This window comes from Cicer arietinum, chromosome 5 (genome assembly GCF_000331145.2).
Source record: "Cicer arietinum cultivar CDC Frontier isolate Library 1 chromosome 5, Cicar.CDCFrontier_v2.0, whole genome shotgun sequence".
Taxonomy (NCBI): domain Eukaryota; kingdom Viridiplantae; phylum Streptophyta; class Magnoliopsida; order Fabales; family Fabaceae; genus Cicer; species Cicer arietinum.
The window spans coordinates 56631136-56703224 of record NC_021164.2 but is presented as its reverse complement, the minus strand read 5'-3'; the positions used below and the strand labels follow the sequence as shown (position 1 = coordinate 56703224).

Below are 72089 nucleotides of genomic sequence, written 5' to 3'. Positions count from 1 at the left end.
TTTTATTTTTTTTGTTTTTCTCTTTTAATTTATTTAGTTATTACTGAATTTTGTTTTTTGAAACATACAAATTTATACATTAACTATTTTAAATATTTTATTCATTATTAAAATATAAATTATTAATCACTTATTTAACAAATATTTTTATTAACCATTAAAATACAAATATTAATCACTTTTCTTAATATTTAAAGAATGAAATATTTAAAGTGGTTAATGACACAAATTTATAAATTATGTTAAAAAAAATTCAATTTTTTCTTAAAATATATGAATAGTACAACCGTATATATATAGTATTTATTTATATAAAAAATTGTGTTGAAATAACACAGCTCATTAAAAGTAGTGCAAACATTAACGGGTAGCATTGCAGCAGTTCAAGCAGAATATTAGTGAAACAAGCATTAACAGAAAGTGATAAAATTTGAATAACAAGCATAATTACAAGACGAATTAAGAGCAGTACAAAGCTTGCAATTAAAAGCAATGCAAAGCACAAACAATGTGATTGGCTAGCAATTAAAAACATGTAATCTTATAACAAGCATTAACAATATGATTGGCACCAAATAAAAGTAGTACAAGCATTACTAGAAGTGATAAAAGTAGAACATAACAAGCATAATTACAAGAAGAATTAAAAGCATTACAAGCATGTGATTAAGAGTTGTACAAGCGTTAATATGCAATTGAAAAAATATTGAAGGTTTTTCAAACATTTACAGATGTTAAACTAAGAAGCCAAACCCCAATTATAAAATCACAAATAAAAAACCTATAAAACCTTAGATAATAATTTTTCATAATAATATAAAACGAAAACCTTAATCATTAATCAAAAAATAATTTTTTACAATAATATAGAATTTAAAATTTAAAATTATGAAAGCTCAATTAAATAAATAAACTAACCTTTAATAATATCTTATTCTATTAAACTTAATCTCCAAAGTTCTGTTTGTCAAGTTTATAAGATATAAAAAATGAACAAGTTAGAAAAATAAGCAAGTCAGGTAATATCTTTCCACGTGGACTTGTCACTTCGGTTATTTTTAAGACAAATAAAAAATATTAAACATAAAAAAAGAATAAAAAAAGTACTAAGATATTATAAAAAAATAAAGGATCTTGAGATGGTTTTTGCGTTAATTAATTATACTAAGAAATTTCCAAATAATTTTTCAACTATAAATTAGAAAAGTAAGATATAGGTTAAATAGTTATGTTGAATAAAATATTTATGTCTGTTTCATTTTTAAATGTATTTTTTTCTTTGAATCTTAAGTCAATTATCTCAGTTTCATTGTTGTAAGAAAAATAAGATACAGATTGAAGACAAAGGATATGCCACCTCTAGTGTGTGGTTTATGTCCTCCTTTTTACGCTAATATTTCACCTATAAGTTTAATACATTACTTTTATTAGATACTAGTTTGTAACCCGTGCGTAAGCACGGAAACAACGATTTTAATAAATAAATGACTATATTATATATATATATATATATATATATATATATATATATATATCAAATTTCATAAATTTTATTGACATTAAAAAAAATAAATTGATTTAAAAAAAATAATTTATAATAAAAGAAATTAAAAAAAATCTAATTTTAACTTTACTTTAAAACTACTTTCTTAATTGAAAAAAAGTACGACTCTAACACTACTCTTTAATGTTACTCAAATGATGATGTCTTATTTTTGAATTCTACACATAATATTTTTTCTTTCCAAAAAACTTATTATAAAGCAATACTTTTAATTTTAAACAAATAAAAACAATAATTATTTAAAAAAATTAAATTAAATAATTAGATTACATATATAAAATAAGTAAATTAGTAAAGGTAAGGATGAGTAAGTAACTTAATAATGAATTTTTATTTTTATTATTCAACCTATGTTATTTATATGAAATACATGACATTTAAGAATTAATATAAATTTTGCTGTATCAAGTGGCAAAATATGCCAACACTATTTATTAGACAACGTAAAATCAAAATTATTAGCACGGGCATCAACTATTTGTGAGAGAATTTAAAATCAGAGTTATTAAGACAAATCTTGTATAAGAGAATAGAAATATAAATATACAAATGTACTGACTATTTATGAGTGAATTTAAAATCGGAATTATTAAGACAAATGTTATATAAGAGGATAGAAATATACATATACAAATTTACAATTTTTTGAGACAAAATTAAGAAACATAAACAATACAAAATATATATATACATAACAAAATAGTAATCTTTTTTTATAAATAAAATAAAATAAGATTGAAAAAAATTTACCATTTAAGTAATTCGTGTGAACATATACTCCAGAAAGTTTTTAGAAGCACGAACAAATATATAGTTTCATCAGCAATATTAATCTCAAATCGAGAAATAAAAGCTCGCGAATCTCAGTACTATTTCTATTGTATAAAAGTTTTGTTTGACATTGAGGAGATCAAGACAGAAACCACAGTAGCAAAACTCTAACAATCAAATTTCATGACTCATTTTTTGGAGAAATTGAAGCAACAAACTTTGATGAAGAAATTGAAGCAACTGATTTTATGATTTTTGTTTCAGACTGACATTGGATAAAGATGAATAACAAAGTTTTGGTAAAAAAAATTTAAAAAAGAAATTGTATATACCGAGATAATATGAATAATATTTATAATGGAGACACAAAAAATGAGAGAATTGAAAAGATACCGTTTACGGAGCACGGAAATTAAAAAAGAAAGTAGGAGGGAATTAAAAGAATTCATAAAATAAAATAAATTAATTTGAAGCGGTGGTTGTTAAAGTAGTGTTTAAAAACAATTTCAAAAAGTGTATCGTCGTGGTGGGTGTAATTGAACGTATTTTGCTGTTATTCTTTTTCTTTTATAACTGACCACTAAATTTTCAACGGTGAAACGTAAGTAGTGGTGTAGTGTATTTTATTTTTAATTCATTCTTTTATTTTTTTAATTGGCCACTAATTTTTCAACTGACATGTACAAAGTCGTGTAACATAAATTTAATTTTATTATAAAAAAAATATTATCATTTTGCTTTATTAAATTGTATAGATTTTTAATTTATTTTCTTATTTTTTAATTGGTCATTCATTTCTCATGTAATGGAAGTTTTATTTTTTTCTTAAAAAAATCTTTTATTTTTAACTTATTTTTCTTATTTTTTAATTGGTAATTAACTTCTCAACGGACGCATAGAAAAAACTGTCAAGTCGTGGTATATTGTATTTTATTTTTAATTTTTTAATTGACCATTAAATTCTCAACGGATGTATCGTGGACAAAGATCGTGATGTAACATAAGTTTTATGCTTTTCTTAAAAAAAAAAACTTTTTATTTTTAATTCATTCCTTTTATTTTTTAATTGGCCATTAACTTCTCAAGCATAAGCACATATTATTTCTATTAATAGAAACTTGATATTTTCTTAACACTCTAGTTTGTTGACACGTGTCAAACTTGTCAATTTATCATGTTTGCTTTATTATAATGTATAGATTGTTCACTTTTGGTTTTATATAAAAATTACAAATTATTTCAGTAAATTGAATATTTATAAACTATCTTTACATTTAACTTTTAAGCGATAATTTTTTTTTTGGTATAACAGAAAAATTTAAAATATAATTTTTTTTCCAAATAGAGAAATATCGAGAAAAAAATAATATCATGAACAATGGATGAATAAAGGGTGTCCCATCTTAATTGTTATCTATGTCCACCATAAGATACATGCTTTGAAACGTTGACACAAAAAATCACTCTAGTGTACATGTACATACATAACTCAATTCGTTGCACCAAGGTCTTAGATAAGTGGATAAACACGATTTATGAAGATATATGATATAAAGTCTTTTGGAACATATAACTATGAATTAGCAACACACCTACAACCAGCAATAGTACTCTTTATTGTTTGATTTGATAATGAAACATGTATTTCAGGGAAAGGGACATCAAGCCGAAGGAGTGGAGATTAATTGGATTAGAATCCAAAGTAGGACAACTAAAATCAATTCTAAGACTTTCGAATTTTAATTTTAGTTTTAATTTAAAATTAATTCTAAATAAAAATAATTGATTATGTTTGAGATCATTCAAACATCTTTAAATTAATTTTAGACTTTTAAATTAGTTTTTCATACTGCAAAAGTGTATATTTAGCTTTATTTTTGCATGAGTTAAAATTAATTGTCATTAAAATTGATTTTAATTTAAAATTATAGTTTATAATTTTTAACTTTAAATATAATTTTATCTTTAAACTTATTATTCATCTTATATTATGACAATATATCTAATCACAAATCATTTATTTAAAATTAATTTTGTTGAGAGTAAACTTATTAAAACAATCTTTGAAAGAAAAAAAAAAACAGTTCTTGGAATTTGGGTGGGTCCTACTCTACCCACTAAAAAGAGGAAGAGGAGAAAAGTGGGCCCTAACTATTACCTATGAGCAAATTGTAAATGAAAACACCAAAAGTATCCATTCAAAACTATGAAGAGGAGGACAACATAATGCATGCAAAGAAAGACACAAGATGACATTTGGTGCATTTGTTGTGGAGGATACAATCATGAGATAATGAGAGCAAGGGAACTTCCCACTACAAAAAAATTTCCATTCATAATTTTTCAGTGGTGGACCCAAGTTCAAGCCCATTTACGTACACGTGTGTACTTTTTCTTCATCGAACACATATTGGTGCCACGTGTAATTTCTTTTTTATAATTTGTAATGGAGGTTTTCTTATGATTTGTTTAGTAAACAAAAAAGGAAGGTAGTTGGGAAGGAACGATGAGGGTTAAAGTTAAGTGTGAAGGTTATAAAGCCAAAAAGGAAGAAAAGGACATCGGAAGGAGGGGACACAATAAATTATGAATATAAAGGTTTTGTGGATGAGCTATCATATGTGTAACACTAGTACTTTTTTTTATTTTTTTTTATTTTAAGAATTATTTATTATTTTCATCAATGATTAAGAAGTATATTTGTTTTTTTATATGTCCAAATTCAAATCATTTCATTAATATTAATACACTTGTTATAATTAATTCATAACTCAACTAATAAATATCGATGTTGTTAGATTAAATATTATGTTTTAGATTCAAACTCAAAACTTTGTAATTTTGTAAATTTTTAATGGTAATTATGGACACAAAAAATATTTCCATCGTCTCTAAATATAAGATTCTATAACAAATTTTGCTCTTATTAAAAAAAAAAATTGTAGTGTAGTTAATGTGTTCATTTTGTATAAAAATGGTTAAAACGTTCTTTGTGCATTGATGTATTCAATAATGACTTTTCATGATACAAGACGAATTAAGAGTATTAATTATGATTATGTTTAAAAATAATAATGAATGCATTTAGTAAATTAAAAATAAGGACAATTTTTTTTTTGTCATTTGATATTTATAATTAGAGATAGAGATAGTATATAAAATGATACCTCATTAATTGATAGACTGAGATATCATCTTAAGTTTTATATTAAATATAACTAATCCTTACAAAATCGACCTATAAGTTGAGAGATGTCAATCTTTTAACTTAATTCATGTGTATCTTTATGATTTTTGAATAATTTTTTGAAGTCATATTTATGACATTATCAATAATTTTTTTTAAAAAAAATTATATCTTTTTAACAAAGATAAACTAAATATGAATTTTTAAGCATCAATGCTAAAAAATGTATATTTTGTTTAAAAATTTCTAGTTTTTTTAGAGATTCTTATAATATTCTAAATATAACTGAAAAAAAGCATTCAAACATTAAAATGATACATATGAGTTGACTTAAATATAGAGATAAAAAATAAAAACGGGAAATTTTTAAGGATTAAAAAATTATCTTTTTTTATAGAACTAAAAAGAATATATTGAATTTTATAGAAATTAAAAACTTATTTAATCTTTAATTTAAATAATTTAGTTTATATACAATATCAATTTTTATTTTAAAAGTACATTATGTTATTAATATATTTAATTTTTTTTTCTTCTAATTATCTCTAAAAGTATACACTTGAATAATTATGATATAGGACATTGTAAAATAGAATTCACACTTAATCTAATCAAACTTTGAATTAAATATATAAATTTAATTTATTTGATTAATTTATATTTATATTTTAAGAGAGAGTATTTCATAATTAAAAAAACACATGCAAGAGCTATATCAATGATTGCAGATTTGTGCAGAACCGTATTTTTGTATATATTGGCATTATTTCTGTCTATCTAGTGTAGTGTGATTTTGATTGCTTTGTGAGCTTTCAACTTATAAGTGTTATCTAGTCTTTTGTTTTTTTGTGCAAAAAGGTATTGAAGCAAAAGTCGCCACTGCCAATACGGTGTTTGGTTCTGATTGATGTCCACATTCCTCAATTGAGAGTTTGTGCCATCATTATCATTCATATATTGGGTAATATTAAGTTAATTAAATCTTATAATCATCCCTTCCAAGATTTTGTAAGCTCGGTCCTCATGTTGTAATTGAAAGAACTGTTATTCGTACATGTTATTATTATATTGATTGCTTAGATAAATATGATTAGCTTTTGGGAAAACATATGATCATATTATAGATAAGTATCCACTAATGTCTGGCATTAACTATTGTAGAACTTGTTTGTCACATATCATAGTTCAAATCTCTTACCAATTACTTACTTATGATGTTAAAGTTTTTTCACAATGTTGAATTTGTCTCATTTGAAAATGGATGAATAGTTTGAGAAATATTTGTCTCTCTTAACACTAAAAAATAGTGAGTTAAATTTTATATTGGACTATTATACTATAGTAAAAATATTTACAGATAATCTAAATCTATATTAATCAAACTAAAATTGACTCAATCATTATCGCTTAATTCATTACTGTTAAATTCAAGATCAATTTATTGAGTTTTGTTAAGATTTGATTTTCACGGAAAATAAAAATGCGTTAATTTTCAATAGTGGAAAAGATGAAGCGAAAATATCATGAATAATTGTGTCGGTCAGAGAAACTGAACTATTATAAAAATGACGCTTAAGAATTAAGTCAACTGATCATTCATTTTTATTACCAATTGAACTAATAGACACGTAATTGAGGAGCAACAATTGAACACCATTCATAGATACAAAATCAACTTACGTAAACATGACTGCTAAGTCTGGGAAGACTTGGAGAGTTGGAGGTTGATGAGCTCATGTGAATATTGATAGATTTAGGAGACTATAATGTAGGCATTGTTTGAATCAACAGAAATTTGAAGGAAAGAAACATATGAGAGTGGAAAGCTTATTGGAAAATTGTGATTCTTCTGTTTGGTTCTCTTATGAACAGTGAAAAAAAGAAAAGTTTGTGTGGATCCCAAGTCGAAAAATGATTCTCTCAAATTTGGAGAGGAAGTGTTTTGGAAACATTCTGTTAAAACAAAATTCTTAAAAGTCATTTATTTTAAATCGTAATGATAATATAATAATGCTAATCATATCGTCTAACTAATAAATATCCTTTCATTTTCACTTCACTCAAACAACTAACGATTCATCTTATTTTCTATTCACTTTCCTCCCACTTTCTTTCTTTTAAGAATTTTTTCACTCACTTTCTTTTCTTTCACTTTATTTTGTCATCCAAACGTAGTAATAGTGTTCACCAACTTAAAATATCATATTACCTTTTTATCCTTGATTTTTAGGATGAAGTTAAAGAGGGTTTTGCAGAGTAATTAAAAATAAATATATGATCATGCTAACATGTGTCTTAAGAGTATATGTTAAAGATACTAAAAGTAAAATTCTTAATCAAAAAAACATAATGTCTAGATTTTTAAAAAGTCAAAAACACAAATTTAAAGTCAAAATTTATATATTTGAATCATTAACATGTGTTCTTAGGTATACGTTTGTTTCTTCTATAAATATATAAGTTGTGCAATTAAAATTAAAAGTTAGAAGAAATTCTTGTGTAATCACAAGATTTTGGTGATAAAATTTGGACACACTCACAAAAATAAAACACAAAATAGTAAAAAACAAAGAATTAAATAATAAATATTTTTCAAATAATTAAATGATATATATTTTTATGTATATATCTAAACTTTTGTGGTCAAAATGTTATGATCATGTAAGTATTAATAGACCAAGTAAAAACATGGATCTTGTCCAAAAAAATAAAAATAAAAACATGGATGAAAATTTAAGCCATTAAAATTGGGAAACAAAGAATAAAATTAGTTCAAATTAAGAGGAAGTGAGCCTAAATAGTGGACTTTTGAGTGTAAACTTCCTACAAAAACTTATGTAATTATCTATAAAATAGTGGACTTTTTGGACTCAAATATAAAACAAAGTCAACTAATTTATCTATATATTTAGATAATTGTACCATGCACTCCTCCACTTGTACCTCTCATCCCCTATCTCCCTGAAAAATACCATATTGCCCTTATAGTTATCTATAAAAACCCCTCAAAATTTCCCTTCCTTTTTTTTTCATCCATTTTCTTTGAAACTTTGATTTTGTCAGAATCACAAATTTGCAAACATTCAAACCTTTGAAACCATCAAAACTCAAAAGTAAGATAACCTTCAAAACTTTGAAATTTTCGAAACATTATTTTTCCAAATCTTCGAAAGTTTCCATGAACATGAAAGTTTATGGAAACTTTTGAAATTCATTTTTTCCCCAAAATTTTAAAACTTTCGAAAGTTTCCATGAACATGAAATTTTCGAAATGCAGAAACCTTCGATACTTTCTAACAATCTGAAAGTTTCGAATGTAAAGTTCAGAAAAATTAAGTATTCAGTTTCAAAACTTTGAAATTCATGGAAAGTTCTGAAATTGTTTCTGAAGTTTGGCCTTCAATGAAACTTATGAAACAAGATTCAAAAGTTTAGGAACAATACGAAAATTCTGATATGCATTTGTATTTTTTTTTTTTAGTTTTTTTCTTTCTATTTTTTTATTATTGATATATTGCAGTGCCTAGAATGAAATGTGTATTTGGCCAAATTATTCGCAACGAGATAAGTGATAGAGGTGATGGTACAAAGAGAATTCCACCAACGACATTAAACAGATGATAAAACAAAGCAAATTGTCCAATTAAATAGCGTCGTCGTAGATAGGATGTCCAGGATGATAACGCTGAGCTTACTGAGCCTGTACAGATTGAAGAAGATGTCCCTGAGCCTCCACGGATGGAGCAACATGAGGAGTAGTATGTTGCACATGCTGATGATGTTGATGATGATATTCATGATGCTGATGAGCAGGATCAGCAGCCCGGATTCCCCGGGGGACCGGTGGTGACACATGTGTTGACACAATATGAATACCACGTGGCTCGGAGGCTATGAAAATGAGAGATATATTTTAATTAATTTTTTATTTAAGTTTATTTAATTAATTTAATTAAGTTTATTTAATTAATTAATTGTTTTGTAATTACTAGCAGGATCGTGGGTCGTTAAAAGTTATTACTCATGGATTGAAGCTGAAGAAGTTTGTTGAAGTTCCTGTGCCAGATCTTGTACAACATTGGATTCGGGAATTTGGGCTGCTACATTTGTCTTCAGCTTACTTCACTATGACTAATGCTTGTCTGATATCTGCATTTGTTGAAAGGGGGCATAGGGAGACCAACTCATTTCATTTGTCGTTTGGAGAGATGATCATCACATTAGACGACGTCGCTACTCTCTTTCACATCTCACCCCGTGGTAAATTTTTTGATGCACCTGTGAATATGAACACTAATAATGCTGCAAGAGCTGAGATTAATTATAATAAATGTGCTCAATATAGATTACAATGGTTGCGTGATTTATATAGTCGTCTCATTCAAACTAACCAGTTTGATAAAATGTAAATGATAAAACGTAAATGATAAATGATAAAATGTTCAAACATATATTCTAATCTTTATGATTTGATAAATGACGGATCAATGTGTTCCAAATGCTTCATACGTCTTACATAAGATATTTCCCATGTCTTTGCACACTCACTACAAAAGTCTCTCCATTTTTGTGAGATAGGTGGCACAGGATAATCAGACTTCAATTTGATCTGAACAAGAAAATATTAAGCATTAATTTATTAAACAATACTAATCATAAATTTTCATTGTACCCAATGATTTTCATTGACGAATCCAATTGCTAGTAAAGAGATAAGAGAAGACTCTTTTAATGGTGTTTTGTTTAGCGGAAAGAATGTCATATTTAGATTACGAGACAACGATACCAGTATGATATTATATAATGTTGCTATCACGTAACCCAAGTCTGATATAGTCATCCACTTATCTTTTTCTTGAACATCCAATCCTGAAATTTTTAATGATTTTCGCACTAATTCAACATTGTCGTCAAAAACATTGGAATAAAGGTCTTGATGTAGATACATCTCTTTATCCAATTGTTTTCAAACTAAAGACCAAAATTCTCCAGTCCAACCTAACAAAGCTGCAATTGCGCGAAACCCACAATTTCAATCAGACATAACATCTATTATCTCCTAAATATACGAATGTATAAAAGTAGGAAAATGTATGTTATATGGTTGCCTTGTAGAATATTGTTCTGATTGATTTGCAGAACGTTGAGATGGTTGCCTTGCAGAATGTTGAGATGATTGCTTTGCAGATTCTTGAGAGCCATCAACATACTCCCAATATGAAGGATCATGAGGAGTATCAAATTCTTTTTTTCCTTTTACTAGCTCCCTTGGTTCTCACCTTATCAAGTGGTGCAAGTATTGATGTTGTATGTGGAAATACAAGTTCACACACCTTTACTCTGTATATCCTTTGACCAACAATATCTTATTTCTTCATGTACGCTTTCATTGCTTCCACTTCTTCCGAAAAGTTATAATTTGATAAAGATTCTTCATCCTTCAATTCATGTTAAATTTCTCCAACAAACATGAATGTTATCTAAAGGGATAACATTACTAGATATCTGCAACTTTGCCAACTCACAAGCACATGGTAATCCATGAGTTGTTATGATTGAGCAACCAAATTTTGTTTTATCAATACCTACAATCTTCACACTTTGTAACTGTTTGTCAATTTTTTTAAAACATTTCCTTGATACACAGTGATGTAGACTTTGAAAAAATTGTGAATTATACATGTGCTCAACATCCTTGATGGTTTTCTAAAAAGACGATTTAATGATACATACTTGGTTCTTCAACATCATATTAACAACATCCCAACTTTTACACAAATCACCAAAACTAGTTTGCAGCATGTTTTTCAATCTCCAATGAGCAGACTCAACTCTACAAATAAATTAAATAACACAAATGAAAACAAATCACATAAACTAGTAAATCATATTTTCTAAAACAAAACAAATCATAATTTAAAAATACCTGTTAGATGCTGTGTTCTCCAAATGCATCACTATATTGGTCCAAACCTTGACAATTCTTTCTTTGTAAGGTGTCAACCATGAATCTTTCACATAATCAACAAAATGAATAATATCGACGCACACTAGCTCAAAGTATTGGAAGTGATGATCATACTCCTCCACACTAGTCGAATATACAATTTTTTTTCCATAAATCCATTACTTCATCTTGTCTATCCTTTTTCACATATTATTTGCATCTTGTCCAAACATTTTTTTCAATATGAAAACGACATAGCAAATGTATTGAAGTAGGAAACACAACACTAGTAACATTCATCATAGCAAGATCTCTATCAGTCACAATAACTTTAGCAATTAAAGTATCAGAGACAAACAACTGTCATACCTTTTCAAATGTCCAGATGAAGTTATCTTGTCGCTCTTGTTCCAAGTAAGCAAACCCAAACAAAAATGTCAAACTAGTAGATGTGACATCGACAATTTCAAGTAATGGTAACCAATATCTATTTGTTTTGTATTGCTATTACATATCAAAACAAAATGAAATATGTTTAACAATTTTATACAATCAGGATGCGTCCAAAACTCAAAACATCTTAATTCTCCCGTCCTCTTGTCCAATGCACATAATTTTGTTGTTGTATTAACTTCAACATATGCTGCATTTATGTGTACGAACCTCTAACCGATGATCGATAAATACTCCTTACTTTATATTTTTTATTGGAAATTGTGAGATTAGCTTTATTTCTCTCTTTCAAAGAATTCAAAATGAATCTTGGTGCAACTTATACTTTGTCATGTCATTGACAAATTTCCTCTCTTCTTCTATTAAACGCCACAAATATGAATGACCGGTTACAGTATCAAGTAAATCATGATTGTGTGTTCCACAACAAACACTAATTTTCCATCCTTCACCGATATTTAATGGTATACATATGAGGATAAACGGACAATTTTCCCTGTGAGAACAAGTTACTGTTGATTTTGATTTATATATTCCATCTCTTTTGCATCCCAAAATTAATTTGTTTTTTCTTTCCCTCTTTCTGATCGCTTTATCTGATCGAATGATAACAATTAAAATTCCATTTTGCCTTTCAATGTTTTTTGCCCATTCAAATACAGCTTCTCGAGAGGGAAATAACTACAAAATATGTTTCAAACAAAACATCAAATATATATCTATAATTAAAAATCTGATCGGAACTGGTTATCAGTAATAATACTTGATCGATGGTGACTTTTTCCGTAGAATCTATAACCGTTCTTGAAGCATGGACCTCAACTCTACTCATACCTAATTTCAAAAATAGTAATAAATTTAATTAATAATAATATTATAAATCTATTTTTCAAAATGAATTACTTCGAAAATCTAAATGTTTCGAAAATTTGAAAGTTTCAAGCTTTACGTTAAGAAGGTTTCAAATTTGTCAAAACTTTCAAATTTTTTGATGATTTCTGAAAAAACACACTTCGAAACATTCAAATTTATCTAAAGTTTCGAAACATTCATAAAATTCTGGAAAATTGCATTTTGAAACTTTGACATTTATCAAAAGTTTCGAAATTGTTTAAAATTTCTGGAAATTTAAGTTTCGAAAGTTTCATATTTAACAAAACTTTCAAAAATGTCAACAAAACTCACTTTTTTATAATTCGAATGTTTGAAATTTTCGAATATTTAAGAATTCGTTCTCCCTAGGTTATTCTAGTTCATTTAGGGTTTTTAACCAATCTTGTGCATCCAATAAGTTCGTTAGTGTCATTGGATTATATGAAGTGGTAAATTTTTTTTGATGGTTTTATACATAATAAAAAATGACAATATGATATTTTCCATGGGGACGGGGGTGTGAGGTACAAGTGGGTGCACGGTACAAAACTCATATATTTAATGTTATTATTATAAAAATACAATTATTTCATCCATTAATAATTATTATAATTAAAGCTAAGTTAATAAATATATTTATTTGAAAATTCATAATAAATATAAAGGTGTTTATTTTATTTATATATGAAATGTCTTATGGTCATATATTATTAGTATAAGATGTTTTACACTATTAATACATTATATTTATTCACAAGTATAATTTTAAAAATAATCAAGATAAAAAAATAAAAAATTAAATATTTTTAATAATTATAATTGGCAATATAAAATATCTTCACGATAATTAGTTAAATCGATAAAGGAATATAAAAGGAGTGTATTGTTCTACACCGCTAGGATTAATGCATATAGTCCAAGGTGGCATACATATACTTTTGTAAACCACTGGAATTAATGCATTATGATTTCTAAACCTCATGGCTTTGACCCTTTAGACAAATTATGAAACTAATTTTCAATATTTTTCTATTCAGACTAATTTTCAATTTTAAACTTAGTCATATTTAAAGCTCTTAACCCCTCTCTAAAAGTGAGTAAAAAAAGACCCTTTCTAGAGTTCTGTATTTAGTGAGAATTGAACTTTTATCCTCACTCACAATTTCACAAAGTCAAATGTATTGTCAATTTGAGTCCTACCAAATGATGATTATAAATTTGTTGTGACTGGTGAGATAATAAATTCACATATCCCCATCCAAAATTATGGGCCCAGTGAACAGGTTGTAAGAGTTCAACAACAAGTATATAATGGTTCTTTAGTTTGGTACGTGCCCCTATTCTATGCTAATCCGACTTGATAATATAGGTTTGTTATCTATATCATTCATCACCTAATTATCTCAAAAAGAAGACTATAAATGATCATTGCTATTGGTAGTACAACAAATAGTGAAGTTGCATAAATTTCCAATTTTCCACCACCAAAACAATTCGATTGCCTGGAAATATAGTAGTAAAACTCATTCACCATCCATTTAGTTAAAAGTCATCTAATTAAGTCTATTAATAATTTTTATTGGATGAATATCTAATTCATCCATAAAAAATAAAAAAATTCGATCTTTTCAATGTTTTAAATTATGGAAGACGTTAAGATTATACAGGGTCAGAGATGATAAAATTAGTTAGAGATAATTATTAATAGTTAATATGTTAACTTTGGCTAATTTACATTTGCAGTCTTTAACTTAATTTCAGTTAACATTTTTTTTTCTTTTTGATTTGGTTCTTTATTTTAATTTTAAGTGACAAGTTGATATTTTATGTTTTAAAATGTCAAGAATGTTATCCTTTTTATTACAAAAAATCATCAAAATTTTCAAACAAAACCCATAAAATTAATAATCATCTTCAATATAATGCAAATTTCATTAAATGCATAACTCAAATATTCAAATAAATTTATATTTTCATCTCCAACAACATCAAATAAAGAATAAAAATATGAGTTTATTTAAATATTTAAGTTATGAATATGATTAAATTTGCATTTTATTGAAGATAGTGAATTTTATGGGTTTTATTTGTAAAAAAAAGGACAACATTGTTGACATTTTAAAACATAAAATATCAAATTGTTACTTAAAATTAAAATAAATGATCAACTCGAAAAAAAAAGATAAATAACTAAAATATTAACTTAAATTAAATTAAGGGACCGTTGGTGCAATATAACCTGTTAAGTTTCTATTAATTAGTAATAGATAGAAATAGTTAATTTTTTAAGTAACTACTAACTCTATAAATAGAGCTTTTTATTCATTTTTTTAAACTAAAGATTTATTAAAAAGAAAGAAAAAAATTGGGTACTTAAACTTTATTTAAAAAAGAAAAAGAAAAAAAAAAGAAAAGAAAGAAAGAAAGAAAATAGTACTCCAAAAACATCTCAAGGTTTTTTGTCCATTTGGAAAAAAATATATATTATACCGTTCTTTTGGATACTCTTTTCCATTGTCTTAGAAATCGCATTTGTAAAAGATTCTTTAATGACAGTAGAATGCAAACTATTGTTGTCTTCTTGTTATTTCTTTCATTTATCTTGCTAACATCTCAATTTTTTTTTTAAAATCATGCAATATCTTCAAACTATGACCAATCATGGATGTAAATTATTGTTAGTAACAATAACATTTAAATATGTCATTCTTAACACCATAACATTTGAATTAAATTTCAAATCAGAAGAGATTTTATGCTTTTGAACATTATTCTCTTCTGATACTACATCACCCATAAGAACTAATAATATGCATATCTAGATATTGTTGATCCTGTTGTAGATGAGACTTGTTAGTTGAATTAGATAAACTGGAATCAAATACCTTATGAATTATATTTTTAGGATCCTTTTTAGTTTGGACCTCGAATTTCTAAAGTGTCTCTATAAAGGTTTCTGATTACTCAAAATCAATTGAGTCGGAGTCAGAAGTTTATTCACGATTTTTATCAATTTTTTCCAAATCAGATGGAGAAATTCTTAAATAATAAAGGTGCCGCTTAGGTCAATGTTGGAGATATGATCAATAAAAGGTGAGTTAACAATACGATGAATACTATTACCCTAATTATATTTGTTTATACATTCAATTTTGACCTTGTCTAGAGCAACCATGTTTTAAGAGACATACTTCTTTACCAACTTCTTTGCAAGTGCAACATCTTCAATAGATTGAGCCATTCTATGACCATTATATTTTTTCGACAATTATCTATGGAATACCCAATCACCTTATAAGATTCACAAAACAATGTCAATTTTTCATAATCAATGTAAATAAAAAAATACATAATGTTCACATGCAACTAGAATGTGTTCTCTCAACTCATGTTACATGTCCAAATCGAACAAAACTCGAACGAAGTGTCCCCATGTTTTTGATTTGGTTACTTTATCAAGAGATAATGGGGTGCCAATATTTGAAGCGATTTTGAAAATGATTTTTGGCCTCCAATACTAGGATTAAAATTTTAGGTTCCAACTGTTCAAACACTTTGCAAATCATTCGTGAAAAGCAAAGGAAAATTCAAAAAATCTATGCCCAAGTGGAACAACTTGCCATGAACCAATCGGTTTCTATATTGTTAAAAACTTTTCACATTAAACTGACAATGTAATTGATGTATCACCCTTAGACATGATGATTCTACCATTATATTATTCTTGCAACTCACTAAACCTAATTGATATTCATCTTCTAGAATTTTGATAGTGAACGTCAATCCTTTGATACAAGGTTTTGGTAACTGATTTAAAGGAATATTGCATGAATTCTTGAGAGCTTGAGGAAAATATTTGAATTGGGGTTGCTGAGTATAATCGACACAATTGTTTTATTGGAGGAACGATATTTGCATACATTGAATCACAAAGCGCAAACCATAGAAATGGTTTACACAAGACCCCATTGCCTACAACCAACAAACCTTAGAAGGTTGTTGCAGTACTGTAGAGTTCAACTAATATGAACTCACTCTATCTCAACTGAAATCAATCTTATAAGATACTTTTCAATTTTATTCATTGTTTTATTATCTTTTTAATCATAAATATGAAATATTCTATAGAATTTTTCTTTGTATCAAGCTTTCAAGCTTATTTGCAATATAAAATTCATCTTTAACTCTATGATCATGTTATTGCTAACATGGTATCAAAGTCTTAGTTGTGATTCAAGTGATATCGTTGTACCAACCATATAAGTGTTACATTTCTACCATATTCATATATGATGTTTGACCCATGTGGTTTTGAGCATGCATCGCTCTTTACTCCTCTACCGTATGAGTCAAGAATTGACTCCATTAATTTTGTTTTCTTCGAACTAGATCTAAGTTGTCTTCCACGTTTTGAGCTCGAGATGTTGGATTCAAAAGTTATCGTGTCAACATCGAAGACGGTGGTTAAGCGTACCAACCATATAAGTTTTACATTTCTACCATATTCATGTATGATGTTTGACCCATGTGATTTTGAGCATGCATCACTCTTTACTCCTCTACCATATGAGTCAAGAATCGACCCTATTAATTTTGTTTTCTTCGAACTAGATCTAAGTTGTCTTCCACGTTTTGAGCTCGAGATGTTGGATTCAAAAGTTATCGTGTCAACATCGAAGACGGTGGTTAAACGTACCAATCATATAAGTGTTACATTTCTACCATATTTATATATGATGTTTGACCCATATGGATTTTTTTTGTTATAATTGGTCTAAATTTGAATTTTGACTTTATTTTCTATGTATTGTTCTTTGCATTCGACCCAGAAGAAATCATTATCATTGATCGTATAGTTTAATTCTTTAATTTTAATGCAATTAATTTGTTTTTTTTTCTCATTGTTTTGAATTTTGTTGTCAAAGAAAAAGTAAATATTTTGTATCACAACGTAATTCAAGCACAAGTTAAGAATTATGTTACCTTGAATTTGTAGAGGACTCTTAAGATTATATATTTTGTGTTAAGAGATGATAAAGTTAGTTAGAGGTAATTAATAGTAGTTAGTTTGTTAAGTATCTACTAACTATGTTTTTATTAGAAATAATAAAGTTAGTTAAAAATAGTAGTAGTTTGTTAAGCTTCTGCTCACTCTATAAATAAAGTTATTGTATCTTTCACTCTAAAATCATGTTCTAAAATCATGTGATTAACTAATAACATAATAATATAAATATTTATTAGTTGAATTAGATTTTTTGATATATATTATTAAATATTATAAAATTAATTAAGTTCTAAAAAGCCTTTTTATTTATTATTAATCTTTAAAAAATTTGAATTTCACTTTAAACCTCCATATTAGTTAGCGACATTAGTAAGTTTCCTAGAAGATACTTTTATTTCTGTTCCTCTTTGTGAGTGGAGACATTTATATAGAAATTCATAATTAGCATAAACCTAGGCACGGGTTTAGTGGGGGTTTAACTTTCACTTTCGAATCTAATATCTAAGTATCTAATTAAAGACAAAGGGGCCACCCACATCCACACAACATAGACAATAACATATATCAAATAAAATATACCACAAAGTGGAAAAAAAGCCTCAAGTGTTGTATTATCCATCCGATGAGGACATTCTCCAATCCCAATAGGCTAACTAAAAGCTTAATTTAAACTAAAAAAAAAATCCCTCGACATTCCATTAAAAACTAAATCAATCCATATAGTTAATCAATTGATCCTTGCACTTGATTATATGCTTTTTTAGCTACCACACCTCTTTGTACGACATACACGTACCCCCCTAATGTGTGATATAAAATGTTTAAAAGGCTTTGTTCGGCAAATTTCTTTTCATAATTCATTAGTTAATCCATGAGTAGGTCTTGTTAAAATATGGCTAATTCATTATTAGATTATCATTTCTAGAAGATATTTAATAATCTATGAACTTGTACGGATTGAGTTTAGGATTGCAAATTTCCAATGAATTATTATTTATTTTAATGTATACAATACACGTAAGATTGTTCATCTCATCTTTTATTTATGTATTATACTTTAATTACACTTTCGAAAGGAAGGTCTATGGAGAGTTTTTGAGCGACCTCCCAAGACATATTGTGATAATTAAAAAAATAAAAAAATAATATATCAGAATTGAATTTATTATTTAATAGCTAACCTACACCTTCTCATGAGAGCAATATTCAAATAGATTTTTTATTAAAAGTAATATTTTTTCATAAATAACGAAAATCACAGTTTTATGTAAATAAAATGAAAATTTTAATGATAATAAACAATTATACTATTATAGACAAGTCCCAAATGGATAATTAGGACATGAAGTAGGATACTTTTATATAGTGATGACAATTAGATTCATATTCAGTGTATACTTGCAAAAAAAACTCATAATAGGTAGAATAAAATTCCGCATAATAGATATGAGCATTGAGACGCGTAATTATCCTCAAAATTAAATAGATATCGGTGCGAGTACGGATAATATAGTACACACCTCGCTGCACATATACACTTATATAAATATATTATTTATTATATTATATTAATATTTAATTTAATTAATTATTTTCTTTTATGCTTTAACATATATGGATATCATCATTAAACCACTACAATAGTTATAATCGAAAGATAAATGTTTGCAAACTTTTTGAGAATTTGATTTTGATGAGTATGTAAATAATTGTGACTTTATAACTAAGAGTTATGTCTTACTAATTGTGACTTTATAATTATATTTGCAGCTTCCAATCAATTTTGTTGTTGTAAATCTCGAATAATTTCGCTGTATGACTTGCAACTTCATAAAGTATTATCAGAGATATTTGAATGTATATTGTAATATGTGTTCATTTGAAATGTTTTGAGCTAAAAAATATTTTAATTTATAATACTTTATAATTGAATTTAAAATATTTAAATAATTTTTAAATTTAATTATAAAAATATCATTTATTTATCAATCTATTTTAGTTAAAATATAGATAATTAGTACGAATATTTTTTTAAATTACAGTTTTAAATACAAATACTAGAGTACCATATTCAAATTCTATCCATTGTTATCGCTACTTTATATAAAAATAGAATACTGTACAAAAGCTTTAGGCCCCAATTTCTTTAGCATAGTATTATTATTGATTAAATATTTTTGAGAAAGAACGTCCCTCAAATTAGTAAAAAGGTCCCATATACACAACTGTTTCACTTAAAACAAAAATGTCTTTTTCAAATTCTGTTTTAGATTTCATTCACTTTTGTGCTGGCCTAGCCAACGATAATTATATTTTCTATTTCATTGCCACTAATAGCTGCTTTTTAAAATTTTATTATTAATTTTAAAAAAATTTACCCAAAATATTATTATAGTATTAATGGTCCACCGTAGACACTTACTTACAAATACTCTTTAGAAATAATCGCTTGTGATAGTGACCCGATTGATGTCGATTCAATATAAGATTAGTATTTTTTTTTGTATTGTTATCGATCGATATTGTTTAAGTCATTATCTCAATCGTCTAAATGAAGATGACTATTAATATCTACGTCTAAGAGACAACGTCTGTGACTGTTGAAGTTTTAAACATTTTTTAAAATTGACTTATAATAGGCCATGACCCATATTAGAATTTGTCTAAGACTTAATCTCAACACTAAATTTTAAGGTAAACTATCATTTTAGTCATCAAAAGTTTAGGATATTGTCATTTATATTCCTGACTCAACAAAAAACTCAAATTAATCATTGTATATCATCAAAATAGTCATTGAAAAATAAAATTTGCTATAATAATAGTCCTTAAAAGATACAACTTGCTGTCAAAATAATCTTTAACTATTATACAACGATAAAAACTAAACTGACTGACATTTTGATGATTCATAGATTGAGTATTTGGTTGAGTCATGGATCAAAGTGACAACGTCCTACACCTTTATGGACTAAAATGGTAGTTTACCTTTAAATTTTATGCATAGATGTAATTTAATTATCCTATCTTTTTTTTTAATCTCAACACTAAATTTTATGTGTAGTTTATGTTCTTGTACATCAAAAAGTTCTAGATTACCTGAGAATTTAGACTAATCACAGTTTGTAAATAACACTAACACTTCTCTACCCATCAAGACACATTTTAATAAAAAAAACAAAACTACAAGGCGTTATGCACAAGAATCGAAGTGGACAATATCTCGAAAATGGGACTTAGGTCAACATTTTCTTAATGAAATTAACCAACCGTGTAAAAACTATAAACACTAAGATAATGTATATGAATTAAATTTATTTTATATTATATATAACATATCAAAAGAGATGACTTTTATAAAAATGAGATGGATGAATCTTAGTCATTGATAAAAACATGAATGACTAAGATAAGAAAATAAAATCGTATAATTTTTTAAGTAGTTATTCGATAATTAAAATTCGTATGAAAACTTTTTTTCACCTGATAGATGCCTATACATATAATCTTATAGGGTTAATTAGGACATGAAGAATAGTTTCACATAATTTGAATGTCACATAAGACATAATCAAGTGATCATGAAATCATTAATGGGTGAAAAAGAAAATAGAAAGTAACAACATTACCCCCAACTTACATGCGATGAGTGGCCACTAGGCACAAAAAAGCTAGAGACAAAAAACACATTCTATTATTAATCAAACTTTTGTCTATTATTATTATTGAAGCCTATGTTATTGATGATTCTCATAAAGAACATTCTCTCATGTTCCAATCTCTTTCCTTCTCTCTCTTCCCACCTCATTTTACATTTTTCATTTTCTTTTAATTCATATCCCTTGTTGCATATATAAATAATTATATCATAATGTAGTCTATGCCAAACCATTCTTCTTGTAGTATTTGTATTACAACTCCTAGACTTGTTAGTTGCACTTCTTGCAGTTTGTATCTTGTGTAACCAAAGCTACTTTGTATCCTTTTACCTTTTTTTTCTTCTTATTATTATTTCATTGAAGCACACCTTCAATTTTCTACCTTCACCTTCTTTGATATGGAATTCAACAAGTTCAGAATCAGAAGCTATGAGGGTCAATTTGATAGAGCTCAAGTTGAAAATCTAGAGAGAAAATGTGAGGTAGGACCATCAGAAAGTGTGTTTCTCTTCACAGACACTATGGGTGACCCCATTTGTAGGATCAGAAACAGTCCCATGTACATGATGCTGGTATATATACTATATATTCAACTAATTAACTTCATATATGATTTCCTTATTTTTCCTTTTCATTTTATGGATCAATCCCAATTTATAATCTTCTTCTTGTTCTTTGATCCAAATGTCTCGATATCAAAACCAGACTCTGATACCATTTGTAACATCTCAGACAATTTTTATTTTTAGTAATCTTTTCGAGACAAGACATTGTTTTATTAAAAGTGAAAATAGTGTCAGATGTTATAGATGTCGCAAATTTTTATATTGTCGTATAATGCAAATAAATGCAGTTGCAATAGTAGTTGAAATACATTTACGAATCAAGATATCGAGATATCTTGATTTTGCCAAAACTACAACTTATAGTTTTTGAAATTTACGTTGATTCGCCATAATACTAGTACACACTATGATATGAAACATACACTTAATCTGTTATATTGTAACTGCAAGTGTAGTGGCATAGTGTAATTCAAAATCATGTTTTAATGATTATGTCCACCACTAACTTGTTAATTGGATGTTAGGTAGCTGAATTGGAGAATGAATTGGTTGGTGTCATTCAAGGCTCTATAAAACTAGTCACTATTCAACACCATCCACCAAAGGATTTAGCAAAAGTAGGGTATGTCCTAGGCTTAAGGGTATCACCACATCATAGAAGAAAAGGGATTGGCTCAAACCTAGTAAGAAGATTAGAAGAATGGTTCATTTCAAATGATGTGGACTATGCATATATGGCAACAGAGAAAGAAAATAATGCCTCAGTTAATCTTTTCATGAAAAAATTTGGTTACACAAAGTTTAGGACACCATCTATTCTTGTTAACCCTGTGAACCATCATTCACTTCAAATTTCATCCAACATTGAGATATCAAGATTGAAAATTGAAGAAGCTGAATCACTCTATAAAAGGTTCATGGGGTCCACAGAGTTTTTCCCTAATGATATAGGAAATATTTTAAGGAATAAGTTAAGTTTAGGGACATGGATGGCATATTTTAAAGGTGATGTTGGGTCTAATGGATCACAAGTACCAAATAGTTGGGCTATGCTTAGTGTATGGAATAGTGGTGAAATTTTCAAGTTAAGATTAGGAAAAGCACCTTTTTGTTGTTTGTTATACACAAAAAGTTGGTGCTTGATTGATAAAATTTTCCCATGTTTAAAATTGCCAACTTTGCCTGATTTTTTTAACCCTTTTGGATTTTATTTCATGTATGGTTTGTATCATGAAGGACCATTGTCTGGGAAGCTAGTGAGAGGTTTGTGTCAATTTGTGCATAACATGGCTGTTGAGTCTAATGATGATGAGAAGTGTAAGATTATTGTGACTGAAGTTGGAGGAAGAGATCAACTCAATCAACATATTCCACATTGGAAATTGCTCTCATGCCCTGAAGATTTGTGGTGCATAAAGGCATTGAAAAATGAAGGGCTATCATCATCAATCAATACTTTTCATGAATTAATCAAAACAACCCCACCAACAAGAGCTCTTTTTGTAGACCCTAGAGAGGTTTAAAGTATGATATCAAAAAGTGATAAAAATAAAAGGGTGGACAAAAAAAAAGCTTGATCATGAATGGAAATGTCTTGACCTTAAATTTTTTATTTTTTATTTTGTCACTGTGTCTTTCTTTTGTTTTGTTTAAGAATGTCTAACAAACTATTTTGATCATCAAATGTGTGAAACGTGTCATTATAATTTTAGAATGTATCAAAATTTTAAAATCATCGGTAGATGTGTATTATATTTATCAATTCAATAATTGAACTCTACGTTATTTTTTATTACTGCTTTTGAGATTTTAATAGCGCTTAAAAGCGCAATAAAACATCTTAAATATATCTTTAATTAGTAAATTTTTCCGCTGATTAATAAGTTTAATCATTAAATATGTCTTATGTTAGTCATTTTAGTTCACAAAATTACATACAAAAGACATGATATTTTGTAATTTTAATTCATTTGGTGTCTAAAAAAAACTATTGCTGTTCATTCTAATTGTCAGTTTTATCTTTGGATATTATGTGACTCTTTGTTAAACATTTAATCTTTTACTAATTCAAATCTTATGCCGTGGAAATTGAAAACTAAGTGGTTGAATTGTATTTTCTTTACAAGACAAATTCAGTTTCATATTTATAAGAAAACAGTACGTGTGTTGATAAACTTACTAATATTAGATATTACCTTCATTATTTTACTTGGTGGAATTTGTAGCCGTCCCCTATTTAAAATGATTTTCACCACAATTGATATAGACTTTCCTTTTTTTGGTTTTCGTTAATATTGCACTTTTTTTTTTCTATATATATTAATTTTATCCCTTTAAATTTTCTATATAAGATTTTTAATGGGTCAGTGTGTTCATCTTTACTTACTTGAGTTTTGACACGGTTTTCAAAGTTTTTCATTTTTTATATTGTTTATTTAATAAACTTATTAAAGTGCTGCAAATAATATGGAATAATTTGGGATATCAACATAGTTGTATTGGTATTATAATTTTATTACCCTCTAATTTTCTGTTTTTATTTATTTATAAGAACATCGTCTAACACATTAAATAATTAAAATATCGATTACTCTTGTATGAACTAAAGCTTCTATTCAAAAAAAAAAAAGTAAAGCCATTTTTTTGTTTGATTTGATAAATCCATCCATCACTCATGATGGTGGTGTTTATCTAGTTCCTTTCACATCGGTGACACAAAATCTCAAAAAGATATCCATAATTTAGGTGCCAAAATTTGGTGTCCTTCTATGTTGTGCCTCATGACTCTGACTAATCATTTAACATAGTGGTCCAAATTTTGTCCCTTCCCCTCAGGTAAAAATTTGAGCTGGACCCTCTTCCCACATTTTGTCCCATCGCATCTAGATATGATCTTCCTTACTTACATGTCATCACTGAAAAAAATAGAGATTTTGAGCCATTTTGTGATGTGAGATTTATCATGAAAGTAACCATTATCTTATTCTAGTCAGAGTTAGGCAACTATGTGTTCCAATATAAAGGAAACGAAACTTGGTTTTTGAGGTTTTGGTTTTGGTTGGTTTCTACTTCATTGGTTTTGGAGCATTATTGTCCCTAACCACATGAGGAATGTTGATGCTCTAAAGTTGCCCCAGCTCATGGGAATCAATCAAAAATACCTGGCTAGCTTGGGTTTTCACTTTTCACCAATATCTATGCAATGTTGAGCAATTCTTTAAATAATAAGTACTATACAAATAATTAAATTATATATATTTTTATGTGTGGTTAAATTTTGTGTTTAAAATATTGTGATTATAGAAGTACTTTTTTGCAATAGTAGTTTTTTAATTTAATTGTAATTTTAATCTATCTGTTTTTTATTATTTTACAAAATTAATTTTTTTTATTTTAAAATTTGATAATTTTGGTCATTGTTCATATTTTTCAACTAAAAAATGACGATGTAATATATTTTAAATAAAATAATATATGATACGATGATGTAAAATAATTAATACTCATGAAATGTTATAAAACTCTATAAAAAATTAACTTTCAAATTCAATATTTTTTTATTTTTATAATTTAATTAATGTCATATTAGTAATTAATGCATCTTGATGGTTCTATATCTTAAAATCGTCTACCACGTCATTTAAAATAAGCCAAATCATTATTTTCTTTTAGTTCAAAAATCAGAACAATTGGCTAAAATTATCAATTTTTAAAATAGGAGAATAAATTCTATAAGTTTGATGAAAATAGAGAGATCAAAATTATAATTAAATCTATTTTTTTAAGCAATTTTATATCATGATTAGTGGTTACTACTTACTACTACTGTGCTATTACATATAAAGAGAAAAATAAAAATCATGAAGATTAGAAACATTTACTTAATTTCATAAGTTACATTTGAAAGATTTTGATGGATAAGATAAAAGACAAAATGAGATACATCTATTACATTTTATATTAATTAGGTTTAATAAAACAACATGATACAATAAATTATTATTGAAAATCATCATATCATATTTTTTAGTTAAAAAAAAAATTATCATGAATTTGAGTTGAATTAGAAATTGACACGATAGAATAAAAACAATAATTTACCTAGTTACACTTATAATATATAATATATAAAAATTAAAAATAAAAATTAAAAATATAATTAGCTATTAAATTTAAAATTAAATATTAATAATTAATTTTAATAAATATGTACAATTTTATGACAATGGTAGTTTTTCATTATATATAATCTAATATATTATTATTCAAAATTAGAAAAAAAAGAGTATTAATTAAAAAATTAAAATAAATATAAATTTTTACAATTTTAGTTTTTTCATTCACATATAAAATAGAACTATTTCTTCACCCATGATTTAAAAAAAAAGTAAAATTATTTATTTAATACTAGTATCAATGGATTTTTTGAATATAAATGATTTAATTTTTTTAGTATTTTTATTAATTTATAATTTTTTAAAGTATTGTAAGTTAATTTGGTAAAAATAATATATAATTGAGATGAGAAAGAGTTTGTTATATCTTATTGAGAAACTAAAATAATTCAACTCGCCAACCTTTTGATCCACGTATACTTGCACTTGCACTATTATTGGCTAATGTTGGAACACAATTAGACCCTAAAATACTAGAATTATCTCCATCTTAAAGCTAATAGCAACTCCCAATTCCTTTTCACACCAAATATTCACTTCAAATTTTTTAAAATATTAGAATTTTCAACTGTCATATCTATAAAGACAATGAAAGTCATAAACTATTATTTTTGAAAAATTATTATTTATTATCGATAAAACTTTCATGATTTTTAAGTATTTCTCTACGATAAACGACTTATAAAAGTGGTCTATCATAAAACTCATCTAAATTCAAATATAAAATTTTTTATTCACATTTTTTTTTGTCATAAATGAAATGGTAAAAAAAAAAGTTCAGACATGGCTATGAGGTCCCAAATTCAAATCCAAGATAGGATATTTAACGCAATAATTTCAATATTTATACGTTGAATCAAGTCTTACGATCGAGCTTGTCCAAGACATGAGACTTAAAGTGAATTTTATTACAAAGTCTTGTAGAGTCTAAAATAGTCTTTTAGTAAAATTACTAAAAAATAATATAAAAATATATAATTTTTAGACACTTTAGGATTAGGATAAACAATTATTTATTAAACTAATATAATCGATTTTATACAAAATTACATTTGTAATTATTAATTAAGTCAATTAATTTAATATTTGTCAACACAATATTAATTTTATATAAGATTCTATTAGTTATAAACATAAAAATATTAAAATATAAATTTTTTTTACAAAAATATGAGCCTTTTTTGTTAAGTAATTTTTTTAAAAAAATAAAAATTAACTTTTTTATAAAGACTTAAAACAATTGATTTAATAGATTTACCTTTTGGGGTCCTAATTATCGATTTTACTGGACGTGGTTTTTAAGGCTCTAAAACAAACGAGACCACCAACTAATCTACTATCTACTATCTACTACTATACATCAAAGTACTCCTACGAAAAAAAACTAACAGAATGTGTGGAGACCACCTTCTACTAAATAGGTTGTTTCAGATTGATTTAGATTGATATCTGACCTGAAAAAGTAGTGTCTCTTTGAAACTGAGGAGTTAGGCTTACATTGTATTTTTACTGGTTGAGGAATGGAACACACATTAAACCTGAATTGGACCACTTCGATTAATAAAACTATTTTTGACAAACTAGTTAATTAAAGTCATTTTGTACAAAATAATAATCCAAGTGTTAGAAAGGTCAAATGGAAGTGGTTTATCTTATTTGGTGGGACATCTAATATGTCTTGTAGTGAATATTATTAGAAGTATTCACTAATGCCATTCACTTTTGTTTCATGCTTCTGATTAATTGTACTCCATATCTTATTTACCAATCAAATGCTGCTAAGTTTACAAATTTATTTAATTGGTTTGATAATTTGTGGTGCCTGAGACTAATTTTAAAAAATATTTAAAACTTCAATGATTTCAAACGTCTTCTTTTAGATATAGACGGTAATAATTATTTTTATTTTTTATAATTGAAATAGTACTGATGTATATATGTATTTTATAATATTTTGATATCTGTTAGGTTGCCGTCTTATTCATAAAGACGAAAAAGATTAAAAAAAATATTATTTTTAAAAAATATTGGGAACCGTCAATAAATTTTTTTGATGAATTTTAAGTGTTGATTTATGGTAAACCATTAAAAATTCACCAACCTTACCGTGTTGTCATCTTTAATGTCTAAATCTAAACCCTTTGTTATTTTCTAATTGCGACTAATTGGATAGTATTAATTATAAATAAATTATACTAATTGACAATTAAATTGATTTGACCTCTAAATCTATGGTACGTTTATTGCTTTAAATCCCATGCTTCTAAAGTTTGCAAAAAATTTCAAAACATATTTAAACTCAAGTCATCTTCTAGTATTTTCTCTGTTTCATCTTCAAGTATATGTTATAATTGTTGGCCCTAAAATGAAAGAATTGACTGCTCCAAATATATGACAACAATGTAGAGGGTATTGAACGTAAGATATTGGAATAGTGGTGAAGGAGGCGAATGTGTGGTGAAGAAAACGTATAATTTCTTACCTGATTTTTTGAAAGATGAAATACATTCATTCTATTTTTTAGTTTAGAATAAATTGGTTCAACTAAATATGTCGATTTTGTGTGAAGATTTTTATATCTTCGTTAACTACAAAAGAAATTGTCATGTCTAAGACTTCTATGTGTTGCGGTGTTGAAAAATCTATTCAGCATTTTTTCACTACATGTTCAATATTTGGGCAAGTTTGGATGGATATAATGAAGTGGTGGGGGTTTTGTTGTACTTTCCACTAAAATTGAGAGGCTCATGCTCATCAATTTTTAGGCCTCCACCAAATGGAAAAAAGGGTTCAGGCTAAATTTGGCACAATTTGGATTGTATGTGTGCGATCTATTTGGCACATGCATAACTCAATCATTTTCAACCAAACCGAGTTAATGCAACCTTTTTATTAGATAAGGTAAATCTGTTTCGTGGAAGTGAATTAAAGCAAAAGAAGTCAAATTCATTAATTATTTTAATTTGTGGTAGTGCTCTCACTCTTGGATTTGTTTGTGTTGGACAGATTTGTAATGCTTGTTTCATTTTGATGTGGTGTGGTGGGTAATGTTTTTCGCCCTTGTTCTTCAAATGTTTCTTGTACTTTTATATTTTTAATTATTAGTATGTTTTGTATTTCAAATTTATTTTATATATTTTAGTTGTTTCAAAATAAAAAGTATCCAACATTAATTTAATATAACTTTAGATTCACTCTATATTTGAATATTGATGAATAGATGACTCTTAAATTTAAAAAATAAATAGATGACTCTTAAACGAATAGAAAATTTTAAAACGTAAAATATGCTCAATTATTCGAATTTGTTTTAAGTTTTACTATTTACTAAGGAACATTTTAGTAAGTTAAGTGATAGAAATTATAAATAGAGTACAAATCTATAGTTGAGGAAGTACAAAATCTAATTCTCTCAAATACACTACCAAAAGTTAAAATTAGAAAATATATTTTAAACAAGTCTTTCAAATATACTATTTATAAACATTCGGCTTACACGTGTTATTTTATTGTAATCTTGTCAAATCTTATGTAATAATAATATTAAAACAATCCATTTTGATTATTATAAAAAATAACTCTTGCAAACTAAAGCTATGTTATAAATACTCTTTAATATTAACTCGATAAATAATGATATTGTTAAGTTAGACGTTTTGTTCGAATTCGAATCAATTGCGAGAGTTAATTATGGTGAAATTTATTATCTTTTCTAAAATAAAATAAAAAATTTGTGTTAAAAATTTATGCTCCAATACTTGCAATTTCAATTCTAACATTTTAAATGTATATTTGAATATTTTCAATGCAAATAATAATATATATGGTAAATACTCTCTCTTTATAGTGAAGTTTGAGAAATTTGTATCATCTCAATTCAAACTTCAATTCAATATGTCTCAATAATATCTGTTTTTCTTTAATATATATATATATATATATATATATATATATATATATATATTTGAATTGAAACTTTATATCATATAATTATATAGATCCTGCATATCGAATTTTATATAAATCTAAAATTATTTAATATGTTATTAAAATATATCAAAATTAATGTCACACATATTTTTACTAAACATCGTTAATCTTTATAAGTTTTAGTAACAGATTAAATAATTTTATATTTGTGTATAATTTTACAAGCATAATTTATATAATATAAATTTTCAATTCGACAGATTTTTTTTAAAAAAAAGTAAAAGTTAAAGAAATAGAGAGAATTAATGGATATTTAGATTGAGAATATCCAATCTATTAATGAGAGACTTATTTGTAAAAAGTATCTAACGATCCTTTCAATTTTTATTGTAACATTAATTACTTTTGGTTTCTCAAAATACATGTCATATTGCAAACAAAAAATTCAATTCTATATATCATTTTACAATATCAAGAAACATTAATGTTTCATTTCTTATCTTATCTTCACCATTAATTACTCTATTTTCTCTCAATTCTATTAGCTTTTCTCTCTAATACTATTAATGTACGGTAATTTTGTAAAATAATTCATAATTTCTCTTTCTAATATAAAACTAACTAAACTTCTAAATTGTGTGAGACGGCGAAAGTGACACATAAATTTGAGAACGAAGGAAGTACTTTATTTTTTAATTTGTACGTTTTAATTAATATTACATGCATCATTCTTCAATATCTTTCATTTTGCATCATTAACATTAATACTAATAATTGATAAAAATGATTTAGTAAAAATATTATTTTTATTTTTTATACACTTTTGTAATTTTTTTAAAATGATTAAATGAGTCAACTTTTTGTGAGTCTGAAGGAATAATAAATTTGTATACTATTCTTTATTTGTTTGAATAACATTCTACTTTTGTCCTTTTAAAGAAGACTATGTTGACTATATTACGATAATTAAAAAAGTTAGTTGCAGTATTAATTTTGTTGATATTGAATAACATTTTGTTAATTTTGTCCCTTTGAATAACATTTTGCTTAGTATTAATTTTGTTGATAAGAAAAAATTTAAAATTTAAAAATATATTGCTTATTTTGTTTCCTTTTATAAGTACAAAAAATTTAAGTTTCAAATGTTAATAAGTAGGACTAGGATCCATGTGTTCACAAGTTCTATTTAAAAAAAATGTTTTAGAAGTCATTCTTTACAATTATCAATATTTTAGAAGTCCTTATTATATTTTTAATATCTTGCTCCATGATTGCCTTAAGAAAAAATCTCACTACAATAACTACTCTCATAAAAAATTGTATTCACAATGTTTTAAACATTAATTTTTTTATCTTTGATAAAAAAAAAATTAGGGTGTAGGGATGGTGCACCAACGGCACTAGCTGGAATGGTACTCCCAATTTCTTTAGTTTAATTTAAAACATAAATCTTGTAAGATCTATTTTATACATATCTTTTAAGTATAAATTTAGAAAAAAATTATTTTGAAAGTGTTTAAATTTCATTATGTTATTTGTCAAATAAACAAATTGTTCCCTAATATATGATGGTAAAAAAACAAATCAATTTAGCTTGAATTTGAATAGTACAATAATCAAATAATTGAGTACATGTGATTAATGAACTTAACAAATCGTAAGGAAAATACGCTTCTCTATAATTATTATCATATTTTTATAAAATAACAATAAATATTACAATTATTTATAATATTTATAATATTCTTTTTATAAAAATAACAATAATACTAATAAATATGTATTAATATACTTTGTGACCTATATTTCTTACTTAAATTTCTATGCACAATCTTATTAAAATTAAGATCCTACAATTCGTGCGGGTCTCACAGATAAGAAATCAACAAAAACGGAAAAAAATATAACTTTATTTGTTTTAAGAGTTTATCAGGCCGAAGAACGTGAATATTTTTGTTTGGAATCTTGCGGATCTAAGAACTAAAAGTTAGATTTCACACCCCCACATTTTAATGTCTACCCGATATTTTATATTTTTTAATGAACATCCAAAAATACCAACATAAAAAATACAAAAATTTATTTTTTTTGAAAATAGCCTATATTTGTAACCTACATCTAAGTTTTTGTATATTTATCGAAAAAATTTGTCCTAAAATTTCTCGTATGTAAACTTTTATCTTTTATTTTTTTATATACCGGAAATTTTAAAAAACTCTTTCAATCAACAATTTTAGTTTCTACAAAAATTTTAAATATAATTTTTTTTAATATCATAAATTTCAAAAATAAATTTTTTGAAATATAATATTTTTCTTAGTTATTTTTACATATGGAAAATTTTGAGTTTTTGAAATTTTCTGTATGTAATTTTTTTTCTTTTTTTTTTAGGTTTAATTAAATTTTTGGTCTTTGCAAATATACAAAATTTTGTTTTTTTGTTTCTTTAATTTTTTTTCTTTCAAATAATGATTTATTAAATGTTTTCTATCAATAATTTTAGTATTTACTTTTAAGTCAACTCATGTGTATCATTTAGATTTTTAAAATATTTTTGTTGGCAAATTTAGGCGATTATAATAATGTCCCGCTATAAAAATTCAGAATTTGATTACAAAAGACAAATTAAATATGAAGTTTTAAGTGTTAAAAAAATCATATTTAATTTATCTCTTGTTAAAATATTTTAAATTTTTGTATAAGAGATTGTAATAATGTTCTAAACATATATGTAAAAAACCATTGAAAAATTCAGATGATACATATGAATTGATTTAAAAGCAAATATCAAAATTGTTCATAGATAATATTTGAGGGACGATTGTTTGAAGAAAAATTTTAAAGTAACTAAAAATAAAATGTGACATATTTATAGAGATCAAAAACTTATTTAACTTTCTTTTAAATACCAAAAATTTTAAAAATAAAATTTCAAATATGTAAAAGTTTTCTCGAATTTGAAATTTCACGAATGTTATTTTTTAAACCGTATTTTTGGAGAACTTTTTTCGTATTTGTGGGGGTAAAAAAGTTGTCCAAATTTTTTTTATGAGAAGAGGTGAAAATAATAAAGGTAAAATAGAAATTTTCAAAAATTTTGGGAGTAGAGTCAAAATGTAGGATATGAAATCCAATTTTTAGAAGAACTTATAATTAGAGAAAGATACTTATATTTATGGATACCTTTTTTTTCTTCTTCAAATAGTAGATGTAGTATGTTACAAGTTATCTATAACCATTAACAAAGTGTAACATTATCTTCAACCTTTTCTATGGCCTGCAGAAAACCTATAAAATACCACTATTTTCTGTTTATGTGGACAAGCACAGCCATAAGCATAATCACATTGTTCATATGGGAAGCACAATATTTAATCTTATCTCAATAGTCTTGCTTTGCATTATATCAGCACAAGGAAGAAAAATACTTTATACAATTAATAATACATTTACAGCATGCTCTTCAATTAACAATGATGGTATCTGCAAGACCATGGTAGAAATACAAGGTTACACATGTGACGAACATAAGGTAAATACTTTCAAAAAGAAAAGAAAAAGAATATAAGGTAAATAAATATTGTAACTACCATGTCTCATTTCACACGACATTTGATTATGACAAAACTTTTTCTAATATATGAGCCAAATTCATCATATAATGTACTAACTATGATAAATTTTTTTTTTTTGAAAAAAAAATCCGCTAAAAAGTTAATATGAGACAAATGTTATGAATTAACACATAAATGGTTTATGTAAAATGTTTTTTGGGTTTATTCAGGTAACAACGGAGGATGATTACATCTTAAACTCGCAGAGAATATTCACAAAACAATCCGGTAAAAAAATAGACAAGTCACCTGTATTAATACAACATGGTGTCTTTTGTGTATGTTTTGTTATTGTATATACATTATACAAATTACAATAATTATATGAAACATCAACATATATGTTTGACTTATAATTTTATTCATTCATACTTGAATTCAACATGACATCTACTCAACTAAGAAGATAATTTTTGGTGTGTGGTTTTCAGGATGTTGTAATATGGTTGTTCAATAAACCACAAGAATCATTGGCATATATCTTAGCAGACAGTTCATTTGATATGTGGCTTGTCAATGGAAGAGGGACAAAATATAGTACCATGCACACATCACTAAGTCCTAATGACATTGTAATTTGTAGATCTTAATTATATGATATATATACTACATCCATTTTAGTTTTTATATTTTCATTTGTTATTAGCAACTTTAATGGATTGTTTTATTTATTTATTATGTATAGGCTTATTGGGATTGGTCATGGATGAATTAGCTAGTTATGATCTTTCAACATCAGTCCAATATGTTTACAAATTTACAAGTCAAAATATGCATTATGCAGGTCATTCTCAAGTGATTTTATTTTGTTTATACTTTTATAATTTAATTTGAATGAAGTAATTGAAATTTTAATGAAATTAAAAATTTAGTCAATAGAAATGTTTTATTTGATTTCTTTTTATTTCTCTATTCTTTTGTTTGGTTGAAGATATAAAATTCTTTATTCTAAAACTTTTTAGGGCTATTTCTATAAATTTTGGGATAAAATTATAAATATATAATGAAAAGTGATCTGAAAAAGAGTTTTGTTTTTTTCAAATTTACAAAAACACGAAGAAAAAAATATTCGGACCAATCTAGAAAGAAAAAATAGGGACTAGTAAACAAATTTGGAAAAATGTCATTTTGTATAACATTGACATAAATGAATTAATCTAGAAAGAAAAAAATAGGGACTAGTACACAAATTTGGATGTTGTATAACATGTACATAAATGAATTTGTATAATTTAAAAGAATTATAAAGACAAATTTAGTATTCACATTTTATAGAGTAACAAGGAAATTTAAATTCCTAAATTTTAGGTGTTATTTGAAATTCTCTATAAACTTATAATACAAAATCCTTCATTTTAAAACTCTTCAAAATTTATGATCCAAACAAAATGTACATGTATTTTTGAAACTATAGTTTTATTTTATTGACATGACTCTTGTATTGTTGAGACTATAGTTTTATTTTATTGACATGGCTCTTGTATTTTTGAATTTGAGTAGTGATCAGAACAGGATCTATAGCAAAGTATGATTATGGTAATACACTACAAAATGTACAATACTATGGACAAACGGTTCCTCCAACTTATGACATGGCCAAAATTCCAAATGATTTCCCTCTTTTCCTAAGCTATGGAGGGAAAGATTTGTTATCTGATGTAGAAGATGTGAGTGAAAGTTTTGCTTAATGACCTCAAAAATCATGATGAGAACAAAGCTTGTAGTTTTGATCAGGGAAGATTATGCACATCTTGATTTTATTATGCCGGTTAATGGTAAACAAGCTGTTTATGATCCTAACATAGCTTTTTACAAGGCTCATTAAAATTACAATAATTATTGTATTTTCATGTGTAGTTTCGATACTTAATTTTAAATGAAAAATTAATTGATGTTAATTGAAATTCAAGTAAGGGTGATTAGTATGACTAAGAATAGAGAAAATGGTCTATATATAAATAAATAAAAAGGTAATTAATCCCTATAAAATTTCATTAATTAATTTGTTTTTATAAAAATTTCATCAACTTTTGATCTCTTACAAAAATTTATTTTTTTTTATTTTTGGTCTATGATTTTATACCACTATACCGTGTATTTTTTAAATTTTTGAACGATTGTTTGCAATAATATTTAGGACATATTAAACAATTTCCGTATAAAATTTTAGATTATTTTTTTCAACAGATGATAAATTAAATATAAATTTTTTAACTCTTTAAACAAAAATACTACGATTTTATAAGGGCTAAAAATGTATTGAATCCTTAAATAAATAAATAACAATGTAACATATTACATTCAACATATGGGAGAGTGTGAATAATACATGAAGTGCAATATATGAACTAGATTTTCAAAAGAAAATTTATTTAATCTTTAAATAAATAGATAACTATATAATTAATACATTCAATTAACACAATGGATCCCAACCTTAACACAATGTTTAAGATTCAAACTTTATAATGCTAGGAGTTTAAAAAAAAAAACAAATATTATATTTAAATAAAAATGAATCCCAGCCGTTGAATTTTCCAGAGTCACGTGTTGTCTAGATCTGAATAAAATGTGCACACTGAGAAATTTTAAATTACTTTAATACCCTTTCATTAAATTATTTTTTTTCAATTCAAAGATTATGACTAATCTATCCGAGAAAATTTCCTAAGAACATACTATCTTAATTATATTTAAGATATAGTTGGTAAAAATAGTCAATTGTGTATTAGATTTTCAAAGCACTCGTTAAGTTTGAATAACAAAACCCCATTTTTAAAAAAATTAAATTCAACACATATTAATTTCAATATTATTTTTTAAACGGATTAAAAATCAATTAATATATCTCTATATATATTATATATATGTTTATTTTTATAATTGATTATATTATAAATTTTCATTTTTCATTACGAAGAGTATAACTATTTTACCGGATAAATTTTCTTAAAAATATACCATCTTAAATATATTTAACACATAGTTGGTCAAAATAATCAACTATGTATTTTCAAAACATCCATTAAGTTAGAATAATAAAATCTCAATTTAAAAAGAAAATATTAATTTCAATGACTAATTTTGTAAACATATTAAAAATAAATAAACATATTTGACCTATAATATTTGTCGCAAAATATTGGACAAATATTTTGTGTACTCATGGTGACACACACGATAATCGTTAACATGGTTTTCTCGAAAGGTCAAATCACATTAACGTAGCAATTAAATTAAACTATATATTAATTCCAATAACCTGGTAGTTGAAGATTAAAAAACGTTTAAGGTGGACAACTTATTTGTATTGATTGAAAAACATGGTAATGAACGCAAGCATAAAGACATGATATATTACAAGTATTTGAATAGTCAACTACGTCATAAATTAACTACAATCATTAAATACAATCATTAATGTGCAATATTATATTCAATTTTTTCTATGCCATGCAAAGAAGCCTATAAAATACCACTACTTTCTGTTTCTTTGGAGGAGCATAGCCATAAGCATAACCAAAGTATCAATATGGCAAGTACAATATTAATTAGTTTTATCTCAATAGTCTTGCTTTGCATTACATCAACTCAAGGAAGAAAATCACTTTACACAACCAATAATGAATTTTCAGCATCCTCTCTTGCTACCAATGATGATGGTGTCTGCAGTACTCCGGTAAAAATACAAGGTTATACATGTGAAGAACATAAGGTAAATTAATATTACACTACCATGCATGTTGCATTTCACAATTATATTTGATTGGAAACAAACTTTTTCCAATACATGAGCTAAATTAATATGATGTATCAACTATGCTAAAAAAATCTTTAAAAAATAAACTATGCTAAAAAATAAAAAATGGGACAAATGTTATCAACAAACACATAAATGGTTTATGTAACATATTTTTTGGACTGATTCAGGTAACAACAAATGATGGTTACATTCTAAGCTTACAGAGATTATCGACAGGGCAATCCGGTATAAAAGCAAACAAGCCACCTGTGTTAATACAACATGGTCTATTTTCTGTAAGTTTTGTTGTTGTAGATACATATACAAATTACAACAATACATATATAAAGTCAACATATATGTTTGACTCCTACAATTTAAGTGTGACATGCAATTAACTAAGATAACTTTTGGTGTGTGGTTTTTCAGGATGCTATAATATGGTTGTTCAATCCTCCACAAGAATCATTGGCATATATCTTAGCAGACAGTGGATTTGATGTGTGGCTTGTCAATGGAAGAGGGACAAAATATAGCACCATGCACACATCACTAAGTCCTAATGACAATGTAATTCTTAGATCTTAATTATATGATACTACATCCATTTCGGTTTTCATATTTTCATTTGTTGTTAATGGATTGTTTGATTTATTTGTTATGTACAGGCTTATTGGGAATGGTCATGGGACGAATTAGCTAATTATGATCTTCCTGCTTCCGTCCAATATGTTTACAAAGTCACTGGTCAAAAAATGCATTATGCAGGTCATTCTCAGGTGAATTGTTAGGATATGATAATTATAAATTTAGTAAATTCAAATATTTCAATTGATTTTTCATCATTTATAAATTCTTATGTTCAGATGGAAAAATAAAATTCTTCATTCTTAAACTTACTTGACATTTACTTCTTTTGAAACTTTTGGGATAATAGTTTAAATATATAATCCAAAATGAGAATTTTAAAAAAAATTGGGTCACATTTTAGATTTTAAAAAGTTGAAGCACCAAATTGTGAAATATGAAAAAATATAGGGACCAATCTAGAATTTTAAACCAATTTGCATAGTTTTTGAGAGAAATATAAAGACACATTTGATATTCATATTTTATAAATTTATGATCCAAAAACAATAAAATTTTCATCAAAGAATTTGAATTACTTTCTATTACTCTGCTTCAATACTACCACGATCTTGTTATGTTTAATGTGTGTATACGTATGTAACAACAATTTAAATTTCAGGGAACATTAATGGCTTTGGTTGCTTTATCTCAAAATCAACTTCTAGATATGTTGAGATCAGCTGCATTACTTAGTCCAATTGCACATATGAATCAAATTCCTTCAAGTGCAACAAAACTTGCTGCTAACCTCCTTTTAGCTAATGTGAGTCACGGAAAAAAAATTTAACATACGTTTTAAAATATTAATTGAATAATATTTTCCTTTTTTTTTTTTTAATATAACAGGATGTATATTGGTTAGGCCTCCGTGAATTCAATCCTAAGTCGTAAGAGAATAATAATTATTTCCTCTATACTTTTATTTATCTTAATAAAAAAAGGTATTATGAAAATGATTTCTTATATATTCATCATAATGAGCAGGGATACTGGAAACAAAGTTATGGAAGGTGTCTGCACTGCTCTAAAAATTGACTGTACAAAAATAATGACAATTTTCACAGGTATTTTAGATGTGGAAATTTCACTTTATTTTGTGAATCATAAATTATTGATTTTATTTTGGTATTCCTTAACTTTTAAATTTTATAGGTCCAAATTGCTGCTTAAATTCTTCTAGGACAGATTTGTATCTTGAGTATGAACCACAACCAACAGCAACAAAGAACTTGATCCATCTATCTCAAAGTAAAAATTTTATTTATTTTTGCTATGACTAAAAATAACATTTGATTTTTATTATTGACATGGCTCTTTTGTATTTTGGAATTTGAATAGTGATTAGAACAGGATTTATAGCAAAGTATGATTATGGTAATGCACAAGAAAATATACAACACTATGGACAACCGGCTCCTCCAACTTATGACATGACCAAAATCCCAAATGATTTTCCTCTTTTCCTAAGCTATGGAGGGAAAGATTATTTATCTGATGTAAAAGATGTGAAGGTTTTGCTAAATGACCTTAAAGGTCATGATGTGAACAAGCTGGTGGTATTGTTCAAGGAAGATTATTCACATGTTGATTTTATTATGGCTGTAAATGCTAAACAAGCTGTGTATGATCCTATGATAGCTTTTTACGACACTAATTGAAATTACTGAAATTTATGTGATTCGTTACGTAGGATAGATATTTTAGTTTGATTGACGAATCTAGTTATATTTTTATTGAATAAGTATTTTGTACTCCCTCCGGTTATTATCAAATATAAATTTAAGAAAATTCATTGGCAATCTCTCTCTCTCATCATACAATTAACACTTGCTGTCTTCTATTAAATCTTCTTCCCACTCTTATTTTAAAAACACCATTTACTATTAGAAATTTCATCTATAGTGACTAATTTAGAGAATGAATATTTTCAGTCACACTATCGACCGAAACCGTAATTTTGAACTTAGAAACTAAATATTTTTTCATCACAAAATTGGTTGCTAACAAAATTTAGATAATGAAATAGTAACTGAATTTTAGCGACCACAAATCCAGTAGTTAATTATCACTATAATAGAAAATTCGCCTTTCACACTAGTGACAGAAATAGAGACTGAAATTCTGAACCTTGAAACTAAATATTATTTCGTTACTAAATAAGTCGCTAACGAAATTTAGAAACTAAAATAACAATTAAATTTTAGCGACCAAAATTTCATTCTCTAACTATTTTTTAATTACATAATTTAGTTTCCTTACCAACACACAATAAGCTTTCTCTCTCAAATAAACCCTAGAACGTACTTTCTTTCTCATTCTCATCCCATAAACACCATTTCCTTCTCAACCTAAAAACTCAACATTTCTTTCTCAACACAATCAATTTTTCTCGACACCACAAACAATCAGTTCCTCTTTCTTTCTCAACCCACCACAAACCCTAAAGCCATTCATCTCGTGCTAATCCCCTTTCACCGTCATTTCATCATGATTCATAATCGTGAAACCAACTAGTTTAGATTTCATCTGTTGCTAACCATCCTCTCACCATCATTCATCACGAAACCATCCTCTGTTGCTAATCACCTCTCACCGCCATTTCATCACGAAACCATCCTCTGTTGCTAACCCCAATTGGTTCAAATTTCTTCCACAACCGCGAAACCAACTGGTTCTCTTAAACCGTTAAAATGCAACTACAACGTGAAGCCCTCATTGTCTGTCATCTCGTCGGTTATCATGAACCAGAAGGTAAGGAATTTATTTTGTTGTTTTTTGGTTATGCTTCATTTTTTGTGTTTTTGTTGTGACCTAATCATTTTGAACTTACTTAACTAAAGGGGTAAAGAAATTCTGAAAATGATTCAATTGAGAATAGTTATGTTGATTGATTTCAGGACTTGAGATATTGAGTTTTTCATGTATTTTTTAAGTTACCAAAGACATGTTGGATTCTAATACATATTGATAGGTAAACCAGTAATCAATTTATCTTCTTATTGATTTTTTTTCTTTGCAGGGTTTTAAACTAGGACTATCCAACACTTTTCAGGTTTTGACATTTTCATCCAAAGGTTTGTTGAAACTCTATTATTTTCTTCCCTTACCAAAAAATAATAGTTTGAAGGAATTAATTTATATTGAGGAGGGGGTTGGTTGGCTTAGTGTGCTTGGTTGAGCATTTGATAAATGTAATTTGATGAACTTGATTTTGTGTTATGAATTTGATTAAAATTGATTTGAAGTGAAGTGATTTATGTTTAAATGTTTAAATGTAATTTGATGAACTTGATTTTGTGTAATGAATTTAATTTCTTTCTCAAAATTCAGTCACAAAATTGGTCACAAAATTCGATCACTAAATTTGGTCGCTGTTTTGATCGCAACAGCTAGCGACTAGCCGTTTACCAACGAAATTTAAAAGGTCGCTAATTCGGTCGCTACTAGCAATAGTGACCGATTTTTAAACATTATCGACTAATTTTTTGGTCACTAAAGGCAAAATTTCTAGTAGTGGTGGGTAGTGTTTTTCGCCTTTTTTTGTATCTTGAGGGGTTGTTTCTTGTTCCTTTTCGAATGTTTCTTGTACTTTTATATTTTTAATTATTAGTACGCCTTGTATTTCGAATTCATTTTATATATTTTAGTCGTTTCAAAATAAAAAATATCCAACATTAATTTAATATAACTTTGGATTCACTTGATATTTGGATATTGACGAATAAATGACTCATAAACTTTGATTAGTTTGAGAGTTAGAAGTTAAAAAAAAAAAAAGGTGATTGAGAGTCTTGGATTCTTGACCCAAGAATGGAAGATGGTGGCTCCTTAGTGGTGTAGATGGTTGAAGCTCCTCGTCGGGAGTGTACATGCACACACTTCGACGATCAAGTCAATTTGTGTTTTAGAGTGGGAGATTTTATGTTTGAAATTGTATGTACCTTTGCACTACATTAAATGTCCTTTTTGTAAGACATTTCTTATGGTTTTTAGAAGAAATCAATTAGGTTTGTGAGTAAGATGATTTGTGATTTTCAGATCATCATCTATTCCAGACGCATCCTTGTGTATGAGTGATGATTATTTGTCATCGTGTGATTGAGATCATGATGTAGCTACCATTGTGTGATCATGATGGAAGGTATAAGTGAGTTATGATGGTCCATCACTTCACATTCTTTTTGTTTGTCATGATGTGCTCTCATAAAAAATAAAAAAATTAAAAAAAATTTGCTACCTACACCCCTCACTTTACTACCCACACCCCTCATTTAAAAAAAAAAACTCAAAATGCCTTTAAATATTTATAATATTCTTTAACTCCATTAATTCATTCGTCACTATTCTTAACCACTCAAAACTCATATATCACAAAATCACCATAACTCACCCATCATAACTCATAAGCATTCAAAACTTACATCACTCACTCATAACTTGCATTCCATAAGTTTCATTTTCACATTGTGGTTAAAGTGACCCGATAAAGTATGTTTATTGTTCTGTTTTTGAGTTCGTAAAAAATATGGGATTTTAATTGAACTGAATTCACGTACATTGTAAAATTGTAAACATCTCAATAGTACGTGAATTAAGTTCAAGTAAACGTACATGATTTAAGATTGAGTAATTAATGGAGTTTGAGACTCATTTGTGGTACGTGGACTGAGTTCATGTAAATGTATTTGAACTGAGTTCACGTATATTGTAAAATTATAAAAATCTCAAATAGTATGTGAATTGAGTTCACGTAAACGTACTTGAACTGAGTTCATGTAAACGTACTTGAATAGAGTTCACGTAAACATACTTGAACTGAGTTCACGTATCAATATTGCATAATCTTGAATTTTTTATGTTCCTTTTTTTACGAAGATGAAGATTGAGAGATGTTAGAGTTTTGAAGATGAAGATGAATGAATGAGATTTGAATTAAAAATTCAATAAATAATTAAGAGCATTTTGGATAATTTATTTTTTTTAAAAAAACGAGGAGTGTAGATAGTAAAATGAGGAGTGTAAGCAGTATTTTTGTAAAAGAAAAACATGATTATCATAAGTATCTCTAATTCAAGAACCTTTTGTATTCCTCTAAGAAATAGATCGAGTTGGTCTCGAGCTGTGACGGTATGCCATAACAAATAGTATAATGCACAGATTTTTTGTTCTTAATCACATGAGAAGAAAGGTAGGAGATGGAGCTTTCATTTTTCCTATTTCCATAATTAACCTTGTCCCCTAATTGGTTTCAACTATAATTTGTGATAGTTCTGCGTTTTATTTAATCAAATGTTTATGTTTATGTTAGTTACAGTGTGTTTTTTCTGTATATCAATTTGTTTGAATTGATTTCTCAATTTTAAATAAATAATATAGTTTCTCAAATTAAAATAAAAAGTAATTTTTCAAAAAGATTAATGGTGTACACACAAAAAATCTTGAGATTATAACAAAATATTACAATAAAAATTGACATTGTAAATTCCTATAATTTAATTTTCCACATGTTACCTCTACCTGAGATTGTGAGAGACTGGCTCTCCGCTTGACTGAAGTTTGTAAAAATAAAAAATAAAAAAGGATGATACATTTTTTAGAACCAAAAACAGGATAATACGGTTTAATTTAATGTGTGAGCTGTTGAATTTTTATAACTGCAACGCGGTTAACACTCCGCATAAACTGTTTTATAAAAAAGACTTCTATCTTCACCGCCGCCAGAGTTAAACAACAACAAATCTATTCCAATTTCAACTTTATTGCTGTGTTTTCCATTTTCAAGGTATAATTTACATACTCTTTTCTCTTGGTTCATTTATTTTGTTCAGTTTAAAACTTTGGTGACATCGTATTTCCCTTTTCTAATTAATTAATTATGGTTTACTTTATTTTTATTAAAATCTTGTTCAATTCTTTTATTCAATGATTAACTATTCTTTTGTGTTGGTACTTGATGCGTTTTTCTAATTAGTAGTAATTGATTATAATGTTGGTGTTGGAGTCAGTCTACAGCACGATCATATTTCTTGCATTCTTGATTTGATTTTATACAATTGGCTTCAACTTTCTTTTTGTACTAAAAAAAAGTCACTTTTAGTTCAAATAGAACTTATTTCATTTATTCTCTGTCAATTGTAAAGAATTTTTTACCGTGTTATTTAATTTATGTTTGACTTTTTTTCAAAATTATTTTTATAAATGTTTGTGATATCATAGTTTTAAATTGTGTAATATTTATATTGAGAAGAAATAATGTCGATGCATTCTAAATTGTGATGATATTGTTGCAAAGATTTTACAATTTTGGACTGCGATTGCAACATTGAGGTTTTTACAAAACTATGTATTTTCTGTAATTTTATCTCAACGTTGTCTAACTGTTATTAACTCATGATTTATTGCTTTGGTTTATTCATTGCAGAGAAGCTAAGTCAAAGGCTGAAAGAAAGAATGACATGTCCATTGAATGAAGATGGTGATATGAAGCTTATAGAAGAGAAGCAAAAAGGAGGGAAGAATAATATTATTGGAAATTTGAAGGAACAAAAACAGGTAGAAAAAAGGTGTGAAGAAGGGTCTGAATATGAGTATGCGATTAGTTATGTAGAGGTTGAATTTGAAGATGACGACGCCAGTGAATATGAAAGTAGCAGCAGCTCTAGTGATTACGATTATGAAAGCAGCGACTCTGATGATTATGAGTCTGTCACTGGTGATTTTTGTTACAGCAGTAGTGACACTGATGATGTGCTTAGCTACGATGATGATGAATTTGAAATTGATTATATTCACAGTGACACTGACAACAATGACACTGACACTGATTAAGGTAATGTGACTTTCATGTTTAGTTCAGCTATTGTATTATACTATGAATAAATCTAGACTTTTTTAATAATAAAGATGAATTCAAATAAACTGTTATCTGGGTCCTTGAATCTGGATGTGTTAAATTACAAACAAACAAATTTAAATGTGTTTTTTGAATGTCACTTTGATCTTGAAATCTGTTTTTTTTTAATTAGTTTGGTTTATGGAATATTTTTTATTTTATTTTAGTTTGATCAATAAAATTATTAAATAGGAGACATGTTTAGAAATATAGGATTTTGAAATTTTGAACAAACTTAGAAACTATAATGGCACTATATATTTAAGAATCAAAATAATTGTTTACACCGTTTATATAATATATTAAAATAGATTTACAAGTTAATTAAATCACACATCACGCTCTTATGAACCACATCATAACATTTGCACTATATTATTTATATTTTTTTATGTAGCACTCTTCCTAGGCTTCTATAATTCATCTTACATCTTTAATTTTTTTTTATTTTGCTTTTTCATCTCACACATCATATATATATATATATATATATATATATTGAAAATCCATATACAAAAGTTCTTTATTAAAATAAACCTACCATCTTTTCACTACAAACTTTCACTTTTACTTTATTTCTAACTTTATATATTTGTTAGTAATAAAATATATCCTATTAATTATCTCATGCTAAATATATCAGTTGTCATTTGCAAGTACGAATCTGATCTGATGAAGTCATCTCTCTCCATTTCTTGAAAAAATTGTAACTTAATTAGTAAATTTCTCTACGCATATAGAATGAACTATAACTTATCACAACAACTAGGCAAAAACACCTATGCATATATGTGTGTGTTGTTTTGTGTTTTAAGATATTTTATCGGGTATCAAAGACACAAAAATATTGAAACTCAGGCATCTCAACATATTTCAAAAGCACATACTTTGAGTTTAAAAAACTAGATTTATATGTAAGAAAGAACTCAGGTATTAACATTTTTCTTTCATTCTATTATATTTTTATCGCACATTTGATATTCTTTATATTAATTTGTAACTTATGTCATTCAAAAAATTATAATTTATATTCTCAAGTAAATAAAAAATCTATTATCATTTACAAATTTGATATGACCTTCAAACTTAATCCATTTTATGTTTAATCGATTCAATATTAGAGGATCCAATGACATTAGTATCTCACTCAACCATGATAGAATATACAAAAGCTTGCAAGTTTGATTTTTATAATAGTTAATAAACAATCTTTTATTAATTTATTTGATAAATAATTAAAATTTACTTTAAACAAAATGTTTTAAGTTCCACAAATAAATATATATCAATACTAAATTTAATTTGAACATTCAGGTATTCTCTAAGTTATTATTTTATTTTTAATTTTCTTTCACGAAAACTTATTTTTAACTGAAAATATATTTCTTATATAAATAAATATTAGTAAATTAGTAGTTATATTAATTTTATCTAATTTTGGAAAACTTTTGGGTGTTCCTCAACAATCAAGCTATAACTTAATTCAAATATGTATTCATGGTAATTAATTATATATAAATACATATATTTTCATTGTAAGTCATTACATATAAATAAAAAACAAAGTATCGCTTAAATTATAACAACAAAAAATTAATCAACTTTAAACGGAAATGTTATATCTCTAAAGTTATCATAACATTCTATTAGAATTTTGTTGCACATTTAGTATTTTCTATATTATGTCGTGTTAAAAAATTTAGCTTATGACCTCCAAACATGACCCCTTTCATGTTTAATCAATTTAATATTAAATTATCCAAATTTACAACGCATCTCACCCAACCATAATAAAATATAGACTTTTAAAATAATTTGAACTTATTATATTTTTAATTTTAATAAAAAAAATTGATCAACTACATTTTACTCTTTAATACAAAAGATTGTAATTTTAATTTTTTTTTTTTAATAGTTTGATAAAGTTATGTGATAAATAATTGTAATTGAAGTTTGCCTTAAACAAAATGTTTCAAGTTTCAACAAATAAATACACACTAATACTAAAATTAATTGGAAAAATCAATTATCCTAAAAGCTACTATTTTACTTTTAATTTTCCTTTACAAAAAAATAATAATGACGTATTCAATATCATTATTAATAGCTGAAATATATATTTTTATAAGTAAATATTAATAAATCAGTGATTATATTAGTTTGATTAGATTTTGAACTGGAGAAGTTTATCTTAAACAAAATGTTTCAAGTTTCAACAAATAAATACATACTAATATTACAATTAATTGAAAAATTCAATTATTCTTAAATCTATTATTTTACTTTTAATCTTACTTCACACAAAAAAATATATTCAATATCATTTTTAATAGCTGAAACATTTTTTTTATAAGTAAATTAGTAGTTATATTAGTGTTATCATCATTTGGAATTGAAATCTCCTTCTTAAAACTCTTCGTTGTTCCTCACTTAAATTACACTAATAAAAAGTAAACGAAATGTTGCATCTCTAAAAAATAAACTTTAAAAGTTATTACAAATCTTTGAAGCATCATTATACGAAGATCTTAATATAAAATATTATGATAAAGTACAGGTCATTTTTTAAAGTGATTGCAAGCAATATCTTTTGTTATGTAAATATGATACCCTCCACGCACAATTGCAAAAATTAATCTCTCGAACCAAGTTGGACCAAAATAGACGACAAAATTCTCTCTTAAAAGATTTAACATTATTGTATTCCCATAACAAGAAATATATACTATAAAATATTTTTATATTTACGATTTAAATAAATTATATAATCGATTTTAGATTTTTGATGTGTTAATATGCTAAAATATGTTGGCAAAGAAAAGCTTACAACTTAATTAATTATATTTAAAAAAATATTATTATAATGATTCAATCTTTTACTATTTAAAAATTAACTTTATTTTAATAATATAAATAAATAGATTATTCGATCTTAGATGACTTTAGTTTTTCTCTCCTTCTATTTTTTTGTCATCGGTCTTTTCATTTAATTAAAAATATTTTTAGGGTGCCTAAATATTTATAGGTAAATGGAAGTGTCAATACAGTTAAGATGTCAATTAATTACGATTGTGTCTTTACACTTTCATATTTGCTTTAAAAAATATTATTTGATCCAGACTCTATAATTTCAAGTTTACGATACATTTGATTATATCACATTAAGCAACGATATAATATTATTAGTTACAAATGTTCAAAGATTTTTCAACAAAAATAATTATGGTTAATTCTTCAACTTAATTCGTTGAGGAGCAACAATGGTGCAAGTAAAATAATTTTTTTGTTTAATTGTAGTTTTGGTCCCCCTATTTTAGTTGAATTGTAAAAGTAGTCCCCCCCATTTTATTTATCCCCGGTTTTGGTCCCCAAATAGAATTTTGGTCCAAAACTTGATGAAGTTTCATTTTTTCAAGTCACACCACACCATTTATAATCATAGATTCAGATACAATTGTTGCACAACGAGATCTTGAGGCATGGTGTGACTTAGATAAACGCAAAAAAAAATGAAACTTCATCAAATTTTGGACCAAAATTCTATTTGAGGACCAAAAATAAGGAGAAATAAAATGAATGAACTACTTTTGTGATTCAGCTAAAATAGGGGGATCAAAACCGCATTTAAGCCTAAAATTTAAAGTGTGTAAATAAAAAAATATATTGTTTATGAAGAAAAAAAATCATTCACGTTGACATATTTAAAATTTTAACCTTCTCTTAAATTTTTAAGATACAAATAATTGTATTGTTAGTTATATAAAACTTTTATATCTTTAGTTTATCTACTTTTGTATTGAAAAATAATTATATATTTTAATAAAAAATTTATATATACACATGTAAAAACATATCAACATCTAATGCGCAACACCCAGATTACAATCTAATTAATTATTATTTACTTGACATTGGACAAAAATCACCTCTTTTTTGTCATAAAATTTACAATGACATTCAGTAGTTAAATAACCGTTATAGTATATTGGAAATTAAACAAATTGTGATTGCTTCACAATACTCTATTTAATATAGCATAGTAAAATTTGAATTACCTGCTATTTTTCATAATTCGTAACACCACTGATATTTGATCTAGCTTAGTATCCTCTATTTTAAAGTAAGAGCTCTTATATGTTTTTCTGTTTCTTGTTTTGTCTCTTGAATGTCCTTTAATGCTCTTAATTTGCAGGTGTGATTCTTGGATCCTGGTAGCGAAGCCTTTTTCTGTCCTTAGATTTATGAGTTATTGAGTGACAAGTTAAGTAAGTAGGTAGGGAATTATATATATATATACACTAGTATATGGTTATGAAGTTTTCAACTATCTGACCATTTAAATAAGTTTATATTATCTGATGACGATGATTAAACCAGTGTAGCCGTGACATGTTAATTTGCTTTAACTTTTCACGTTTGTGTTTATGTTTCTGTCTACTCAAGTGTAGTGTTTATGTTGGAATTTTAGCAGACTTTTCACCAGACTTATAAACACTTTATCAATTTTTTTATTTCACCTGATTGAGACTAACTAATTTTTCCAACACTTTTCTCTCAAATCCACATAATTACTTGTTTAAAAGTGACATCCTTTTTTTTAAAAAATACACTAACTTTTAGATTTTGTTTAAAAGTGACGAGAGAAAAGAAATAAAGTAAAAAAAAATGTTAAATTAAATAATTTTCGGTTCTTTGATATGAGGAAATTATGTAAGAGAAAACAAATATAACTTTTTCCTTTATTTGATTAGATTAAAAGTGAAACAAAACGGACATGTGATAAAAAGAATAAAAAACAATATATATTCTTACAACTATAAAACAAACAAAAATTATTTATGCAAAAAATAAAATAAATTAAAAATATTGATAAACTTAACAATATACCATCTTTAAAAATATTTATAATTTTTGTCATATCTAATTTCCACCTCTCATTTCTATTTAGTTTGAGAGAAAAATACTACTTCTTCTATCTTATAATAATTAACTTATTTGCACAAATATTTGTCTCAAAGTGAATAACTATTTTAATTTTAATGTATCTTTTTCAATTGTACTTTTAAATTAATATTATTTCCATCATTTTCAATGCAATATATGTAAAATGTTGAAATAGCTCATTTATTACAGGATATCTATAAGTTTTGATTTCTTTTAGGTCAAATGATTAATAAATTGTGGTAGTTGACATATATTTGAATGTGTTTATCAATAGATGCGGAGGCACACAACGCACAATGAAATTTAAAATTATGAAAAATGTTATTGTGTATGAAATTAAATTCGTTTAAATTTTACGAATGACATAGAACATAAAGTTTGCCATCCAATACTCGATTTTTGTCTCTCTTTTGTTCATTTGACCCAAATTTATCAATCTAAAATCTACTTTAAAATCAAATACTTTAAGGCAGAGTTGATCCATCATTTGATATTCGGAGAAAAAAATATCTCTATCTCTAATGGTATCCTATGATAGAGGTCATTGTGTGTTAGTTCTATGTTGATAAAAATATATTTCAATTAATTTTGTAAGATTTGATTATCATTGCAAGTGAATTGAATGTAAATGTTTATGTTTAGATACACATAAAAATAAATATTTGTGCAACAATCGTGTTTATAATCTAAAGTTAGATATGTTTTAAATATATCCCTTTTTCAAAAAAAAATATTTTAATATACCCTACTTTGAAACTTTATACTAAAATGACATTTTTTTTTTTTTTACCTTCAATAAGTCACAACACAGAGATGTAACAATCTAAAAGAAATTTGTTTTCCTCTTTTAGGAGGTCGCCTCTAGAGAATGCGATCATGTTTTGTTTTATTTTTTAACAAATGTTAAATTACAAAAATCAATTCTCATACATACATCACACATTCATTTTGTTAGATAATGTTATTATATATTAGTAGTAAGGATATTTTAGACATTTCTATTCTCCTGCATTATAACCATATTAACTTAAGTTTGATTCATTTTTATTCTTTCTCTTCTCATTGTTAACATGGTATCAAAGAGCTTTGGTTGATTTTGGAATCTACTGTAATGAAGAGAGAGACTAGTTTGATAGGAAAGACAACCACCAAAAGAGAAAAGAGAAGAGTAACCCTATTCCCAATTTTGTTAAATCAGTCTCAGAAAAATATCGATTGTGCATTCGTCAACCATTGGATCAGGGTGATTTTTGGACAGCAGGTTCGCAACATTCAGGTCTTCGTCTTCAATGGTCGGAACGGCAAAACGACATTTGGAGAGGGAGAAATCGTGCTCGCACAACATTAGATTATCCCTAATTTATTTTGTCCTAGTGATTGTGTTTGTCGTATTTTCTTGTCATTATTTGTTATGACTGCTGATGGCACTCCTTTGCCACTAGCAGGCATTGGTTATGTCTCCACACCTAACCTGTCTCTTTTTAATGTTTATTATATTCATAATCTTACTTTGAGTCTTGCTTCTGTTAGTCAAATATGTAATTTCAGTTATTCGGTTATGTTTTCTTCCACTTCTTATTGTGTGCAGGATCCATATTCCGGGAGGCTGATTGGGACAGGCCATAGACATGGGGGACTTTATGTTTTGGATGACCTATGACTCCCAGATATTGCATCCTCAACAACTATTGCTGACTTATTATCTAGTTTTCGCTTGAATTCCTTATATTCTAGTTTTTATTTATTGCATTCTCGCCACGGACATGTTTCTGCTTCTAGATTAAAATATTTGGCTTCTACTGGAGCCTTAGGAAAGTTACAAACCTGTGATATCTCATATTGTTGTGGTTGTAAACTTGCTAAATTTCCAGTTTTACCATTTAGTAAAAGTGTTTTCGTTTCATATGCGCCTTTTGATTTAGTTCACTCTAATGTTTGGGGTATATCACCGGTTCTCACCAAAGGTGGATCTAGATATTATGTTTCTTTTATTGATGATTACACTCGTTATTTCATGCAATGGTCAAAACTCAACATAATTCTGTTATAAAGTGTTTTCTTTGTGATTTAGGTGGTGAATATACCTCTAATAAATTTTCTGAATTACTTGCTTATGGTGGCACCCTCCACCAAACATCTTGTACTGAGACTCCTCAACAAAATGGAGTTGCTGAAAGGAAACACCGTCATATTATAGAGACTGCCTGTTCCCTTTTGTTGTCTGCTTCAGTTCCTAGTGAGTTTTGGGGAGAAGCAGTTCTTACTGTTGTTCATGCTATTAATAGAATTCCATCATCTATCATATTAGGTTTGTCTCCATTTGAAAAATTTTATGCTTCTACGCCTGATTACTATTCTTTGAAAGTTTTTGGTTCTACTTGTTTTGTTCTTTGCCCTCAAGTTGAGCGCAATAAGTTGTCTTCTCGTTCAGCTATGTGTGTTTTTCTTGGTTATGGGGATGGTCAAAAGGGTTATCGTTGTTATGATCCTCATGCAAGAAAACTTTATGTATCTCGTAATGTTGTTTTTCTTGAGCACATCCATTTTTACTTTGTTTCCTTTAATTCACAGATTACTAAGAGTTCTGAACTAACCCATATTTATTCGTTTGGTCCTAATGATAGCGCTTCTAGTGATTGTAATATTGAGAATTGCAGAACAAATACTACTACTCCATATAATGACATCCCCCTTGTCCCCCCGGCTGTCTAACCACCTACTACAATTGTTGATCCTCCTCGTTACCCCTTTCGTCAACATAAGTCTACTCAGTTACCTGATTTTGTTTATTCCACTTACTCAACTTCGTTTGCTTCTTTATTAACCTCTATTCATAGTTTGTCTGAGCCCCCTTCCTATAAAGAGGTTGTTCTTGATCCTCTTTGGCAGCAGGCTATGGCATAAGAACTATTTGCATTGCACAAAACCAACACTTGGGAATTAGTACATCTTCCTACTAGAAAACATGATATTGGGTCCCGTTGGGTATACAACATCAAAACTAAGTCTGATGGGTCAGTTGAGCGCTACAAAACACGTCTTGTTGCTAAGGGTTTCTCTCAACAATATGGTATGGATTATGAAAAAACTTGTTCTCCTGTAGTCAAGATGACCATTATTCGTACTCTAATTGCAGTTGCATTTATTCGTCAATGGCATATTTTCAAAATGGATGTCAAAAATGTTTTTTTATAGATGGTGAGCTTCATGAAGAAGTCTATATGGTCCTTCCACAAAGAGTTTCTCTATATGGTCTTAAACAGGCTCCTCAAGCTTGATTTGAGAAATTCTCTACTGTGATCATGATTCTGCATTGTTTATAAGGTCCACCACTTATGGTCGCATTATACTTTCTCTATATGTTGATGATATGATTATTACATGTGATGATATTAGTGGAATCAATGAGTTGAAATTGTAGTTAGCCAAACAATTTGAGATGAAGGACTTGGGAACTCTTCGCTATTTCTTGGGATTGAAGTTGTCTACTCTCTTAGAGGCTACCTTCTTTCTCAATTCAAGTACATTGCCAATATTCTTGATCAGACTCATCTTTCTTATACTAGAGCAGCAAATACTCCTCTTGAGTTGAATGTGAAATATGTTCCCTTAGATGGTATTCTTTTACCAGATTCCACTTTGTATCGTACTTTGGTTGGCATCTTAGTGTATCTTTCGATTACCAGACCTGTCATTGCTTGTGTTGTTCACGTTGTTAGTCAGTTTGTTGTCTCTCCCACTACAGGACATTGGGCAACAGTTTTTCGGATTCTTCGTTATCTTCGAGGAACTCAATTTCAAATCCTTCTCTTTCCATCGTCATCCTCATTGGAGTTACGAGCTTATTCTGATGCTGATTGGGTTGGTGACACCACTGATCGCAAATCCACCACGGGGTTTTTTATCTTTCTTGGAGACTCTCTTATTTCTTGGAAGAGTAAGAAACGGGACATTGTCTCTCGCTCCTCTACAGAAGTTGAGTATCATGTTATGGCATCCACTACCGCTTAAATAATTTTGTTGTGTTGGTTTTTGTCTGATATGGGTATCTCTTTTTCTGAGTCAACTCTGATGCACTGTGATAACAAGAGTGCTATTCAAATTGCTCATAACTCGGTCTTTCATGAACACACCAAACACATTGAGATTGATTGTCATCTTACTCGTCATTATCTTCAACATGGAACCATTACTCTACCGTTTGTCTCTTCTTCTTTACAGATTGTTGATTTGTTCACAAAGATGCATTTCATTAAACGTTTTCGTTTTTTAGTTGACAAACTATCGATGCTCCATGTTAATGCATCATGAGTTTGAGGGGAGATGTTAGATAATTTTATTATATATTAGTAGTAAGGGTATTTTAGACATTTCTATTCTTTTGTATATACTCATTGTAACCCTATTAACTTAAATTTGGTTCATTTTATGTTATGAAATCCTAGAGTGGTTGCCTCTCTTCTTCATCTTCTCATTGTTAACACATTTATCATTCCAATTTGTATGTTTTCAATGTGTTTGCACCAACAATGTCTTTCAAACATGATTCATCTATGAAATATCTCTCATGAAACAATATTGGATTTTAGTTGTTCTCCTTGTTCGAATTTGAATAGTACCAGGTTACAAAAATCATACGTTTCCATTTTCTATTGAACTGGTGTTCATGGATCGCAAGTTACGCACTGTTCATTGGTTCAATTTACAAAATTTGAATCAAATATAAATATTTAAATTATGATATATCTTTTGGAGTAAACAAACCTAATAGAAACTACCATAAACACTTATTTACAAGTTCAATGATCAACTTCAACAGAATATTGTTTATACAATACAAAAATTTAAGTATTGGTTATTATGTTCTCATCAATAAACATCAATGAAAATATTGGTTTGTGGTGTAAATTAATACACATTTGTAGGAACTAAACCAATTTTAGATATTTTCACTTTTGTGATAATTGTAAAACTGATTTCAACGTCGAAATATTTATTTAAATTACTAAACAAATGCACTAATATATATTATTTGTTTGTTTTATTGAATTCTATCATGTAACAAGTGGGTGTCTATGTTTGTGGAGACATTGAATTATTCAATGATGATGAATGGAGAGAAAGTTGAAAATAAAGAGAGACTTAAGACACGGTGATCTACTATCACACTGTCTTTTTATCATTTGTGCAAAAGGTATATATAACATTTTTTTATATTTATTAGTTTATCATTTTTTGTTTCATACCACAAATAAGATTATATTATCATTTTGTTTTGTTTAATTAGCATCTACTAGTTACACTATTTATATAGCTTATCACTAACTTATTGTTATTATACATATTTGATTTCTAAATATAATAACTAAATACATATTTATTTAACCATTAAGTGTCCCACTTATAAATTATAACAATCATATAAGTATTGCAAAATATATACTTTTTTTATTTAAATTATAAATAATATTTTTTTTATCTTAAAAAAAATGATAAATTCTACCATAATATTTTTTTTTATCCTATACATAACATGGGTTTTTACACTACTTTAAAGACAAAAAGAATGATTTAATTTTTTAAAATCTATCCACAATAATGAGCAATGGGGGTTATAACAAAGAGTTCTAAACTTAACAATCTCATCCTCTCATGCTCTACCTCTGGCTATGAGCAAATCGGCTAAAAATTGAAATAGCAATATTGATTTTTTTTTTTTTTTTTGGAGAAACAATTCGGAGTTATTATCAGTTAACAAAATAAATTAGTTACAAATGTCAAATGGGAGGTGCCAAAAATAAAAATGGGGGTGGTGGCAATAACATTTGAGTCCAACGTTTATTACACAACCCATATTTTAGATCGCGCTAGAGGGAACGGCCCATAGGGCATAGCATAGTTGGAACTAGACCTATGAAAATGGGTTACCCGACCCTTTTAAGACTAGCCCTAACGGGTTGCGGGCCTATTTGAGTTGGATAAAAAAAGTCTAATTTAATATAAGTTTAAAAATAGGCTAAATTACATTTGTGATCCCTTAACTTAATTTCAGGTAACGTTTTAGTCCTTTATCTTTTTTTTTTTCCAATTTAGTCCTTTATTCCTAACAATATCAAATAAAGTATGAAAATATGAGTTTATTTGAAGATTTGCGTTACGAATTTGATGAAATTTGTATTATATTGAAGAATATAATTAATTTTATGCGTTTTGATTTTTTTTTTTTTTTTTTGAATTTTTGTATAAAAAAGGATAACATTATTGAAATTTTAAAACATAAAATATCAAATTATCACTTAAAATTAAAATAAAGGACCAAGTCGGAAAAAAAAAAAAAGATAAAGGACTAAAACGTTACCTGAAATTAAGTTAAGGGACCACGAAAGTAATTTAGCCTTAAAAATACAACCTAAGTTCGGTTCTATGCGGGTTGCGAGCTAGACAGGTAGTAGTATGCATATTTTTCTCAACATTATTTTTTTTTAATTTGTTTGCAACTCTTTTCATTTGAAAGTTCTTTGATGTTCATTTTTTTAAAATATTTTTATGGTATACGGTAAATATATTAAAATTTTGAATTAATGTTACTATATTGAGTAATTGATGGGTAAGTGAGTTGGAACTTTTTTTTTTTTTGGTATGTGGTTCAATTTTTCAATTTTTTATTTTTTTAAAACTAGTTATGCTGAGTTGTGGGTTACTCAATACCCATGCAGGCTAGCCCAAATAAGCAACGAATTTATTCGGATCAGACTAAAAAACCTTAAAAAAAATCGGACCTAAATTATTATGAGTAAGCCCTATGTTTTAGCTGGATGGGCGGGTCAACCCATATGGACTAGTCCATTTTGACCATTTGGAACCTCTCAATCGAGTCATTTCTTTTTCTCGCATGTTTTTAGTGTCACGAAGGTAAAAAGTAAAATCCTAAAAGTAAATAGTCAAATTTGTCTCTAAAAATTCTATGCATCGGTTAATTTTGTCTCTAATTTTTTTAAATTGGCAAATATATCAATAAATTGTAAAATATCAATTAAAGTAATTCTAAATTTTTGACGTTAGATAGTTTGATATGATAGTATAACTGAATATGTGGTTTATTCACGTTGATCTGACATCGAATCTTCGTAGAGACAAATTTACCAATGAAATTTTGTCATTCAAAATAAAAATTTGTGAGTAATCGTAATCATGCATAAACTAATTATTGACAAATTAATCTAGAAATATTTAGGAAAATTAGTTGATGCTGCAATGACATTGATATTAGATCAACGTAGATGGATCGCATATTCAATTAATATCATATCATAGTTTATAACGATAAAAGTTTAAATATGAGTTATTTGGTTACGATTTTACAATTTCAAGAATGTATTTGTTAATATGTAAAATTCATAGATAAATTTATTGATACTTACAATTTCATGGACCAATTTGTCAATTATCTCAAAATATTGTAACCTATCCTCTTTAAGATTTCACCTTTACTATTATTGTGTGGTGTTCTCCATTTTGCAGATAGCCAGGTATATTCTTCTTCTCTTGATATATTTTGTTTGGTTCAAAATGTGGTCTTTGATTCCTTCCATTGTTAAGTACTCGTTTGGTTAAAGTTAAACTATTCTTCCATAATCGTTATTTTTACATGCAACTTTGAAGAAAATTGAAGTGTGTGCATGATTTTGTTATACTGCTAAAAAATGAAAACAATAGTAATAATTTTTCTATGTTTGCATCTTTAATAAAATAAATTAACAATAAAAAGCTTTTGTATTTCCTTGTACAAGTTATGTTAGATATATTTTAGGGTATAACAGTCCCTTAGATATTTTCCTTCCTGTTCTTCTCACAAAGTAGAATACAATTGTCACAAATTATTTGAAGGAATGTGAAAAGATCGGTCTTTTGATTATGAATATATTTTATTATGTGCCACTGCATTGGATCTATATATGCCATTATTTCATTTAAGAATCCCTGAAACAATGGCATGTCCATGGTGGGATCTGAAAGTGGTCATAGCAATGGTGAAGATGATAATGAGAAGAGTGAATTTGATGAAGAATCTGATCTTGGTCGTGACAGTGACAGTGATCTATGTTGCTATGCTGAGACTCATGATGGTGATGATGGCTTTGAATATATATGGCTATGACTTGTGTTAACATGGTGACTATTTCCCGCGCCTCTGAGGATAAAAATTTATTTAATTTTTAAAAAAAATAAGATTAAGAGCAAAAGTTACTTCTCTTTTATCATATAAGATTCTCTTACATTGTCTCATAGTTACAGATAATTGGATAGGTCACTCCATGAAAATAAGGGATTGTCGTTTAGTCTAAATGTTAGTTAGGTTGCGACTAGCAGTGTGGAGGCGAATTAATCTTCATCGGTGTAGTCAAAGTGTAATTTTGTAAATCGAATTACAATATTTAAATATAAATTGTAAAGTTTAATTTTAATATTATATAATACTCGAATGCGGTCGGGGAGATATATATATATATATATTTATAATTGGCCAAATTTTGTAATCAATGTCGTGTAAGTTATTTTTATGTTTGTGTTTTGTTTTTAATCTATTTTCCTTAATATAGATTGTTGTTGTATTACTTGTTCTGGAATATCTTTCTTTTTATGTCTTTCGTATGGTGTGTGGTTATGGAACCATAGGAGTGAATGCTTTGTAGGAGTATCTTTGAATGGGGTAATTGGAAATTTTAGGGAAATTAAAACTCTAGTCAATTCAAATGTTTTAATTGAATTTGTTTTATTTTTAAATTTTGTTGTTTGGATAAAAGAATTATTTTTTTATTGGGCTAATTTTATAAATTTCAAATGTTTGAGGCAAAAATGAAAATTATATTTAGACCAAAACTAAAATTTTTATAAAAATTTAAGGACTGTTTTGCAATTTTGAGAGACCAATTTGTGGGTTTTTTTTAAATAACCATTTTTTCAACAAAAAGATTACTCAAATACTCCATTTTCAAATTTATATACTTAAATACCCCATTTTTTGCTCAAAGTTACAAGTAGCCATTTGGAATGGCGACTTCATAAAAGGTTTTTTAAATAAATAAATAATTAATTTTTATTTAAATAACAAAAGTAATATATATATAATTAATATAATTCATAAAAATAAAGAAAAATACATAAATACAAATTTTAAATTACATAGATTGAATAGAGTTGAATGTAACATTTGGACAATGTTTTCGAGTATGGTCAGTTAAAATGGTTATGTGGACATGTTTCACCTTCATATGTGGACCAATATCTTTCATTGGGTATAGGTGGAAACTCGTCAAAATCTCGTACGTGTGAGAAAACATTGGCAATATAGTACTAAAGGTCACATTCGACATTAATTTTATGGTAATTTTTGTCAAATTTGTGATGTTTTTTATGAATAAATTATGTAATTTAAAATTTGTATTTATGTATGTTTATGAATTATATTATATATATATATATATGAATTTTTTATATTTATATCCTCTTTTTTCTTTATATATAAAAATATCACACTTTAAAAAAATAATACATAAATGTCCTACTTTTTTGCCCCAGTTGTTGATTGCAACCCGACGAAGTGAAGTGATTTTTTTTTTTATTGTTAATAGATGCGCATCCCGGAGATGCGACCTTGTACTGTTTTTTTTTTTTGTCATTTAATAAATAATTCTTTTTATAATTAATTATATTAATTATTATTTAATAAATTATAAATACTTAAAATATTTTAAAATTCAAAATATTATTAATAAATAATTAAGTTTGTTAATAATAATAAATAAAATATATTAATAATAATTTTAATAACATTATAAATTTTAGTAATAATAATAATAAAAAGAATAATAATTTTAATAATAATATGCTAAAACAAATAAAAAGAAGTTGTTTTAATCCCACTCACACATAATTATAATATTTTACAGTTAAATCTAAAATATAATATTCAACTTAATAATATAATAGTATTAGTGGGACTAGTAATTAATAAATACTATGAACCGTGTCACAAATGACTCCTGTATTGAATTGTTTGCCTTGCCCGTGAGGAATGAGTATAAAGAAGTTCAAAATCATCATTAATCAATTTAAAGAAGGACCCAATTGTTGCCCAATGGAGAAGTATGGGAATAAGACCAATTGTCAATTTATATACCTACTAATTAATTATCAATGTCATATTTTCTGCATGTAGCATTGACTAAGCTCAAGTTTGTATGGGTCAGGCCAAATTTGCAATAAATATTGTGAAGAACACATCATTGCTAATAGCCTCACTTGCAGGGATTTGTGTGAACTTTGACCCCTTCTAACTATTACTCGTGTATTTATATATTCAAAACATTTACCACAAATCAAGGATCCTCCTTACGCTCTTTGTCCTCTACTATTAGTAGTACTATTTCCTCGCGCTTTGAATACAAACAAACAAATTTCTCCTTCCTCTTCGTTTATGAACAAAAGTCTTCATAATTTTTAAATTCAACTTTATTTAATATTATTATTATTTTTAAAATACTTATTATTAAATGTGTATGGTTCTCTTGCAAATTTAATGTAATAATTATTATAATAAATAATATTTTAGTAATTATAACTAATTCCTTAATATATGTATAATATGAAGTTCTGGTTATAAATAAAGTTAAAGGAAATATTTTATGTCTAAAAATATAAGTAAAAATTGAGATCTTTTCGCAAATATTCTCTTTTTAAAATAAAAAAAATCTAAAATATCTTACTTTAAAATTTATATATCACACATTCTACTTTTTTTTAAAATAAAAATACAGCAAAAATATAAAAGTAGGGGTATGTGACATCAGAAGAGGAAAAATTTAAAGTGTTATACGTGGTAGCAGGTCGGGGATGTAATCTCTAGAAAACCTAAATAAATATAATATTTTAGTATATAAGTTGCAAAGTAAGATGTTTAAAAATAAAAAAAGGATATTTGAGAGGGAAAGAATCTCAAATATTGATAAAATAAAGTTAATGTATATGATTCAAAATTTGAAGTAAATATTTTCATTTTCTTTGACCGATTTTTATTTATATTTTGAAATGGAGTAATACCTCACTTTTAAAAAAGTTTATAAACAAAAAAAGATTAGCCTAAAATATAAGTAAAACTTAACTAACTTTACTATATTTAATACTATTATTCCTCAAATATGCCTTAATTAATTTAGTTTTCATGCCTGAATAAACTTATCTTCATGGAACAAGGAACAATTTAAATAAATCATTTTTTTCAAATTATTTTAAGAAAATTAAATGAAATTAACTACTTTTCTTAAGAATTTTTTTGACTAAAAATACGATATTCATTTATGCAAATTGGTAAAAATTATATCGATCGAGAACAATACAATTCAACATCACTAAAACAAAAAAGGATGAATCTACAAATAAATTCACAACATTCAAGTTAATAGTATAGAATAGAAATATGCCTAAAATGGCGAGAAAGTCTATAAATATAACATAATTGAAATATTCAGAATACACATGCCTCCATAGTTTTGATATTGACGACATTAGAGTCATTTATTGAATATGAATCAGCACTTGATCGAAGTTAATATGTTAATATGAACCAAATAAAATCTGCATTAAGAACGGAAAAACTTAAATATACGTGAAAAACACATTTAATTAAAAGAAGAAGAAAAAAAAATTGAAAGAGTGATTTCAAACTCGATAAATCACTTTAAACCATCTAACTCTAATGGATAGATAAAGAAGAAATATGAATAAGAAAAAGTATATTTTCTTCTATTGGCGGCTAGGTCAACTTTTCTTAAGGATGTGAGTTAGTTTTTTTTCCCTTATTATTTATATATGAAACTAATGGGAGTACTTAACAAAATATACAAGCAAAAATAACTAGTGCATCTATTAAGATAAGTTGTTCACATTTATTTTGTTAATCTTTTACAAAAAAAAAAGTTCAACTTCATTACCTAAATTACCTCACATCTCATTTGATTGAATACACAAAGGTGGTTATTTAACTTCAAAAAATAGACATTAAATGAAATAATTTTTTGATATATTATCATTAAATTAAATAGATGAAAACATTCCACTTTTATTTAATGGTTATTGAAGTATGCATGTAGCATTTAATAGATAAATCAAAAAGATTAAAAAAAAAAATAGAACATATGATGACATGACAAAAGAATAATTTGTCTGATAATAATCATTGATGACGATTGAGTACACAAATTGAGTCTGTCACTATAGAACATATGATGCGAAGTATAAATACATTATCTAGTTTAATATGAAGACACCATCTGATCTGTATGAGTGTAGCATTTGGTATGCGCAATTAGGCAAAGACATCACCAACCTTAGTTTACATTAGACACAAAACACCACTTGTAAAACGTCCATTAGTGGATGGTTGTATTTCCTTTAAAGTTTTACAATGAGAACGTCGTGTTCAAGAACACGAGATATGATTTTGGAGAACTAGAATAAAAAATACTCAAAGCTAAGACAAACTTAAAGAATATTTGCAAAACCTAAAGAGTCTTAGAGAATACTTGTTGAGCCAGAATAGGCTTAAAGATTACTTATGAGGAGTTTGAAGAGGTATAGATAATACTTGGAGTCTAGAGAGGCGGAATTAAGAATACTCAAAGTTTGGAGATGAGGAGTTAAGGATCCTGAAAGTATAAGTAGTTTGAGTTAGTAGTAGATTAAGTAATTCGAATGAAGAAGACAAAATCTTTTTGTAATGAGAACTAGAAATAACACCAATTGTTGTGAACTAGTATGAAATTATTGTATATTCTTCACTTTCTCATCTCATTATATATTCACATTAAAGTGATCTAAAGGACACCGAAAGATTATTGAAAAGGATATTAAAAGTTCAGTCTCGGTTATTAACATTTTTTCCTTTCTACTAACATGTGTCTATAAAAAATTCACATTAAAATTTTAATTAAATGTATTTTAAAATTGTTTTGAACTTACTAAAATCAATTGATTGGTGTTACTAATTTGGAAAAGATTTAAAATCAAAATACAATTCGAACTTTATTTTTTTCTTTTTTCTAAGCACCTTTGGTGTCGAAATCAAGGCCAGTGAATGTGAACTTTAGGACTCTAACACCTCAATTGATGAACTCTACTTAAGGTTGCTTAAATGGGTAACATTGTGGCACATTATTCAATTTTTACTCAAATAGTGAACTTTATAAGAAGTCAAAATTGGTCTCATATATCTCAAAATGGATCCACACAACCTATCTCATATATTAAAGTTTAATTATTGTTTTATTCCCCTTATTTTTACCAATTCTTTAAATGGATATCCATATTTTAAAATTCAATAATTTTAGTACTTTCATAAAATATTTTAACTAAAAAATGATGATGTGATATATTTTAAATAACATGATCTATAATACGATGATGTCGATTGATTAATACACATAAATTACAAATAAACACTCTAAAACTTTAGTTTCAACTTAAAAAATAATTCATTTTTATAATTAAATAAATAACATCAAAATAATTATTTCATCTAGATGATTCTATCCAATAAAATCATATGTCACATCATTAAAAAAATGTTAAATCATTATTTTTTTAGTTAAAAAAATTAAGAAAGGAACCAAAAATTTTATATACTTAAATAAAAAATTAAATTTAAGAATGATAAAAATAAATAGATCAAAGCTGCTATTAAACTAATATTTTAAATTGATGTCCCTGATAAATCGTTTCTTGGTGAAAATTTTATTTTCCACCGTGACAAACTCCAATGATGATGAAGACATAAAAAAAGGTAAATTTTTAGACTTATGTAACATGAAAAAATTTCTCATTTGAGATGCTCTAAAAACGACAACAAGATCTTATAAAAGAAATTCTTCAATTTTTAATCTCCACAAAATTTTCGTCAACAATTTGTTAACATAATAAATATATATTTTCTCATATAAATTTACAATTTTCATTCTTTAAATAACGTCCTAGCACATAGATTACCATTCTCCTTAAAATATATTGAGTCATTTTGTAACGGTGAAATAATAAATAGGACTCTTTCATATTTGATTTAATTTAATAAGTGGAGTTTGAGTTATGGGATAATTTATTGTGAACGATGACTTGTCATCCGTAGTTGCAAGTGAGTGACAACACATGTTTGTTTGTGGTGATATTGATGATGACAGAAAACAACACAACTATGGACTTAAGACATCAGAACAATCAATTGCCGTTAAAAGCGTATCATGTCATAAGAGTGACCAATTCATCACTGCTACTGAGTTGAAAGTACTTTCTTTTGTCTCTTTTTGAGGCAGATACATACTTCTAGCTATAACACCTACTACACATACAAGTAGAAAGATTGCTACTTAACATAATTACAAATTGGGTTTAGATTTTAGAGTGGTGCTCATTAATTTGTATAGATTCGGTCTATGCATAAAGATTTTCTCAATAGTTGAATTCAGCTAATGCATCATGTGACTGATTGTGAGCAGTTACCACCACTCCAATCCACCCAATTCTTCAATCATCACCCACTTCTTCTTTTCCCAACAAAAATTAAAAATTACTTCTTTCCAACTTTTGTATAAAATATAAATGTGTCCAAAATTTTAGTCAATAAAAATTAATATATTTACAAATATTAATTTTTATTAATTTTTTTTTAATTTATTTTTTTATAAAAATAATGATGGGATGATGTGATATGTGTTGTTAATCAAAATTACACTTTTCAACTTCAACAAAATCACATTTTCATAGGTGAGATTCACCTAAATTCCAATGTCAAAAAATAGAAAAAAAAGGAGAATAAGGGAAAAACCAAAAAGTATAAAAAAAAATAAAAACTAAAAACAGAAAGAAAGAAAGAAAAATCAACAGTTCCACGGCCAAACACAAATTTCATACAAGTAACTAACTTGTAAATGTGTATACTAATTCATTGTTGAATTTAGAGTTAGCAGAACAAAATAACAGAGCAATATTTCTAATCCTATACACAAAAAATATAGATAATGACAAGATCATGTATACGATGATATCTCAAATTATCAAACATGTGATTCATTTACATTACAAGATTTAAAAACTTTGCTGAACACTGTCTTCAAAGAGCAACCAAACAAAGAAGAAGAAGTTTCAGAAACAGAATCACTCACTACCACACTTCCATTATTATTACCATTCCCTTGTTCACTTTCTCTAACCTCAGAACTTGTAGTTTCATCAATCACAATTTCAACAAAACTAGAATCATCATCATCAACAACAACAACACTTGAAGAAGAATCATGAACAATTGGAGCTCTACAAATAGGACAATTAGAATGTGAAATCAACCACATATCAATACACTCAACATGAAAACCATGTCCACATTTTGGCAAACACCTTCCCATTTCACCATTTTCAAAACCACTCAAACAAATCACACATTCAAGTTCTTGTTTCATTTCATCATTGCTATTTTCCTCTGCATAAATGAACAGAGGAATGGAAGCAATGATGGAAGAATCAAGACCCTTTGTAGAAAGTGGTGAGTCTTCAATGTTGAAGCTGTGAAAATGGTGGAACCTTGCAGGACCTAAGACATCGGAGACGGTTACGGTTGTTCTCCGACGACGGCGGCGACGAGCTTGTGCTTGTGAATGTGCTTGTGCTAAGAACCATTTGGCATAAAGATGAAGGAGAAGAACAAAGAGAATGACAAGTAATAAGGAAATTATAGCAGCTAACATTATGTTGCTGTTATCTGAGAAAATGTTTTGAAAAAATTGAGTGAGTGAGTTCATTGGTTTGATGGGTGAGTTAGAATTAGATTGTGGTTGCATTGTGAAGAATGGAGAAAAGGGTCAAAGATTTTTGAAGAAAGTTTTGAACTTGATGAAGGGTTTTAGAAGTGTGGTTGGTTGTTTCTGTTTTAGAAGTGTTGACGTGAAAGTGAAGTTAGTTTCATGATAGGAAATAAAATAACAGATTTTAAAGTTTCAACTATCGAGGTTCACACATAAATTTCATAAATAATTGATAAGGATTAACAATTTAATACTCTCCAAGACTCTCTTGTAAAAATGAGAATTTTTTTTTTAAATTATAAAAAATAAATTATTAATTCTTCACAAAAATACTCATAAATAAATGTAAATAGTTAAAATATCAATTATTTATCTCTTTTAATAATTAAAAGATAGTTTGTTTGTTATAAATTTAATGTAAAAACTATTTTTTTTATAGATAAGATAATATAACTATTATTAAAAATTTAGACACAACTGTGAAATTTTAAATTTATATATTTGACATGACGTTAAATCTAATAATATTAAATTTAATCAGTTAAATTAAGATTTAAAAACTCTGAAAAGCCACTTTTTACCATTCTTGTCACTTCAACAAATGAATATTAAGGTGCTTTTTAATCTAAATTTAAATTTTGAGTAATAAAAAAAATAAAAACCTTATTAAAAGACTTTAATTAAGGGGGGTTGCCCCTTGCCTAAGATGCATTTGCGTGTGATGGAAAGCAAAAAGTGAGTGTGTTTATGATGCATTTGTGATAGAATATTAGTAGAAATGGTGGAGTTGAAGTCAAAGGAAAGAAAAACCCTGTGTCCGAGGAGGTAAATGGGGAATTATGCATAGGAATGGAAGGGTGTAGACAAATAGAATCAGATGTAAAGGTCTCGTGAAGGCAACGGCATAAAGATAAGAGGGTAGTTGAGTTTTATTTTATTCATCTGGATTACTGGACTACTCTTTTTATTTTAAGTTTACTTTTATACACCACTACCTCTCTTTATATATATATAATCAAGAAAGTTAAATTCACAAAAATTAATATACAGAGTTTAATTTTAAATTAAGTTTATTAATTTTTTTATGTATACAACATGAGGTCGGACTTATACTATACTTCTACTAATTAAAAAATATATTTTAGGTAATTTATATAATTTTGATATCATAGAATAATAAGTTTTTAGAGTGATATAATATTAAAGGACAATGTTATTTAAAATTATCATTTAGAATTAAATTTGTATTCAAAAGATTTTGTGGATGATATGACGTAGCAAAATGTTGTTATCAGTGATGATAATGAATCAAATTGTTTAAATTTAGAAGATTTTGCACAGAAAAGAATTAAAGATAAATATATTTAAGATTTGTAGAGTCATGAAAAATATTACTAAATTTTAAATTATTTGTATCAATTTTAAGCAATACTACCTTTATTATTTATTATTTTTCACTTTTATATTATTTATAAAAACTAAGAAAAACAATAAATATTCTATATTTTAATTAAATTATTTATTTTCGTTTTTTATGCCATATTGACTGTTTATCGACAAAAAGTATTATTGACAAAATATCATAAAATGTAACCTTCGTTTATAAAGTGTTTGTTTAATGTTAAAATTTTGAATTTATAACTATAAGAGATGAAATTTGAATTTCTTATAAAAAAGTCATAAAATGATTATTAATTCTATTTAATTAATGATAATTTTTAATTTTTCATATTTTTTAAATCTCAAACTTTAAAATAGAAATAAAAATATTAATAATTATTAGTTGGATTTAAATGTCTATTGGAAAAAACCACTAGATCTAATAAAAGATAAAATTCTATAATAATTTATAAAAAGAGACATTCATAACTTTATAATTCAGTTTTACAAAGATGAATTAAAGATAATATAAAACCTAAAATAGTATCGGAGTCTACTTATCTAAAAATATCTTAATTTAAATCTTTAATAAAATAATTATTTATAAACACACCTGGAAATGGGCTTGTTGCAACAGTGAAATTAAAATCACCGTACTAGTTCTAGCCAACGACTTAAAAGCATAGTGTGTGAAGCTGCATAATGCAGAACCAACTCAATTTAACACCAGTGCAATTTGTGATATACCTCACACGTAGGAAACAGAATAGGCTAGACCGTCCGTCAGAGATTTATAGTCTGATCTGTTTAATAAAAATGTTAGACTCATACTTTTTTAAAGTCTATTAATTTAAATAAATCAGACGCATGCTTATAAATAAATAAATATATATATATATATATATATATATATTAACATTGTTATTTTTTATTATTATTTATTAATATTAGTATTTGTTATTTTAAATTTGTTAATTATGAGTTTAATTTTTTTTGGATGGTTGTTGCATACTTGCTAGTTATAATTATTTTAGATTTGATTATATATAAATGTCTAGTTTAACCTATTTAAAAAAATATAAAATATATTATTTAAATGTTTTAATGTGAAATAAGTTTTCAGGCCAGACTTTTTAAAAAGGTCAAGCCAAACCGGAAAAAAAAGAGCATATGATAGATCGTAGGCTAGACTCAGGCCGAAAAAATTAATCGTAGGTCAGACTCAGACCTTTCAAAGTCTGGTCTGGTTTGGCCAATTCTCACCCCACTCAAGGAATGGATGAAGATATCGCAAATTTGGAGACAGAGTCCCATATGCAAATCTTTTAAGATGAGTAGAATATATTTATCTTTGATCTTTAATTTTATTGTTTTAATGATTATTTTATCTTGAAATTGCAGGGTGCTCAAGGAAAAAAAATCGGTAGAGCAGTTAAAAATTATTGTAGGCAATTTAAAGTGGATATGATTGTTCTCCAAGAAACTAGATGTAGTGGTGTTAAAGCCACTAATACTATAAAAAGACTCGGTTTCCGCAAGAATTTGAGGATCGAGGCTAGTGGTTTCGCTGCACGTATTTGGTTGATGTGGAACAAAGACGACATACATATTACTTTGGTTCAAGAATATCAACATTTTCTCCATCTTAAAGTTAGATATAGAGATACTCAAAACTGATTGTTAATTGTGGTGTATGCTAGTCCTAGAGAGATATAGAGACGTAACACTCGACACCTGTTAAAAAATTTAGCTACTAACATCCCATTATTTTTATGCTTCAGGGGAGCCTTCTACTCCCCTCAACCGTCCCTTCAGATTTGAACCCGCTTGAATTATGCATGATAACTTTAACCCTTGGATAAGAGAGAAGTAGATCTATGGGGGAATTTGAGTTCATTTGTTCGAATGTATGAGTTCACTTATTAAATAGTGTAACAAATATATTTTTGGAAAAATCTTTAAGTGCAAGAAGGAAATCATAGCTAGGTTGAATGTTATTCCAAAATAATTTCATTATGGGTACAATAGATATCGTGCTTGCATTCGATCCCCAAGATGAGTTGACTCAAACTCTTTATCTCAAAGAGTGTCATTGGCTTCAAAAGTCCAGAGGTAAGTGGATCATTGATGGTGATAGGAACACAAAATATTATCACTTCAAGACTATTGTGCGTAGAAGAAAGAATAAAATCATGGCGCTTAGAAATGTGAATAGAGACTGGGAGTTTGACGGTGTGAAGTTAAAGGATATGGCTATGCGACATTTTTCTAATCTTTTTCATGAAGATCAAGAGATTATGGAGCCTATTGAATCATTTTCCTTTTACCTGACACATCTAGATAATCATCAGGTAAGTTTGCTCTCTATGCCTTATATGGTTGAGATCCATAAGGCTCTGATTGAAGTTTGCTCTTTATGCCTTATATGGTTGAGATCCATAAGGCTCTGATTGATATAGGTCCCAAAAAAATCTTGGGGGTGATGATTTTCCAACTCTTTTCTACCAGCATTGTTGGGATATTGTGGCTTCATCTTTATATTAGTTTGTTAGCAGTGTCTGAAAAGACCCCTCTTAGATTAGCTCAGCTAACAATACTCTTCTAGTCTCATTCCAAAGGTTGACCAACCAGAGCTTCTCACATAGTTTCGTCACATTTCTCTTTGCAATGTGATTTATAAATTGGTTGCTAAAATTATGGTGAACCATATAAAACCTTTGTTGAATAATATCATATCTCTGTATCAGTTAAACTTTATCTCTGGAAGGAAGAGTCATCATAATACTATTATAGCGTAGAAGATGTTTATGCAATGAAAAGAATGAAGAGTCAAAAGGTCTTTATGTTAATAAAGATTGATTTAGAGAAGACCTAGGACAATCTGAATTAGAATTTTGTCACTCAATGTCTTTAGGATTGTAAGTTTCATGAGGAGTTAATTTAATTTACCATTGCATTTTTACTCCATCTTTCAAAATTTTATGGAATGGGGGCAAACTTGATAGCTTTGCCCCGTCTATAGGTATTCTGCATGGTGAACCCCTTTCTCCTTATCTTTTTGTCATTTTTATGGATCGTCTATCACATATTATTGTTGACTAGGTTGATGCAGGTTATCGGAAGTTGATGCATGCAGGGCGTGCGAGACCTAAGGTGTCTCACCTTCTTTTTGCAAATGATCTTTTAATGTTTGTAGAGGTCAATATAGAGGAAGCTTACTGCATCACACATTGCTTGGATCAATTATGTCAAGCCTCGGGCCAAAAGATTAATGTTGAGAAGACTCAAATTTTTTTCTCAGTTAATGCATATCCTCAACTTCGGTAGGAGATTATGCAACATATGGGATTCATAGAAGCTCTGAACTTGGAGAAATATCTTTGAGCAAACATTATACATGGTAGGAGCTCTGAAAATAGGTTTTGACATATCATTGAGCAGGTTCAAAGGTCAGAGTGGTTCGAAGCAACAATGTTTGTGCTTAGAAGGAAGGATTACTGTAAGTTAAATCCCTTACTTTCATATGCAGTATGTCAAAATCCCTACAACTATTTGTAATGAGTTAGAAAAATTACAACAAACCTTTATCTGGGAAGACACTGAGACAACTCTTAAGGCTCACTTGATCAGTTGGGAGGTTTGTTGTATGTCTATGGAAAATGGTGGTATAGGCATCAAACGAACTCAGTTAATGAATTATGCTTTTCTTTGTAAAATACTTTGGAATTTATTGACTAATTCTAATGACTTATGGTGTTAGGTTCTCTTGAATAAATATGACAAAACTTTGTGGAGAACATGATTTGCAAGTCGAATGATTCTCTGTTATGGAGATCTCTAGCAAAGATTTGGGATAAATTTTAGCAAAATATTACTTGGAAGCTTATGGATGAAAGGAAGATCAATTTTTGGCTTGATTGTTGGATCCCAACGAAAAAACCTCTTTTCTTCAATTTGTCGTAAACTAGTTTAATTTTAGATACTACTTTGACCATTAAAGATATTGTAATTAGGGAATGGAAATGAAACATTGATCTCCTTCAAAATTGGTTCACTATTGATATGGTTAATCATATTATTGTTACTTCTCATCCTCTTCCTAAAGATAGTGAAGACAAGTTGGGTTGGAGTGATAATAAATTTAAAGAGTTTTATTGTAAGCAATGCTTATAAATACCTTTCTCCAACTTATTGCTACTGACACCAACTGGAAAATTATATGTAAATGGGAATGTCCCCATTGGATCCAAACTTTCATTTGACTTATGTCACATGAGAGACTTTTGACAAACCATTTGCTGGCAGATTGCCCATATGCGACACATGTATGGATTAGACTTGTTCCTACTAACAAAATTACTAATTTTTACTCTTTTCTTGCAGGAATTGGATATTTTACAATCTTAGAGAGAACATTGCAGAGTACTAGAGAGCTCAGTGGCAGTCAATCTTTATGATATCATGTTGGTACTTGTGGAAATGGAGGAACATATCCATTTTTGAAGAAGACTTTCAACGACCTAGTAAACCAACTGAAGCAATCATGCATCATGTGAAAGAGATCGAGAATAGAAACCGCGTGAAGAGGAATGTACATATGTTGAGACCATAGATCGTGCATGTTTGTTGGAACCGACCATATAACAATTAGATCAAGCTCAATTGTGATGGTACTTACAAGAGTTCTACATCTATTGTTAGATATGGAGGTCTTTCTGGGATTCTTCTGTAAATTGGATTATGGAGTATGCTCGGAAAATTGGTATGTGTAATGTTGTCACTGTTGAGATGTGGGCAATGTAGCATATGTTGAAGTTAGCTTGGCAAGAGAAGATTACAAACCTAGTTGTCGAGAGTGACTCCAAAGTCGAGCAAATGGATGACCATATTTTTTTAACTTTAGTTTATA

General features: G+C 27.1%; 3 protein-coding genes and 1 long non-coding RNA gene across 4 annotated transcripts; 3 read left to right on the top strand and 1 right to left on the bottom strand.

Annotated features, from left to right (window-relative positions):
- The first annotated feature begins 21554 nt into the window (after positions 1-21554).
- Positions 21555-23818, top strand: LOC101506528 (probable N-acetyltransferase HLS1-like). The gene is made up of 2 exons (XM_004500228.4): positions 21555-22034; positions 22553-23818. The coding sequence occupies exons 1-2, from the start codon at positions 21861-21863 to the stop codon at positions 23549-23551; spliced, it is 1173 nt and encodes a 390-aa protein (XP_004500285.1). The 5' UTR covers positions 21555-21860; the 3' UTR covers positions 23552-23818.
- Positions 23819-37266: 13448 nt separating this feature from the next.
- On the top strand, positions 37267-39897 carry LOC101500001 (triacylglycerol lipase 2-like). The gene is made up of 9 exons (XM_027334575.2): positions 37267-37462; positions 37678-37785; positions 37919-38059; positions 38158-38268; positions 38739-38882; positions 38966-39006; positions 39104-39183; positions 39272-39367; positions 39458-39897. Exons 1-9 carry the CDS (start codon positions 37280-37282, stop codon positions 39775-39777), a joined length of 1224 nt encoding a protein of 407 aa, XP_027190376.1. The 5' UTR covers positions 37267-37279; the 3' UTR covers positions 39778-39897.
- Positions 39898-43766: 3869 nt separating this feature from the next.
- On the top strand, positions 43767-49419 carry LOC101499692 (uncharacterized). The gene is made up of 3 exons (XR_003472751.2): positions 43767-43901; positions 44541-44948; positions 49204-49419. It is a non-coding gene; the product is annotated as an uncharacterized lncRNA (long non-coding RNA).
- Positions 49420-64886: 15467 nt separating this feature from the next.
- LOC101499384 (RING-H2 finger protein ATL2) lies at positions 64887-65998 on the bottom strand. Its single transcript, XM_004500377.4, has one exon. The coding sequence runs from the start codon at positions 65834-65836 to the stop codon at positions 65057-65059; it is 780 nt and encodes a 259-aa protein (XP_004500434.2). The 5' UTR covers positions 65837-65998; the 3' UTR covers positions 64887-65056.
- Between the last annotated feature and the right edge of the window lie 6091 nt (positions 65999-72089).

What these genes read in the sequence shown, in the direction of transcription:
- LOC101506528 (XM_004500228.4), top strand. Translation starts at nt 21,861, where the DNA reads ATGGAATTCAACAAGTTCAGAATCAGAAGCTATGAGGGTCAATTTGAT. An exon ending in GTCCCATGTACATGATGCTG is followed by an intron (nt 22,035 to 22,552) that starts GTATATATACTA and finishes ATTGGATGTTAG; the next exon opens with GTAGCTGAATTGGAGAATGA.
- LOC101499384 (XM_004500377.4), bottom strand. Translation starts at nt 65,836, where the DNA reads ATGCAACCACAATCTAATTCTAACTCACCCATCAAACCAATGAACTCA.
- LOC101500001 (XM_027334575.2), top strand. Translation starts at nt 37,280, where the DNA reads ATGGCAAGTACAATATTAATTAGTTTTATCTCAATAGTCTTGCTTTGC. An exon ending in CTAACCTCCTTTTAGCTAAT is followed by an intron (nt 38,883 to 38,965) that starts GTGAGTCACGGA and finishes TTAATATAACAG; the next exon opens with GATGTATATTGGTTAGGCCT. An exon ending in CTTGATCCATCTATCTCAAA is followed by an intron (nt 39,368 to 39,457) that starts GTAAAAATTTTA and finishes GAATTTGAATAG; the next exon opens with TGATTAGAACAGGATTTATA.